The sequence below is a fragment of the Schistocerca americana genome, chromosome 7 (assembly GCF_021461395.2).
Source record: "Schistocerca americana isolate TAMUIC-IGC-003095 chromosome 7, iqSchAmer2.1, whole genome shotgun sequence".
Taxonomy (NCBI): domain Eukaryota; kingdom Metazoa; phylum Arthropoda; class Insecta; order Orthoptera; family Acrididae; genus Schistocerca; species Schistocerca americana.
Genome location: NC_060125.1, coordinates 42,429,566 through 42,501,654, shown reverse-complemented (window position 1 = coordinate 42,501,654; position 72,089 = coordinate 42,429,566). Strand labels below are relative to the sequence as shown.

At 39.4% G+C, this 72,089-nt stretch overlaps 1 long non-coding RNA gene across 2 annotated transcripts; it reads right to left on the bottom strand.

Annotated features, from left to right (window-relative positions):
* Nucleotides 1-58,361: 58,361 nt before the first annotated feature.
* On the bottom strand, nt 58,362-71,338 carry LOC124621847. Of its 2 annotated transcripts, XR_006980576.1 has the most exons (5): nt 71,171-71,338; nt 70,313-70,995; nt 68,970-69,825; nt 58,886-59,180; nt 58,510-58,815 (listed from the first exon to the last, which is right to left on the bottom strand). It is a non-coding gene; the product is annotated as an uncharacterized LOC124621847 (long non-coding RNA). The 2 variants fall into 2 exon arrangements; XR_006980575.1 differs by lacking the exon at nt 71,171-71,338 and having other exon boundaries at nt 58,362-58,815; nt 70,313-71,157.
* Nucleotides 71,339-72,089: the final 751 nt, after the last annotated feature.

The following is a 72,089-nucleotide window of genomic DNA, read 5'->3' as shown; positions in this document are numbered from 1 at the left end:
CCCCACATCATAAACTTAGGCCCTAATATTTTTCAATTATTTTGTTCTTTCATGAGTCAATATATCCTTAAATACTCTGGTTTATGTGGCTGATTGATTCTGTACTATATTCCTACTCATGGTTGAGTGTATTCTTCTCGTCTGTACCCGTCGTCGTGAGTTCTTCCAGTCAGCTCACTCATCGGACAACTAGGCTCTGAAATATTTCTCTTCTGTTTTGAAGGTTTGATTGTATGGAAGTAAACTTACAATTTGTAATTCTAGTAATTTACCTTATTTCTGTAATTATTTCTATAGGTGAGTGTTGCAATGTTGTAGTGTTGGCATTGTATTATTTGTCTTGTGACAGCATGTTTCACAAAGTTGAAAATCTGAATGCCATGTCCTTATGTATGTATAGATTATGACTTGTGTAGTAGATACTTTTCTTATGTTTTCTGTAATATGTTATGTATCAGGTCTTTTGGCATCATTTTGTACACTGATTGGCAAATCTTGTAGTGTGTCACAAAATACTGTATATAAATTGTTTCCAAATTTTGTGAGGGAGATATTGTAATGGGACACACTCTGCTAAAATTATGTTTTATATATAGAGGGAAACATTCCACGTGGGAAAAATTATATATAAAAACAAAGATGAGGTGACTTACCGAACGAAAGTGCTGGCAGGTTGATAGACACACAAACAAACACAAACATACACACAAAATTCAAGCTTTCGCAACAAACTGTTGCCTCATCAGGAAAGAGGGAAGGAGAGGGGAAGACGAAAGGAAGTGGGTTTTAAGGGAGAGGGTAAGGAGTCATTCCAATCCCGGGAGCGGAAAGACTTACCTTAGGGGGAAAAAAGGACGGGTATACACTCGCACACACACACACATATCCATCCACACATATACAGACACAAGCAGACACATTTAAAGACAAAGAGTTTGGGCAGAGATGTCAGTCGAGGCAGAAGTGCAGAGGCAAAGATGTTGTTGAATGACAGGTGAGGTATGAGTGGCGGCAACTTGAAATTAGCGGAGACTGAGGCCTGCTGGATAACGGGAAGAGAGGATATATTGAAGAGCAAGTTCCCATCTCCGGAGTTCGGATAGGTTGGTGTTAGTGGGAAGTATCCAGATAACCCGGACGGTGGAACACTGTGCCAAGATGTGCTGGCCGTGCACCAAGGCATGTTTAGCCACAGGGTGATCCTCATTACCAACAAACACTGTCTGCCTGTGTCCATTCGTGCGAATGGACAGTTTGTTGCTGGTCATTCCCACATAGAATGCGTCACAGTGCAGGCAGGTCAGTTGGTAGATCACGTGGGTGCTTTCACACGTGGCTCTGCCTTTGATCGTGTACACCTTCCGGGTTACAGGACTGGAGTAGGTGGTGGTGGGAGGGCGCACGGGACAGGTTTTACACCGGGGGCGGTTACAAGGGTAGGAGCCAGAGGGTAGGGAAGGTGGTTTGGGGATTTCATAGGGATGAACTAAGAGGTTACAGAGGTTAGGTGGACAGCGGAAAGACACTCTTGGTGGAGTGGGGTGGATTTCATGAAGGATGGATCTCATTTCAGGGCAGGATTTGAGGAAGTCGTATCCCTGCTGGAGAGCCATATTCAGAATCTGATCCAGTCCCGGAAAGTATCCTGTCACAAGTGGGGCACTTTTGTGGTTCTTCTGTGGGAGGTTCTGGGTTTGAGAGGATGAGGAAGTGGCTCTGGTTATTTGCTTCTGTACCAGGTCGGGAGGGTAGTTGCGGGATGCGAAAGCTGTTGTCAGGTTGTTGGTGTAATGCTTCAGGGATTCCGGACTGGAGCAGATTCGTTTGCCACGAAGACCTAGGCTGTAGGGAAGGGACCGTTTGATGTGGAATGGGTGGCAGCTGTCGTAATGGAGGTACTGTTGCTTGTTGGTGGGTTTGATGTGGACGGACGTGTGAAGCTGGCCATTGGACACGTGGAGGTCAACATCTAGGAAAGTGGCATGGGATTTGGAGTAGGACCAGGTGAATCTGATGGAACCAAAGGAGTTGAGGCTGGAGAGGAAATTCTGGAGTGCTTCTTCACTGTGAGTCCAGATCATGAAGATGTCATCAATAAATCTGTACCAAACTTTGGGTTGGCAGGCCTGGGTAACCAAGAAGGCTTGCTCTAAGCGACCCATGAATAGGTTGGCGTACGAAGGGGCCATCCTGGTACCCATGGCTGTTCCCTTTAATTGTTGGTTTGTCTGGCCTTCAAAAGTGAAGAAGTTGTGGGTCAGGATGAAGCTGGCCAAGGTAATGAGGAAAGAGGTTTTAGGTAGGGTGGCAGGTGATCGGCGTGAAAGGAAGTGCTCCATCGCAGCGAGGCCCTGGATGTGCGGGATATTTGTGTATAAGGAAGTGGCATCAATGGTTACAAGGATGGTTTCTGGGGATAACGGATTGGGTAAGGATTCCAGGCGTTCGAGAAAGTGGTTGGTGTCTTTTATGAAGGATGGGAGACTGCATGTAATGGGTTGAAGGTGTTGATCTACGTAGGCAGAGATACGTTCTGTGGGGGCTTGGTAACCAGCTACAATGGGGCAGCCGGGATGATTGGGTTTGTGAATTTTAGGAAGAAGGTAGAAGGTAGGGGTGCAGGGTGTCAGTGGAGTCAGGAGGTTGATGGAGTCAGGTGAAAGGTTTTGTAGGGGGCCTAAGGTTCTGAGGATTCCTTGAAGCTCATCCTGGACATCAGGAATGGGATTACCTTTGCAAACTTTGTATGTGGTGTTGTCTGAAAGCTGACGCAGTCCCTCAGCCACATACTCCCGACGATCAAGTACCACGGTCGTGGAACCCTTGTCCGCCGGAAGAATGACGATGGACTGGTCAGCCTTCAGATCACGGATAGCCTGGGCTTCAGCAGTGGTGATGTTGGGAGTAGGATTAAGGTTTTTTAAGAAGGATTGAGAGGCAAGGTTGGAAGTCAGAAATTCCTGGAAGGTTTGGAGAGGGTGATTTTGAGGAAGAGGAGGTGGGTCCCACTGTGATGGAGGACGGAACTGTTCCAGGCAGGGTTCAATTTGGATAGTGTCTTGGGGAGTTGGATCATTAGGGGTAGGATTAGGATCATTTTTCTTTGTGGCAAAGTGATACTTCCAGCAGAGAGTACGAGTGTAGGACAGTAAATCTTTGACGAGGGCTGTTTGGTTGAATCTGGGAGTGGGGCTGAAGGTGATGCCTTTGGATAGGACAGAGGTTTCGGTTTGGGAGAGAGGTTTGGAGGAAAGGTTAACTACTGAATTAGGGTGTTGTGGTACCAGATTGTGTTGATTCGAATTTTGAGGTTTTGGAGGGAGTGGAGCGGGAAGTGGGAGATTGAGTAGATGGGAGAGACTGGGTTTGTGTGCAATGAGAGGTGGTTGAGGTTTGCTGGAAAGGTTGTGAAGGGTGAGTGAGTCGCCTTTCCGGAGGTGGGAAACCAGGAGATTTGATAGTTTTTTGAGGTGAAGGGTGGCATGCTGTTTAAGTTTGCGGTTGGCCTGTAGGAGGATGCTCTGAATAGCCAGTGTGGATGTGGGAGAGGAAAGGGTGAGGACTTTTATTAAGGATAGGAGTTGACGGGTGTGTTCATTGGCTGAGTTGATGTGTAGGTGAAGGATTAGGTGGGTGAGGGCAATGGATTGTTCAGTTTGGAACTGGTATAGGGACTGATGGAAAGAAGGGTTGCAGCCAGAGATGGGAACTTTTAAGTGTAAGGCCTTTGGGGGTTATGCCAAATGTCAGACAAGCCTGAGAAAATAAAATATGCGAGCTTAATCTGGCTAGGGTGAAGGCATGTTTGCGGAGGGATTGTAAATAAAACTTATTGGGATCGTTGTGGGGGTGTTGTGAGGGTGACATGGTGTTACAAGGTGGAAAGTTTAACATGAGGTTGAAATGAAAATGAAAGATAAAAATATATGGGGAGAGATAAAGATGAAGTAGAAAGCAACTGGAGATCTGGTATGAAAAACGGCGAAAAAGTGTTGGTTAAGTTGATCCTGTGGTGAACTTGGGTTGGTAGACAGCGATGTGCATAAACGTTAGGTGGTTGTGTTGCCGCTAAAACACGTTAAAACTGAACAATCCATTGCCCTCACCCACCTAGTCCTTCACCTACACATCAACTCAGCCAATGAACACACCCGTCAACTCCTATCCTTAATAAAAGTCTTCAATCTTTCATCTCCCACATCCACACTGGCTATTCAGAGCATCCTCCTACAGGCCAACCGCAAACTAGAACAGCATGCCACCCTTCACCTCAAAAAACTATCCAATCTCCTGGTTTCCCACCTCCGGAAAGGCGACTCACTCACCCTTCACAACCTTTCCAGCAAACCTCAACCACCTCTCATTGCACACAAACCCAGTCTCTCCCATCTACTCAATCTCCCACTTCCTGCTCCACTCCCTCCAAAACCTCAAAATTCGAATCAACACAATCTGGTACCACAACACCCTAATTCATTAGTTAACCTTTCCTCCAAACCTCTCTCCCAATCCGAAACCTCTGTCCTATCCAAAGGCCTTACCTTCAGCCCCACTCCCAGATTCAACCAAACAGCCCTCGTCAAAGATTTACTGTCCTACACTCGTACTCTCTGCTGGAAGTATCACTTTGCCACAAAGAAAAATGATCCTAATCCTACCCCTAATGATCCAACTCCCCAAGACACTATCCAAATTGAACCCTGCCTGGAACAGTTCCGTCCTCCATCACAGTGGGACCCACCTCCTCTTCCTCAAAATCACCCTCTCCAAACCTTCCAGGAATTTCTGACTTCCAACCTTGCCTCTCAATCCTTCTTAAAAAACCTTAATCCTACTCCCAACATCACCACTGCTGAAGCCCAGGCTATCCGTGATCTGAAGGCTGACCAGTCCATCGTCATTCTTCTGGCGGACAAGGGTTCCACGACCGTGGTACTTGATCGTCGGGAGTATGTGGCCGAGGGACTGCGTCAGCTTTCAGACAACACCACATACAAAGTTTGCCAAGGTAATCCCATTCCTGATGTCCAGGATGAGCTTCAAGGAATCCTCAGAACCTTAGGCCCCCTACAAAACCTTTCACCTGACTCCATCAACCTCCTGACCCCACCGACACCCCGCAACCCTACCTTCTACCTTCTTCCTAAAATTCACAATCCAATCATCCCAGCTGCCCCATTGTAGCTGGTTACCAAGCCCCCACAGAACGTATCTCTGCCTACGTAGATCAACACCTTCAACCCATTACATGCAGTCTCTCATCCTTCATAAAAGACACCAACCACTTACTCGAACGCCTGGAATCCTTACCCAATCCGTTACCCCCAGAAACCATCCTTGTAACCATTGATGCCACTTCCTTATACACAAATATCCCGCACGTCCAGGGCTTCGCTGCGATGGAGCACTTCCTTTCACGCCGATCACCTGCCACCCTACCTAAAACCTCTTTCCTCATTACCTTAGCCAGCTTCATCCTGACCCACAACTTCTTCACTTTTGAAGGCCAGACAAACCAACAATTAAAGGGAACAGCCATGGGTACAAGGATGGCCCCTTCGTACGCCAACCTATTCATGGATCGCTTAGAGCAAGCCTTCTTGGTTACCCAGGCCTGCCAACCCAAAGTTTGGCACAGATTTATTGATGACATCATCATGATCTGGACTCACAGTGAAGAAGAACTCCAGAATTTCCTCTCCAGCCTCAACTCCTTTGGTTCCATCAGATTCACCTGGTCCTACTCCAAATCCCATGCCACTTTCCTTGATGTTGACCTCCACGTGTCCAATGGCCAGCTTCACACGTCCGTCCACATCAAACCCACCAACAAGCAACAGTACCTCCATTACGACAGCTGCCACCCATTCCACATCAAACGATCCCTTCCCTACAGCCTAGGTCTTCGTGGCAAACGAATCTGCTCCAGTCCGGAATCCCTGAAGCATTACACCAACAACCTGACAACAGCTTTCGCATCCCGCAACTACCCTCCCGACCTGGTACAGAAGCAAATAACCAGAGCCACTTCCTCATCCTCTCAAACCCAGAACCTCCCACAGAAGAACCACAAAAGTGCCCCACTTGTGACAGGATACTTTCTGGGACTGGATCAGATTCTGAATGTGGCTCTCCAGCAGGGATACAACTTCCTCAAATCCTGCCCTGAAATGAGATCCATCCTTCATGAAATCCGCCCCACTCCACCAAGAGTGTCTTTCCGCCGTCCACCTAACCTCCGTAACCTCTTAGTTCATCCCTATGAAATCCCCAAACCACCTTCCCTACCCTCTGGCTCCTACCCTTGTAACCGCCCCCGGTGTAAAACCTGTCCCGTGCACCCTCCCACCACCACCTACTCCAGTCCTGTAACCTGGAAGGTGTACACGATCAAAGGCAGAGCCACGTATGAAAGCACCCACGTGATCTACCAACTGACCTGCCTGCACTGTGACGCATTCTATGTGGGAATGACCAGCAACAAACTGTCCATTCGCATGAATGGACACAGGCAGACAGTGTTTGTTGGTAATGAGGATCACCCTGTGGCTAAACATGCCTTGGTGCACAGCCAGCACATCTTGGCACAGTGTTCCACCGTCCGGGTTATCTGGATACTTCCCACTAACACCAACCTATCCGAACTCCGGAGATGGGAACTTGCTCTTCAATATATCCTCTCTTCCCGTTATCCACCAGGCCTCGGTCTCCACTAATTTCAAGTTGCCGCCACTCATACCTCACCTGTCATTCAACAACATCTTTGCCTCTGCACTTCTGCCTCAACTGACATCTCTGCCCAAACTCTTTGTCTTTAAATAAGTCTGCTTGTGTCTGTATATGTGTGGATGGATATGTGTGTGTGTGCGAGTGTATACCCGTCCTTTTTTCCCCCTAAGGTAAGTCTTTCCGCTCCCGGGATTGGAATGATTCCTTACCCTCTCCCTTAAAACACACATCCTTTTGTCTTTCCCTCTCTTTCCCTCTTTCCTGATGAGGCAACAGTTTGTTGCGAAAGCTTGAATTTTGTGTGTATGTTTGTGTTTGTTTGTGTGTCTGTCGATATATATATATAGCCGATAACAGAAAGTATGTTTGTATCTTGTATATGTTAAAATTATCTCAAGTTGTTTCACTACAAGCCCAATATGGAATACGTGGACAAATGAGTAACTGGATCAGATCATATCTAGAAGACAGACAACAAGAAATAGTATTAGGTGTTAACAATCTACAAGTAGGAGAAGTAGAGTCTGACTCGGGAACAGTACATCATGGAGTTTCACAAGTGTCAGTCCTTGGTCCCCCCCCCCCCCCCCCCCCTATGATTTTGTATATGATGTATTATATTTCGGCCTAAAATGTATAATAAGAAATTAATTTGTTACAATCAATATGTACAGCTAAAATTACTCTTCGTTTAGAAATATTTGAAATTACGAAATATCTGGCATACTTAAAATTCCTATTATTATTTATGCAATCTGGTGCTAATTATTAAATTTAGTTCTGGATTAATTTAAAAAATAATGATATAACTTGGTGAAGATTCTTCTTTTGTCAAGAAAGTTTGTAAACTCTTTTGTTTTGTAAACTCTTTGGAATTCGGTGAGTACCACACAAAGTAGTAGTAGTGGGCATGCCTCTGATGGAAATGGACATTATCTTATATCTGGCAGTAACAATGTAATTTGTGGTGGTATAGAAGTGGAAATTGCAAATACGGTGTGATACTGAAGGAATGTAACAACAAATAAAATTCAAGAGTAAGACAGGCAAACCTCCAAACATTATTATGTCAACTGGAACCCAAAAAGTTAAAGAAATTTAAGCCTCAAGAATCTACCCCTAGATGTACTGCAGCCAATAACGAGAAAATGAAGATAAGTATAAAACTTTTTTTTTTTTTTGTCATCTTATGCCTCTCGAAGATTTTGAAACTTTCGAAGAGACTGAAAAACTTAATGGTGATGCGTGGGTCGGTAAGATTACAATGTTCTTCCTGATGGACAGCTGGTTGGTAGTCATACCAATATTAAAAGCTGTGCAATGATTGCACCAAAGCTGGTATATGACATGGCCCGGCCTCTGATGGGGTAGGACAAGTGTGTGACAGAACTGGAATAGGAAGTGCTGGTTGAGTGGAATGGGCAGTTCCTGCACCTTGGTCTTAAACAGGGATATTAGCCTTGTGGCAAGGTGTTCAGATTGGGAGTTGCACAGTGATGGACTAGGATGTTGTGAAGGATTATGAGTGATTGAACAACACTTTAGGAGGGCTTGTAGGATCTTGGGTAGGATGTCCCTCATTTCACAGCATCATGATAGGTAATCAAAGCCCTGTAAAATCTCTAGCCCTGTAAAATCTCTATGCCACTCCCAATCCCAACTCCTTGTGACAATGATCATATTCCTCTGGAAGACCAAGGTGCAAGATCTGCCCAATCCACCCACCAAGCACTTCCTAATCCAGTCCTGCCAGAGAGTTATTCTATTCCATCAGAGGCTGGGCATACTGTGAAAGCAGCCATCTCATATACCAGCTCTGCTACAATTGCACAGCTTTTTATACTAGTATGACTACCAGCCAGCTGTACACCAGGATGAAAGGCCTCCACCCAACTGAGGCCAAGAGCAAATTAGATGACACTGTGGCACAAAATGCAGATGAACATAACATGCTGGATTTCAATGGCTGCTCCTCTAACCAAGCCATCTGGATCCTCCCATGAGTACCAGCCTTTCTGAACAGTGCAGATGGGAGTTATCCTTATAAATCATTCTCTGCTCTCAAAATTATACCTGCCTCTACTTACACCAACATAAAGTCCTCACATCCCTCACCCAATGGTTTCCACCTGCTCTGTCCTATCACCTCCTCCCTATTCTCATCTCCTACCCTCTTTGTATGCTACCCTCTGCCAATGCATCAGCTCATCTTTCCCTGCTCCTCTCCCCCACATTGCACCTGATAGCAATGTAGTCCTTGCATGCTCTGCCAGACAGTGCTCTTCTGTGCCCTCACCCTTATTCCTTAAATTGCTACACCTTTCCCTTCCTCCTCCTATTCCCATCCCTGCCCTTTCCAGATTGCTGCTTCCACTCCATGTATCAGTTGCTTTCTGGTCCAAGCTGACAGAAATGGCAGTCATATGTGCGAGGTATGCGTGCTTGTGTGAATGAATGTGTGTGTTTCTCTTTCTTTTTCTGACAAAGGCTTAGGCTGAAAGCTAATGTATGAGTGTCTTTTAATTGTGCCTATCTGCAACTTAATATGTCATCTTTATGGTAAGTAGCACTCTTACCTTTTCCTTATATTTTTGATATTTCAACTCGAGAGTGTCGATTGTTTAATATTTCAATGAAATATAAATATTTCAATGAAATCTGGTGCCCCCTTCCCCTATCTATTACTCTCTGTGCCTCTACCCAATAGGGTACACCCCCCACTTTGAGGATGGCTGCTCTAGACATCTTGACATAGAATGCCTTTAAGCAAACGTATCACATCCTAATATACCTGAATCAAAGTAAATGGCTTGAAATGTGCCAAGAAATCCCATAAAAAGACATGTCTTTGTTGTCACATTATCTTAGTAAATAAAGCAATACTTACATCTGAACAGCTATTAATGTAACCACACCAATTAGTCTTCACAGTTTTTGCCAGTCAAATTGCATCAAAACCACACATCTTGACACAACAGCAAAGCTACTTGACATGTGTGCAAGCCATTCCATTTCAACAATACCCATTCTCTGCACAATTGGCTATTTACGGCATGGTTTTGTTTGGTTCAGCATGGATCAGCTCAGCAGCACGGCCAGCCATGGCCATGCTGGGCAGACTAGCCATTGCACTGCACGGAGTGTGGGAAGGGGGTGGGGAATCCCAAAATGATGGCCATGTGTGGTTGCACAAAACTGAGATGAGGGTGAATGGTAATTTGGGCACTGCCTCCAGCCAAGCAGGCAGCAAGCAAATGCCTCTGCCCGAAAGCAGATCAGGAACCATGCCTTTTCCAGAGTTTTTAAGAAGAATGCAGAAACTTCCCAAGTTTTCCAGAACAAAAAATTCTCTGAGTTTTCCCAGTATTCCATGATGTGGGGCACCCCAGTTTTCTGTTATATATGTAATGAATGCAAATACCACAGGTACACATAGCTGTCAAATTCTTATTCATGCAGTATTTCCCTTAGAGCGTTATGGGCAATTGGTTATGATTTGTTCTTCTCCATCACCTGGTGTAATGTATGTCCAAACTTTACCTTCCAAATAATTTGTGGTTGCTTTTCTTGAGGTTAAGTGCTTGAGCAGATCTGCTATGCAGTGCCACTGGACCATGCCATGTGATTCCTTCACTATTTGCAGTTGGGACAGGTAATGAGAGAGAGCTCTGATCTGTTCAAATTACTAAATGATGTAAACACTTTTATGACAAGTCTTCTATATTGCAAGCACAATACCTTCTCTATACAACTGCTTTTGCGATTGCAGGTGATACAGATCACTATTATGTCATAACTCATAACAGATCATAGCATTTATGTGTACTGCTTTGACATTAGAGACCCAATGGCATTTCTCAAGTATTTTTCATTTGTTTTTTGTCGTTTACATTATCACCAGCAATTTTTTGCTCCTGGCTTCCAAGGCTCCACCAACCCATGACGCCAAAGTATAAGCAGGCCTCCACAGCAGCTAGGGATGCCATTTCACAGTTGTGCCTTGTTGACATGCTGGATTTGTTTTGCATCCATCTGCACTTACATCAAATTAGTGCACGCACAGTGGAACTTTCCACATTTAAAACTACCTAAAACTACGTTTTGAGTTTCTGTGAACACATTTGTCAGCCTACTTGGTTAAAAATTATTATTCTGTGGGATCACCATGTTACATCACAGATGCCCCCACTCAGGTGAAAGCTGCCATGAAACTCAACTTACATGACTGATTACAACAACACTAAAGAACCACAGTTTTCACTTTCATTCAGTTATTTTATCTTTTGCAGACTTAATGTCCCTTAAGGCCAAACACCTTTTTTTATTTTTGAGAGGGAAAAAGATCTCCTTTGGTAATTAAACTTGCTTAGACAAAAAGTAAAACACACTTTGATCCAAATATCAAATATTGGTGTGTGTCCAAACAACTGTACCTTCATTCATTACATTCTATAATCTAGTAAATTATTTTCCATTTTGCATTTTATTGCTCTCGTTGTATGGGACTTCTATGTACATGGTTTCCTTTTAGTAGAGAAGAGTATGAGAAATAGTTGAACTGTTTGATCAGGCTGTATCATGATTACTCAAATGTGACAGCCTTTTCTTTGTTTTGCGGTTATTGATCACCAGAGTATAAGTTTCTCAAACTTACTGAGATAGAAAAATGATTGGGTTCATCTCTATCATAAGGAAGTACATGGCTGGGATTTTAATTTACAACACTTTCATCAATTTCAAATCTCAGACTTTTGCTAAGTCAAACATGTGCAGAAACATGCAAAGCATCATTAGAGCCCAGCTAAGTCTATTAGCCTTCAACGATTTTGGAGAACATTCCAGCAGTGTGATTAACAGCCACTGTACAGCTTCCTACCTCTGAAATAGCTGCACTTACAAATTATTCTGTGGGCAGATACTGTGTAAACACCTTTTTATCTCTTCAGTGTCAGTCCCCACCTACATAAAAAAATGGTTCACTTCATTCCTTCTGCTATGCCCCGAAAAAGTCTGATGTGCGAGCTGTGAATTTTTTACAAGTTTTATTCCTATGCAAAGCCAAGCAGTAGAGGCCAGCCTGGCTGATGGGTTAATCGAGTAAGTCACTGGACAGTTTGTTGATATTGCAACAAACATTTCAGGCAGACAGGAGTTTGTTTCACCTGTCAGTGATTGAGCACAGAGAACAACTAACACAATATAATAAAGAGTCAGGTAATACTTTGAAACTCTGGCACTTGCTTGCTACTGAGAAATTCACATGTTGCAAATTTAACTGGGCCTAGCAATCTGTGCTTGGGACAAAGCGAGCTAGGAAAAGCTGACAAGACAAGTACAATGAAGCAAACTTACTCATCCCCTTCCAATAGGACTATGTCAAAAGCATAGCTGTAAGCGTATAAATAATTGAGCTTAGGGGCTCAAAACATTCACTTGTGCCACCATTCTATCTGCATCCTGAACCAGAGAGAATGATGTCCTACTGAGTTTCAGAAAAACCATCACATGTCCTTGGCACTGGAAACTGGTTGGCAACCTGCCACCAATTAGCTCATCGGTTTCCACGGTGTTGCAGCTGTGGAGCTTTGAGGAAGTTTTGCTGATGTGGGGAGCTGGGGTACAGCCAGCCTCACCCTCTGACGGACTTTGGCCAACGGACTGAAAGCTGTCCACGACCTGGCTGTGCGAGGCACGCCCTCATGCAGCCTCCCAGCCATCATTGGTCGTCATCCTGGTCTACCTCTAGGGGTTAACCAGGACACTGTTGCTTGGCATCAGGACATCTGCTATCAGCTAGTGCATCCAAGTGTATGACATGGAGATAATGAGTTCACATGGGGATGTTTAGGTGGCATGACTCTGGAGGGTCTGGGTGACCCATGCTCGTCTTTGCGGCTGGTGTCATAGGGTGCTTTTGCAGCAGCCATCTTGACACAGGACAACATCACAGGGTGTGATCAGAGTGTCAGAGCATTTTGCAGTCTGCTGTGGTTGCAAGCTCACAGTGTGGTCCTGAGGTGGCCCGGAGTGCTGTACAAGGCTGTGTGATTGAACGTCTTTGGATAGCTGTCGAGCAGTAAGATTGGGTACTTTAGGAAATGACATACAAGCAATGGTACTTCACATATCTTCACTTCGGCAGTATCGACTCAGCACCATGGGATGTGATGATTCTCATTTTGTTTATGTTTAATTCAGTATTTCTTACCAGTTATTAGATCTAATTTGTGAAGTACTACATAGAGTATGTTTATGGTTACATTTGCAAAGCCATGTGAACCCATGGATTTATTGCTGTTTAAGGATAATGGTAGACATGATAATCTATTACCAGTAAGGTGTCAGTCAGTTCTGCAATCTCGCAGGGCAAGAATTGCTGTGCATTAATGCTGTAGCAGCCACGTTTTACATGTACAGATGTTTGAGCATTTGGCTCATGATTGTTCAGTGCAGATGGGTGGTGATACACAGGAAAAAGTAATTTATAAGGTTTTTTAAATGCATTAGTGGGTTATTTGTGTTTCTGGTATTAATTACAGTAGAAGGAAAGTACACAAAATGGTAGAAACACTTGCTGCTGCTGCTGCTACTTCTACAGAGCCCATTGCTGCTCTAACAGAACAAGTGCACGTGTTGCAGAGGAAAATTTTTATCAAAAGCAGCAACATGGGGATCTCTTTGTACATTTGAGGCATTGGTAGTTGGTCAGGTTTGATCACGACCTGAGTCTGGGGAACATAAGACAGAGTTGGGGGTAGCATTTTATTCTTTTGTGTAAAAAAACAGAAGATGTGTCAGTTTTCTATAAAAATGTTACAATTACTGCTCCAATAAGCCATTGGGTGGGTAACTTTTGTCTAACAGGGGAAGCCAATCTTGAGACCTGCAAAAAGCACAGCTATGCCAACTCTACCAAAAAAGGAATAGCATATAGTTTATTGAAGATGATCAGTTCTTTGAAGTGTAATAAGCCAATGGAAGTATTTTCAGACAGGATTCACAAAGTCAGTACAAAGACCTATGTGCCTACCCAGAACGCGGGTGTTACTGCAAAAGCCAGAAAACAGGAAGCTAGACATTTTCTTGTGCAGAATTCACACGGAAATATCACAAAGAGTTTGCATTGAGAATCTGAATGATTTAACAGTAGCTCTTAGAACTGCGGCACAATTGAAGGAAATAGATTTTGCCTCAAAGCAATGGGTAGAACACCATGCATTTGCTTCAGAGGTCAAATGCTGTAGGTGTGGATGTTAACAGCCATATGCAGAAACGGTGTAAGCACCCAGAGTGTTACTCATGTTGGGAAAGAGGCCACTGAGAACCTGATTGTCGGTACAGGAAGAATGAGAAGCTCTGTCGGTAGACACAAATTTTATACTCAAACAGGAATGCTTCGATTCTCAGAAAGCATTCCCAGTAGATTGGAACACTGCACAAGTTAGTGCACAGATGGAATGCTGGTTAGTGGGCTTAATGAGTAATGTAGAACAGAGATTTCTAGTAGACATAGAAGCTCACTTATTCATTATCAATCTGGACATGGTGAGCAGGAGACTGGACCCACGTGTTGCGTGGGGTTAGCAACGGCAGTGTTGAGTTGTCAGATACCATGGTACTCGAGTTTAACATCGGGAAAATTAAGTTTATGAAGTGTACTGAAGTTTTGCCATATGTGGGTGAAGGATACTCAGTGATTCACAAACTACATTTTCTCGACAAACACTGTGTGACGATTGATCTTTGTCAGCACACAGTAGAGCTCTGTGAAACTTTGCTTCACTTGGGTGATTCAGTTGCAAACAAAGCAATGTCATGAAGGTTATGCTAAGTAAACTGCAGATGAGTTTGTTAAAGATTGATAAGCATGAAAAAAAACCAGCAGGTACTGGAAAGCTGGTGTGGATTTCAGTGGGTTACCAATTTGCTTTGTAGGACTTTGTACGTGGTCGAATCACTCTCAAGTAATGAAGAGTTGCATGGTTCACATAGTTTTGTGTGCAGAAGGAGTAGTTTTAATGGGGAATATATGCTTCCAGGGGACACACATAACATTGGCAGAGGTGAAGTTAGTCTGTCAGAAGGTATAGTTATAGCCACTTTGGAAGTATCAGAGGAAGAAGACTTTGATAGGTTGAGTCAGGATATAATCTATAACCAAACTGTTGATACAACAGTGTTATGAGAGAAGCTGGGTCACATGAAGGGTAGTGATCACTTAGCTGTGGAAAAAGTATTGTTGAAGTTTAGCGACTTGTTTTGTACAGATAGGGGGTTACCAGCAACTCCAGTAACTCAGTACTACATTTAAAAACCGTGAAAACACTAGTACAGCATGAAGTGTGAACATACTTGTTATTCATTCCTTTCAACCACTACTCACAGTATATATTACAAGATAGCTTTCTCAGTTCTGTTGGCAATACTTCTAGGTTTGTTCTCAATCTCTGTTCAGTCATTCTAGTTCATATAAGACACATCTACTTAACAGTTAATAAATCCATTAATTTTCTGTTAAGAGATTTAGTATATTCATAGCTGTAGCCTCCTTATTACACTTAGACAAATCTCTTATTCAGTAGTGCATTCTCATCATAGATACCTTCAGTCTTCTATATTACTTTCATTCCTCACCTGCTAAACAATACATTAGTTGTCTCTTCCCAGAGATAATACAGTTCTCAGCTTTGGAACCTAGAGAATTTGCTCAATAAACTACTGCCTTTTTTTCCCTTACATGTTATCATGTCATACTTGTCTTCATTTAGGGAATGGTTTCTGCTCCCAACCATTTTCCCATTTACATGACATGCCCAACACATATTTTATTATCATACTACAGGAAAAAGTATAAAATTATTATTACACATAACATACATAATACTATATTCAGCAACATCATATACCATAGTTGTAATTGGTTATGTTTGTATTATTGTATCCAGTTCTTTCATTTACGAGAGATCTATGGTAAGTCTCTCTGTAATAGGACTTTGGCTATCCCAATGTCATTCTGTGTCTACTAAAACTAGGACAGAGCAGTGGAAGATAGATTAAAGTTAAAGTCAAAGTAGAGAAAGAATAGAAGAAATTGCTTCAGCAAAAACGAAATGTGAAATACTGGAACAATCAACTCATACACCCAAAGGCTGTCAATTCGCAGAATCTGAAAATATTAATGATTCTCTTAGAATTTGAATTTCTTTAACATGTCAATATTGCATATACTCACTCATGTAACTTATTAAACTAGGTACTAATATAGTAAAGGACAATGTAGAGAATTAACTTCACAGCATGCTATATTATTTGTGCATTATGGTGTTACCGGTACTGCTACAGTGATAATGTTTAACTCACCTATTATAACAGCTGATCTGCTACAATTGAATGAATGGCTCACTTTATTGGTCTCATAGTTCAAAAAACTCTCCTTCAGGTTCAACCAATCATTAAATAAATAATATTATGAGAAGGAAAGTTGCCAATCACCATATGGCGGAGATGCTGAGTCACAGATAGGAACAACAAAAAGTGCCATGCGGGTGCCCATAGCCATACCCTGGATTTGTTTGTAGGTAATGCCTTCAAATTACCTACATTGAAGACATTATCTACACTCATCAAATTTTCTTAATATTACTGAAAACTGCCTCCACTGTATGGACACTAACAGGTAAACAGTCAGGCAACAATATATATGCTTAATACCCCTCAAGTAATGTTAGTATGTTTTCAAACTGACACACAAAACCAGTGAAATGTGTTTTACTTCTTTTCACAAAATAAATTATTAATAAGAAAATTATAAGGTTAATGCTGTTCACAGCCCAACCAATCAGGCATCAAGATTCTTCTTCACTTATGTTACTTAAGTACATAAATATCTTTTACTCATTGCTATGGTCAATTAACATCTTTTGTCTAACTTTTTATAATAATTAACACTTAATCGGCCTCAATCACATTAAGGGCATTTTTCTCAAATGTTCAAATCAATTCAGTCAGCACCACTGCCTGTGCCCACTTGCACCTTCTCATTTAGTGATTAAAGTTTCTCTCTGCAGCATATCATCTTCTTCTATTATTCTTGCCAAAATTCTTGATAAACAATAAATGCTTTCTTCTTTTTGCACCACTATTTCATATTCTGCACTAGGACACCAAAATTGAGTGTTATGGGTGGATGCTTATGATGTATTCCTCTCATGTATGATCTGCATCCAGTTCAATATGTGTGTCATCTTTGCCTTCTGAATAATTTCTGATCATCTTTCTTGATGTTAATAGCTTGAGTGGACCCACTACGCAGTGCCATTGGACTGTGCTTTGTGACTTCTTCCCTTTGCGGTTGGGAGGGGTGCTGAAAGAGAGCTTGGAATTATCCATGGTATTAAATGAAAAACACTTTCATGATACCTCTTCTACATTGCATTAATAAAGTATTCTTGGGTTTCAAGCCATGTCAAGTGGTTGAATATGGTGTGGATGCCGCTACCATGCTTACATAGTTGTGCCATTGCCAGTGACACCACTGGTGGCTCAGTCCAGCACCGTATATGCTAATGTTTCTGTAGAGTGACCGCTATACCTGATCCAACTCCCCAATTACAGGATCCCACCTTATACTCAGGGTCTTCTAAAACTAGGACAGAGCAGAGGAAGATAGATTTAAGTTAAAGTCAAAGTATGTAAAGAATAGAAGAAATTGCTTCAGCAGAAACAAAATATGAAATACTGGAACAATCAACTCATACACCCAAAGGCTGTCAATCTGCAGAATCTGCAAATGTCAATGATTCATCTTAGGAATTTGAATTGTCAATGTTTTTTTGAGGGTGCTTCATTTTTTTATACTGTCGCAGAAGCTTCTGGTCTGTTTAGTAATATGAGTCTTGTCGAACACAAATTGGTGTCAGTTTTCCTGTGCATGTTCCGCTACAGCTGATTTTTTTTGATAGCGTAGATGGAAACACCTTTTATGTTCTATGCACTGTTGTTCAATAGTGCAGACAGTCTGGTGATCATAAGACTGCCCACACCCAAAAGGTATTTTGTATATTCCTATTATTCCGAGACCTACATCTTCTTTCACAGGCTCCATTAGTTGTCATATCATTGCTGGGGGCCTGAAGATTGTATTGATTTTTTGCCTCTTCAGGAGCCAGCTAATCTTCCCTGTTACTGAGCCACAAAACAGTAAAATCGTAATTGTCTTCACATCTTCTTCACGAGGCCTTCAGCTTTGATGAAACTGCTTGCAAAATTTGTCTGTTGTTGCAACCATTTTCCTTTGAAAACTTTAGGTAAGTGACTCAGTTCCCTCGGCAAGACTTTTGGTGTCAGAGATGCTTTCAGTTTGATGTACCAAGGTCCTCAGAACAGACTGTTTCTGTGCTGGATGGTGGTAGCTGGTGGCATGCCGATATTAATTTGTATGGACGGACTTGCGGCAAATGCTGTGACTGAGACACCCTTTGGATTTATGGTAGACATGTACCTCCAGGAAGAGCACGAAACTGTCCTTTTCTACTTCCATTGCGAACTTTATGTGGTTGTGGATGTTGTTGATGTGTTCCAGGAACTCTTCCAGCTTTTTCATGTCCATGAGGCCATATGGCAAAGGTATCATTGACACAGCGATAAAAACAACTAGGCTTTGAAGGAGCCATGTCCACAGCAATGTCCTTAAAATGCTCCATGAAGAGCTTGGCTACAACTGGAGCTAATGTGCTCCCAATTAGAATGCTATCCATCTGATTAAAATAATCTCCATTGTGTAAAAAATATGATGATGTCAGGGTATGTTTAAATAAATTCATGATGGTATCTTCAAAACCCATGAACCACGGACCTTGGCGTAGGTGGGGAGGCTTGCGTGCCTCATCAATACAGATAGCCGTACCGTAGGTGCAACCACAACGGAGGGGTATCTGTTGAGAGGCCAGACAAACGTGTGGTTCCTGAAGAGGGGCAGCAGCCTTTTCAGTAGTTGCAGGGGCAACAGTCTGGATGATTGACTGATCTGGCCTTGTAACACTAACCAGAATAGCGTTGCTGTGCAGGTACTGCGAACGGCAGAAAGCAAGGGGAAACTACAGCTGTAATTTTTCCCGAGGGCATGCAGCTTTACTGTATGATTAAATGATGATGGCGTCCTCTTGGGTAAAATATTCCGGAGGTAAAATAGTCCCCCATTCGGATCTCCGGGCGGGGACTACTCAGGAGGACATTGTTATCAGGAGAAAGAAAACTGGCGTTCTACGGATCGGAGCATGGAATGTCAGATCCCTTAATCGGGCAGGTAGGTTAGAAAATTTAAAAAGGGAAATGGATAGGTTAAAGTTAGATATAGTGGGAATTAGTGAAGTTCGATGGCAGGAGCAACAAGACTTTTGGTCAGGTGGATACAGGGTTATAAATACAAAATCAAATAGGGGTAATGCAGCAGTAGGTTTAATAATGAATAAAAAAATAGAAGTACGGGTAAGCTACTACAAACAGCATAGTGAACGCATTATTGTGGCCAAGATAGACACGAAGCCCACGCCTGCTACAGTAGTACAAGTTTATATGCCAACTAGCTCTGCAGATGACGAAGAAATTGATGAAATGTATGAGGAGATAAAAGAAATTATTCAAATAGTGAAGGGAGACGAAAATTTAATAGTCATGGGTGAATGGAATTCAAGCATAGGAAAAGGGAGAGAAGGAAACATAGTAGGTGAATATGGATTGGGGCTAAGAAATGAAAGAGGAAGCCGTCTGGTAGAATTTTGCACAGAGCATAACTTAATCATAGCTAAGAATCATGAAAGAAGGTTGTGTACATGGAAGGACCCTGGAGATACTAAAAGGTATCAGATAGATTATATAATGGTAAGACAGAGATTTAGGAACCAGGTTTTAAATTGTAAGACACTTCCAGGAGCAGATGTGGACTCTGACCACAATCTGTTGGTTATGAACTGTAGATTAAAACTGAAGAAACTGCAAAAAGGTGGGAATTTAAGGAGATGGGACCTGGATAAACTGAAAGAACCAGAGGTTGTACAGAGTTTCAGGGAGAGCATAAGGGAACAACTGACAGGAATGGGGGAAAGAAATACAGTAGAAGAAGACTGGGGAACTTTGAGGGATAAAATAGTGAAAGCAGCAGAGGATCAAAAAGGTAAAAAAACGAGGGCTAGTAGAAACCCTTGGGTAACAGAAGAAATATTGAATTTAATTGATGAAAGGAGAAAATATAATAATGCAGTAAATGAAGCAGGCAAAAAGGAATACAAACGTCTCAAAAATGAGATCGACAGGAAGTGCAAAATGGCTAAGCAGGGATGGCTAGAGGACAAATGTAAGGAAGTAGAGGCTTATCTCACTAGGGGTAAGATAGATACTGTGTATAGGAAAATGAAAGAGACCTTTGGAGAAAAGAGAACCACTTGTATGAATATCAAGAGCTCAGATGGAAACCCAGTTCTAAGCAAACAAGGGAAAGCAGAAAGGTGGAAGGAGTATATAGAGGGTCTATACAAGGGCAATGTACTTGAGGACAATATTATGGAAATGGAAGAGGATGCAGATGAAGATGAAATGGGAGATATGATACTGCGTGAAGAGTTTGACAGAGCACTGAAAGACCTGAGTCGAAACAAGGCCCCCGGAGTAGACAACATTCCATTAGAACTACTGACAGCCTTGGGAGAGCCAGTCCTGACAAAACTCTACCATCTGGGGAGCAAGATGTATGAGACAGGCGAAATACCTTCAGACTTCAAGAAGAATATAATAATTCCAATCCCAAAGAAAGCAGGTGATGACAGATGTGAAAATTACCAAACTATCAGTTTAATAAGTCACAGCTGAAAAATACTAACGCGAATTCTTTACAGACGAATGGAAAAACTGATAGAAGCCGACCTCAGGGAAGATCAGTTTGGATTCCGTAGAAATGTTGGAACACGTGAGGCAATACTAACCTTACGACTTATCTTAGAAGAAAGATTAAGGAAAGGCAAACCTACATTTCTAGCATTTGTAGACTTAGAGAAAGCTTTTGACAATGTTGATTGGAATACTCTCTTTCAAATTCTGAAGGTGGCAGGGATAAAATACAGGGAGCGAAAGGCTATTTACAATTTGTACAGAAAGCAGATGGCAGTTATAAGGGTCGAGGGGTATGAAAGGGAAGCAGTGGTTGGGAAGGGAGTGAGACAGGGTTGTAGCCTATCCCCGATGTTATTCAATCTGTATATTCAGCAAGCAATAAAGGAAACAAAAGAAAAGTTCGGAGTAGGAATTAAAATCCATGGAGAAGAAATAAAAACTTTGAGGTTCGCCGATGACATTGTAATTCTGTCAGAGACAGCAAAGGACTTGGAAGAGCAGTTGAACGGAATGGACAGTGTCTGGAAAGGAGGGTATAAGATGAACATCAACAAAAGCAAAACTAGAATAATGGAATGTAGTCGAATTAAGACGGGTGATGCTGAGGGAATTAGATTAGGAAATGAGACACTTAAAGTAGTAAAGGAGTTTTGTTATTTTGGGAGCAAAATAACTGATGGTGGTCGAAGTAGAGAGGATATAAAATGTAGACTGGCAATGGCAAGGAAAGCGTATCTGAAGAAGAAAAATTTGTTAACATCAAGTGTAGATTTAAGTGTCAGGGAGTCGTTTCTGAAAGTATTTGTATGGAGTGTAGCCATGTATGAAAGTGAAACGTGGACGATAAATAGTTTAGACAAGGAGAGAATAGAAGCTTTCGAAATGTAGTGCTACAGAAGAATGCTGAAGATTAGATGGGTAGATCACATAACTAATGAGGAGGCATTGAATAGAATTGGGGAGAAGAGGAGCTTGTGGCACAACTTGACTAGAAGAAGGGATCAGTTGGTAGGACATGTTCTGAGACATCAAGGGATCACCAATTTAGTATTGGAGGGCAGCGTGGAGGGTAAAAATCGTAGAGGGAGACCAAGAGATGAATACACTAAGCAGATTCAGGAGGATGTAGGCTGCAGTAGGTACTGGGAGATGAAGAAGCTTGCACAGGATAGAGTAGCATGGAGAGCTGTATCAAACCAGTCTCAGGACTCAAGACCACCACCACAACAACAACAACAACAACATCTTCAAAAAGCTGGGACAGCAACTTTATAGTCTGTAATGGACACACATGTCAATAGGGTAACTACACCAAAACTAATCAAGGCATAGATATTTTACTCAGTTGATGATGTCCACCATATTCTTTATGTGGTATGCAGAGTGTCCAACAATGTCGAGAGGAAGCTGGCCAAGTGCTTTTTAAGTCTATGGATTGATGATCTGATGGTGATCACTATAGGCCTTAAAAGTGTATCCTTCTTTTGTACTTCTGCAGACCGTAGAACATGTGTGGTCTGGGTGCCTGACGACAGAAGGTCTTAATAACACTGTCTTCCAGTGATGGCCATTTGAGAAGCTCCCAGATCTTCCCCACTATTCTGTATTTTGGGTCCTGAGGCAGTTTTTGATATGTATCTTCCCCCAGCATCCATTAGATTTTCGTGTCACAGTTGGCTCACTTGATCAGGACGCCTCATAACCTGGCAAAACATTGGTGAGAGGCTTGTTGCAGAGAGAATGGAGGTCATAGCATTCAGCTCTAGTTACGTTTGATGCTGGCAGCTTGAATTTTGAAAGACTGCAGCTTGCTTCTCTACAAATGTCAGTGAAAGGGATACTTTGTGGTGAAGCAGCAAAGTTAAGTCCCTTCTAAGTGCTGAGATGGCACCCGTAATGAAGTCTCCTACTCTCATATTGATCACAATATGTTATGGAGTTTTTTTGACCTGTCCCAGGTTGTTCTGAAAGCCGACAACAGCAACAACATGAGGCAGAAACACAAAATTGCAGAACATTCCATGATCAACATGACAGCAAGAAATTTGGTGCGGGTGCTATCTCAACACTTAAGAAGGTACTTAACTTTTTTCCTACACCACAAAGTATCATGAACTTTCCTACACCACAAAGTATCATGAACTTAATGTGCTCATGGATGCTGTTGATGTGTTCCAGGAACTCTCCCAGCTTTTCATGTCCATGAGGCCATTTGAAAAAGATATCATCGACTTCATGAAAAAATGACTATGCATTGCAGGAGCCATGTCCAAGGTGGTGTCCTTGAAATGCTGCATAAAGAGTAGGGCTCCCTATCCAAACGCCGTCCATGGGGTTGAAATATTCTGCACTGTGTAAAAAACATAATGATGTCAGGATATGCTTAAATAAATCCACAATGCATTTATCAAAGAGCTGGGACAGCAAGTCTATGGAGTTGGTGGTAAGTCGGATGATGAAGTCACACCAAAACTAACAATTATATCTCATCCACTAAGACATGGATGTTTAATTCAATCAATCAAGTCCACCACATTCTTTATATGGTGTGTATGGTGGCCAATGTGTTGAGAGGAGGCTAGCCAAATGCTGTGCAAGACTACATGTTGGTGATCCAATGGTGCTCACTACAGGCCTTAAAGCTGTATCCTTCTCATGTATCTTTGGCAGACAATAGAATGGGGGTGGTATGGGTTGCCTGAGGGAACTCAACCTCTTATGTAAAGTTTTCAAGGAAAATGATTACAACAGACAAATTTTGCAAGCATTTTTATCCAAGCCATAAAAGACGAAGGCATCTGAAGAGAATTTGAAGAAAATTGCATTTTTACCATTTTGTGGGTCAATAACAGGGAAGATTGACAGGCTCCTGAAATTACATAAATCAACACAATCTTCAGGTCTCCAGCAAAGACCTGGCAACTAATGAAGTCTTTGAAAGATGATATAAGCCTCAGAATGCCTGGAATATACAAAACACCATGTGGGTGTTGGCAGTTTTATGTCAGTCAGAATGTCCACACTACTGAACAGTGCTGCATAGAACATGATAGGTGTTTCTGCCTATGCTACCCCAAAGAGTCAGCTGTAGCACAACATGCACTTGACAGACACTGAATTGCATTTGACGAAACTTCTGTTATTAAATTGACAGATGGCTTCTCGGATAGCATAATAAATGGAGCAATAGAAATCAAAATATGGGCAACACCCTCAATAAAGATTGTACATTGCAGCTGAGTGTGGCCAGGGATACTGTGATTTGGAAGCTGAAGTGGGCATGGTAATCATGTCACCAAAACATTACCATACATAGTGCGGGACTGAGCACCAGTGACGTCACTGGTGATGGCGTGGCTATATAACCCAGGCTGTGGTATACATGTGACAGGCAATCACTTAACAAGGGCAGGGGAGATCTCTGCCAAAAGTTCATGGGCAGTTAACCACATGACACAGCTTGAAACCCGAGAATATTTTATTAATGGATATTGCTGCAAGAGCATACATTCATACTTCTTTATTGAAATCACAATGTCTTCTTTATACAAATGCTTCTACAACTGTGGGTGATGCAAATTGCCATTACATCATAGCTCACAGTTGGTCATAAAATTTATGTAACTACTTTGATGTTAGAGAACAAATGACATTTCTAAAGTATCTTTCTTTTGTTTTCTGGTGTTTACGTTATTCCCAGTGCTTTCTTGCTCCGTCGGTTACAAGGTACAGCCAAGCCACAACACCATAGCGTAAGCAGGCCTCAACAGCAACTGGACATGGGCATTCGCTGTCTTGCCTTGTTGATATGCTGGCTTCCTTGTGCATCCATCTGCATATATACCTCATCAGGGCACACACACATAACAACTTCCAAAAACTATGTTTTCACTTTCCACAAACATCTTTCATTGGCCTAAGTGGCTAAAAGTTAAACATGTTGTTCCATAGAATCACAATGTTATACCACACACTAACCTTCATTAATCATGCAATACTTTACTATCTCCATGTAGAAACAATTTGTTTAAAGAAATATTCATAATTTATCATTCCTGTAAACTATGTGCGCACCAATTCAACACTGGTAAAAATTGCAATTTTTTGGTTGACATAGCTTATTTGAAAGTTCTCGTACTCGTCTCTTTCAAAAACTTGATAAGTCAAAAGTTATTCATTTTCAAAATTTTCATGATCCAAAGTGTTCAAATCTTAAAATACACTCCTATCAAAATTATACTGCTAAGTTTTGTAGCAACAATTTTTCTGATTCCTAAAGAAATCTGTTAATTTGTAATAATACAAATCATAAAATGTAACTTCACAGAAAATTTGTAGCAAGTTTCAAAATAGTACATATCATTTTTCCATTTTCTGATTATATGGCTTATAGTTAATTAAGGTAGCTTTGCTGAATAGGTAAGCTGAGCTTCTTGCAGAAATGTATGAACCGCCAGAATCACACAAAGCAAGATCCCTGTGTTTACTGGAGTCAGAGAGTACCTTTTTAGGTTAAAATCGGGACTCGGGACACTTTGTTATGAAGGAAGTTAAAATAACAGAAGGGCCTCAACAAAAGGCTTAAGAATGTACAGAATAATTAAGTCAACTTTTGTCAGAATATTAGAGGATTGTGTAATAAGATACAAGAGCTTCTCGTCTGGAAAATTTAGAGAGCTCTGAAAAGATAGGCATCTTGTGCCTATCTGAACACCACGTAACCGCAGCGTTAGAGAAGTTAAATATAAAAGATTATACTCTAGCATCTTACTCATGTGGAACTAATATGGGGAAAAGAGTAGTTGTTGACATATATTAAGACAGAACACCAGTTCAGAAACATTGAGACAAGTAAATTCTCTGGTGATCAGCACAGAGGACTGCGTGCTTGTGAATTAATACTGATAAATAGTTCACATTTAATTGTGACCATATACAGACACCCAGTGGGAAATTTTGAACCATTAATGAGGAATGTGGATTCCCTGTCTCTCGGACAGCACCAAGCAGTTAATAATCTGTGGTTATTTCAATGTAAATTTCCTAAAAAATTCTGATAGGAAAAATGATCTGTAAACCTCATGTACATCCTACACTTTGATCTCACTAATTAATTTTTTAACACCGGTGGAAAGACAGTTGGATGATAATTGAGAATGCTTTCTTTGATGAAGCTCAAAGAAAATAACAGTATACCCAGTAACAAATGCATTCTTAGCTAGGACACATAGGATAGTGCTGTACAGTGTAGATAGATACTCCTCAGTGGAAATCAGAACAACTGATGACTCCAGAACAAACATTTTTAAGGATAGTTTACACAGATTATCTGGGAAATTTATAATTAACCAAATGCTGATGTAAAATTTAATCTATTTCATAATAAATTCGTAACACTATTTGAAAATGGCTTTCCACATAAGCTAGTTGGAAAGGTCATTAAACAGCCATGTAAAAAACCATGGCTCACTAGAGGAATTGAAGAATGATGTGAAAGGAAAAGAGAAATGTTTGTTTGTCACAGATAAATAAATATCTTGCAGTTTCTGAACTCTACAAAAACTATTCAAAATTATTTAAAAATCAAGAAACCCGCACATCATGTCATAAATCAATTCCACAACACACTTAAGCGTATTTGCACAGTGGTGAAACGAGAGACTGGACAACAGGTCACAGAACAGGATAACATCACTATTAAATTTAAATGTAATGTAGAAAATATGTTTAATAATTATTTCTTAAATGTAGTAGAAAACATAGGGACAAACAGTTCAAGAGAAGAAGCACAGCAGTATGTTGAAACAGCAACTCACATGAAATTCTATCAAATGAATGTATCACCTCCTTCTCCTTCTGAAATTAAGAACATTATATATTCTCTCAAAAATAAAAGCTCATCTGGATCTGAGGGTGTTTCCAACAGAGTACTAAAGATTTGTCTCATCTGAGATATGTAATGTGTCACTAACTCAAGGCATTTTTCTAGAGAGATTGACTAATGCTGTTGTTAAACCTCTCTATAACAATGGTGATAGGGGAGATGTCAATAACTACCCACCTGTTTCTCTACTGACACATTTTCCAAATTTTTGAGAATGTGATGTATTCTTAAATAGTACCCCACCTAAGCAACAATAATATCATCAGTAAATCACAGTTTGTATTTCAGAAGTTTTGCATGTTCACTCACCAAATTTTACAAGCATTAAATAACAAAATAGCACCGGTTGGTATTTACTGCAACCTATCTAAGGCATCTGACTATGTGAATCACAGTACTCTCCTAAGTAAACTGAGGTATTATGTAATTAATGGAATAGACATCCAACTGATAATGTCATATACATAAAAAATAAAGCAGAAAGTTGTACTTGGTAATTCAACCAACATCTGACTGGGGAGAAATCATGTATGGGGTCCCAGAAGGCTCAAACTTCACACCACTATTGTTCCTCATATATGTAAACAATCTTCCATCTAATATACAACAAGCAGAGTGAGTTCTTTTGCAGATGACACCAGTATTGCAAACAGTCCAAGCATACATACACCAACAGAAGGAATGGCAAACAACATTCTTAAAAGTATCATTGACTGTTTTTCTGAAAATCATCTCACTCTCTGTTTCAAAAAGTCACAACAGATTCAGTTCTGCACATTTAGAGGTATTACACCAGTGACAAGAGTAACAAATGGCGAGGAGATAATAAATATGGGGAAATTTCAAAATGTTTAGGTATCCATACTTATCGGAATTTAAATTGGAAAAAGACACATTTTGAGACACTAAAAAAAACTTAGTTCAGCCAAATTTGCACCTAGAATCAATGCAAATCTTGGGGGGAGGCAAATCAGTAAGCTGACATATTTTGCATATTTTCATTCAATGTCATATGGGATAACATTATGTGGTTTTGCATATTTTCAATCAGTGTCATATGGAACAATGTTCTGTGGTGTTGCATATTTTCATTCAATGTCATATGGAATAATGTTCTGTGGTAACTCATCTTCAAGTAAGAAAGTTGTCATTGTTCAAAAAGTGCTGTAAGGATAATATGTGGTGTTCACCCATGGTCATCTTGAAGACATCTGTTTAAGGAGTTGGGCATTGTGGCTATTGCTTCACACTATATATTTCCTCGTAAAGTATTATTTTTAATCCTCTACAGTTTAAAAAAAAAACAACAAAGTACATAATTACAATACCATAAGGAAAATTACGTTCATTACTAATTCAAATCTGCTACAATTTTTCTTCTGAATATAAGCAGATAATCTAACAATGCAGCTGCAACAATCAGCAATGATGCTGAGTCATTGCTGCTTATTGTTGTGTCTCTGTTCATTCACATTCCAGTCAGATGCAACTCATATCAATGCCATTCCGCTAATATTTTTTGCCCATGATAGATGTTTCTGAACAAAATGCACATTATGACTTCTGAAATTTTCCTGGCATATTTCTTCTTATAATAATTTCCGGATATGCAGCCGGATCCCGTCGACATACTACATACTCGGAAATTATTAGAAGAAAAAAAAAATGCACATTTTTGAACATGTTTTATCAGCATGGACTTTCTGATGAAGAAATATTACAACTCTTATAGAATACTGGTGTTCATCAAAAACTGAATTCACTGATGACGAGGAGGAATTTGTACCAGAGACAAGTGAAGAAGATGAAGACATGACCACTTGTTTATCTTTGGTACTGTGACACACATTTATCTTCTACGAGGAGGAGAGTTTAGTGCAGGAGGATTCAGATGCCACCAACCTATGTCACTCTTCTCCTCACCCATTACAGAAGGCCCAGTAGAATGTTGCTACAAAGATGGTCACTAGGGATGACATCAAGTGGGAGACTGCCAGTTCTTCATTTTCTGGAAGATGGTTGGCTGTGAATGTTCTAAAGGAGAGGAGGTCCAACTACTTATGGTTGCCAATCAGTAAAAGACTCTGTCATCAGCCCTTACCATCTTATTTTTGACAAAACAATGCTACCTCTCATGAAGAAATATACAGAACCCCAAAAGAGTACTGAAACAATTATGTACTGGGATGTGTCACTTGAGGAAATGGAAGAATTGATGGCTATCATATATGCTTGGGGTGTCATTTGTGTAAAAGTTATGTCTGCAGATGACCTTTGGAGCGTCCGCGCCTGGTAGCTGAGTGGTCAGCGCGACGGAATGTCATACCTAACAGCCCGGGTTCAATTCCCGGCTGGGTCGGTGATTTTCTCTGCTCAGGGACTGGGTGTTGTGTTGTCCTTATCACCATCATTTCATCCCCATCGACACGCAAGTCACCAAAGTGGCGTCAGCTCAAAAGACTTGCATCAGGCGAACGGTCTACCCGACGGGAGGCCCTAGCCACACGCATTTCCATTTCCACCTTTGGAGTCATTCTGGGGGAGGGGGGGGGGGGGCTGCTTTCATCAAGATCATTATGCCAAGGGACAAATTTTAGCAGCTTCTCAGATTTCTCTCCACCAATCAACAAATTTACTCTTGTATCTAAAATTTGGGGAAAGTTCACGAGACACAATATGTATTCTTATCGCTATGGAGAAAACATAACTATAGACAAGTAACTGTTACCAAGCAAAGATGCAGGTTTATCCAGTTCACACACTCAACAAACCTGACAAATATGGTCTCAAATTCTGAACTGCTGCCAATGTAGTGACAAAGCATATATGAATGCTCTCCTATACTTCAGAAAAGACAATGAGCATAGAGAGAAGCAACCATTTGGAAAGCATCTCGTTCTACATGTTGTGGATCCATCTGTAAATGGAAGAAGAAATGTGATGACAGACAACTTCTTTACATCTATAAAATGCTAAGAAATTCAAAGGAAAGAAAACTTCATTAGTTAGTACAATGAACAATATCTATCATGGAATCCCTGATGGGGTAAAGAAGTCAAATGCTGAAGTACCATATCTGTGGGGTAAATGTAGTATGGTGGATAGTGGTAGTCCAAGCTTGGAGTAGGAAGTGAACAGGGTGGAGAGTTTTTTAATGTGGCATTGTGCATGTTGCTGTACTTCCTGGAGGGCAACAGTTTACATTCTCTTTGTTGTGTCTACCTGCGACTCAGCATCTCCACTATATGGTGAGTAGCAGCTATCCTTTTCATGATACTGCTATGTTTCATACGTGTTACATGATTGTTTCCCAGTCCAGGCTGAAAATTCTGTGGTGGGGTGAATGATAAAGTGTGTATGGAGGTATGGTCAATATTCATGGATATGACAGGAACAATCATTCAAAGCAAGAAAGTCTAGTAAACATGGGCTCAAAAATGCATACCTTAAGAGCTATGACCACTTGTTTATCTTTGGTACTGTGACACACATTTATCTTCTACTGAACAAGTGCTCAGAGATCCTTAAAGGTATGATTTTAGAACCCATGTGTACTAGACAAATTTTTCTTGTTTTGGTCCATACTACCTCCTCCCAAAATATGGAAACAAAGGAGCTTGCAGGAGGAGATATTTATTTCACACTATCAAAGATGAAGAGCTGCTTATAGCCCTTAAAGTATGCATTTTAGAGTCCATATTTACTGGACTGTTTCCTTCAAATGATGATTCCTGTCACATCGTTAAATACTGATCACTCCTGCAGGGACAACCTGTATAATAACTGTCATTTGAACATACTGTGATTTTGTAAACTACACCTTTGAAAATGTTTACATCAGTTTTGCTAATTCAGATGGACTATATATTATGATAGTAATCGTATTTATAAAATATGCGCTGGTTTAGGAAAATACAATAGTTCACTGAACTATGTTGCACACCCACATTGAGAATAACCCAGTTACAAGTACAGGCACTATGTTTAGATTCATAATCATTTACGTTAATTTTAGATAATTAATGGCTTAATTACTTAAGGAAGGGTGTCATTCGGTCCAAGAAATTTAGAGGAACAAAAGCATGGTGATAAAAATTGGAATCTAACAAGTATAATGGCTAAATTTGCAATGGAAAATCTAAGTATGTTTGAACTTAACACTAACTACCTGTTAGGTCGATTAGTTTTGGTAATATTAGAATACATTATTATAAAGTCTGGATATTGATCATCCTAGTGAGTAGTGTCATATTATCAAATCAAACCATTAGATAAAAATGTTTTCCACATCAAGTACTATAGCAGAATTTTCAGTTAGGCTAACTTATGATAAATATGGTTTTCAACAATACTATTTACATCACTGCAATCAGCTGATGTGAGACTATAACTGCAATAATGAAAGTGAACGCAATCTTGTCAAATAACACCAGATGGGAGACTTCCCACCTTATTCTGTTTCATCGAGCCCCCCGCCCACCCCTTCCTCCCAATGAGTTATAAAGACAGATATTGAGAAATAGCTGACTGGATTATTCAGTTGCTAATGGTTGTTTTCTAAACACTATATTAGTAAAGCAAGACAGCATATTTCTAAATGAGAAACAAAGCAATTCGAATTCTGTTATAGTTGAAATACAGTTTATAATTATACACAATTACTTTTCCATAATTATGCATAAATTCAAGTTTATTGGAGATGGAAGCTGTTTTCAATCCTATAACTCTTTTGAAACAAAGATCAAAACTACTGGATTTACCAAACTTTACTGAAAGTGAACGCAGCGGTGTACCGTACGTCGCTAGAAGAGCATAGCGTTCCAAAGGATTGGAAAAGGGCACAGGTCATCCCCGTTTTCAAGAAGGGACGTCGAACAGATGTGCTCAACTATAGACCTATATCTCTAACGTCAATCAGTTGTAGAATTTTGGAACATGTACTATGTTTGAGTATAATGACTTTTCTGGAGACTAGAAATCTACTCTGTAGGAATCAGCATGGGTTTCGAAAAAGACGGTTGTGTGAAACCCAGCTCACGCTATTCGTCCACGAGACTCAGAGGGCCATAGACACGGGTTCACAGGTAGATGCCGTGTTTCTTGACTTCTGCAAGGCGTTCGATACAGTTCCCCACAGTCATTTAATGAACAAAGTAAGAGCATATGGACTATCAGACCAATTGTGTGATTGGATTGAAGAGTTCCTAGATAATAGAACGCACATGTCATTCTCAATGGAGAGAAGTCTTCCGAAGTAAGAGTGATTTCAGATGTGCCGCAGGGGAGTGTCATAGGACCGTTGCTATTCACAATATACATAAATGACCTTGTGGATGACATCGGAAGTTCACTGAGGCTTTTTGCAGATGATGCTGTGGTGTATCGAGAGGTTGTAACAATGGAAAATTGTACTGAAATGCAGGAGGATCTGCAGCAAATTGAAGCATGGTGCAGGGAATGGCAATTGAATCTCAATGTAGACAAGTGCAATGTGCTGCGAATACACAGAAAGATAGATCCCTTATCATTTAGCTACAAAATAGCGGGTCAGCAACTGGAAGCAGTTAATGCCATAAATTATCTGGGAGTACGCATTAGGAGTGATTTAAAATGGAGTGATCATATAAAGTTGATCGTCGGTAAAGCAGATGCCAGACTGAGATTCATTGGAAGAATCCTAAGGAAATGCAATCCGAAAACAAAGGAAGTAGGTTAAAGTACGCTGGTTTGTCCACTGCTTGAATACTGCTCAGCAGTGTGGGATCCATACCAGATAGGGTTGATAGAAGATATAGAGAAGATCCAACGGAGAGCAGCGCGCTTCGTTACAGGATCATTTAGTAATCGCGAAAGCGTTACGGAGATGATAGACAAACTCCAGTGGAAGACTCTGCAGGAGAGACGCTCAGTAGCTCGGTACGGGCTTTTGTTAAAGTTTCGAGAACTTACCTTCACCGAGGAGTCAAGCAGTATATTGCTCCCTCCTATGTGTATCTCGCGAAGAGACCATGAGGATAAAATCAGAGAGATTAGAGCCCACACAGAAGCATACCGACAGTTCTTCTTTCCACAAACAATAGAAGGGAGAACCGATAGAGGTACTCAGGGTACCCTCCGCCACACACCATCAGGTGGCTTGCGGAGTACATCAGGTGGCTTGCGGAGTATGGGTGTAGATGTAGAAAGTGTCTGAGATTATGATTTTACTGTTCCTGTCCGGATACCACACATTCAGCTTATTTGTTGACACTACTTAAGTATCAGTATATTTTTCCTTAGTACATTGTTACTCAATACTATTAATATCAAAGACATAAATAGCAAATTTTAATATCATAGAAAATAAAAATTTAGCAGCACATAGTTAAAAATATCAACATTTCATTCAACTTCTTTAAAGGGCATAAACTGCATGTAGTACACTGCTGCCTTAGCTCCCATTCAGAGTGAGTCAGGAGGAAAGGTTCATGCTTGGAAGGATGACAGTGTTAGTGATTCTGATCAAAAAATGTCATACAAAGATTTTCACATGATCCACTGTCAACTGCAATGCATTTTACAGCTCTGAAGATGGCTGCTGTGCAAAGTCACTCATACTTGGGGACAAGAAAGCACTACGCCCACTCCCCTCCCCTCCCCCTCCCCTAGCTATTAGGGAAAGGAAAAAATATAGTGTAGTCAAATTTTTTTTCTTTCAAATAAATTGTTTAAAAGTTGGTATTATGTAGGTTTTTAACAGTTTCAGAACTGGAACTTTTTATGGTTACTTACAAGTACCATTTTGCTCCATACCTTCAGGTCATACCCCCCTGCCCCTACAAACTTTCTCAAGGGCATCCTTTCTGCTGTGTTGTTGATCTGAGCTTATTTGTATGTTCCATTACTTGAGCACATGCACGTAAAATGTGAGCAAGAATTCCTCCTGTGTGTCCACTCTGTGTTAGTAAACTTTGCTTTTAAGCTAACACCATAAACAGTAATCTAATGGGGTAAGATCAGGTGACTTTGGTGGCCAAGAAATAGCTCCATGGTGACTGATCCAACGCCCAGGATATGTTTCAGTGAGGTGCTATGTCACTGGCTGCATGGAACGTGCAGGATCTCCATCATGCTAAAAGTACATACGACATCGTGTTGCCAAAGGTATATACATTTTGAAGGATATGCGACTGACACCTGTGATTTTCAGACAGCTGTATGTCAGTTAAGAAAAGGGTATGTAATCATTTGAAGTTTTTTGTTCAGAATCACCAATGCTATCACCCCACAAAGCATGTAGCTTTCGCCTTACTCACCTTTTTTACATACAGTTACACTTCATTATCTAGCCTACTAATGTTTGCTTTCTGATTAAATTGTATCCATACAAACCTGTTGATAGTAGAACTGCATTTGCAAAATTAAACTACTACAAAGAAGGGGGTTGTTGCTTGACATAATACCACTTCATTACCTCATTCTTACTTCAACTGACTCAGTATTTATTTATTTATGTTTTGTCACTTACTTTGACATGATCGTATTATGTCTATTCATTACTCCACTATTCAGTTTTGTCCCTTCATTACTAAATTATTCAATTCATTACCTCAACAACATTATTACACATCGAATCCCTGCTTTCTTATATAAAAACTGACTCTACATAAACGATACTCCACAGCAATAAACCAATGCCATTGTTTAACAAACTTTCACTCTCTGCTACATAACGGACAAAAGCTGATTCACTACATTTCGGAGCATTAGATGAGGATACGACATTATTTTAAAGCATTTACCTTGCACTTGCTATGCCCGATGGATATCCCCCATGACAAACATTTCTTTTTCATAATCCCTACTGTATGCAACATTACATACTTCATCCGAAAATTATTTACATTTAGCATGAAGAGCCATACCAAGACATATTTTTATTAACGTTGGCAATTGGCACGTTACTACAGCAAACTAATGTTATTTTTACTTTGAACTAAACAAAAGACTGTAAATTTATTTTTACTGCTGCTCAATTATTGGCTGATTTAATTCCTAATTTCATACATTATTAAACTGAAACAAATTTTGTCGTTATTCACAACAATGAAAAATTAAATCCAAACAGAGATAGGGCATTTTACACAAACTTTAGGTGACATGGTATAACATGCTTTTTCTTCCAGCCTCTTATACACACTGCCAGATAAAAGAATTAATACACCCTTTCAGAGGTTTCCAGTTCACTCAAGATTCATTGTTGCAACAGTGCATATGGAGTATGTGGAATGATTACAATTACTGATCAATAGCACAAGTGGTTCAGATGTACCAGGTACCGAGCCATGCCAAAACACCCATGTTAATATGAGGTGTAGTCTCCACAGGTGGCAGTGCAGGTGCCGACTCTGGCATCCAGTCAATCATACGGATGGTGAATACTGTCCAGGGATATGTTATGAAGTTCCTGCTTGACCTGTTCATTTAGTTCTGTAAGAGTTGTTGGTTGGTGAGGCACTCAAGTCACTTCTCCTCACATCATATCCCTCAGATGCTCGATAGGAGGCAAGACGGGAGACTATACTGGCCAGCGAAGATGCTGCGCCGGCTGGAGTGGCCGAGTGGTTCTAGGTGCTACAGTCTGGAGCCGCGTGACCGCTACGGTCGCAGGTTCGAATCCTGCCTCGGGCATGGATGTGTGTGATGTCCTTAGGTTAGTTAGATTTAAATAGTTCTAAGTTCTAGGGAACCGATGACCCCAGAAGTTAAGTCCCATAGTGCTCAGAGCCATTTGAACCATCTGAAGATGCAGCACATCTTGCAGTGCACGTTGAGTTTCACAGGCATGTGTGGATGAGCATTACCTGGTTGGAACGACACATCACTTCCTCACAAGAAGTGGTGTGGTGTGGGTGTGAGGGGAAGGTGGGCTAGAGATGTGTGTGCACCTAGTCCCACTGCTAATAACCAGTTCACAACAGTTTCTGTAGACATACCTGGGCTCACCTGGGCTCGCAAGCCCTCTTATCTGTGCTGTGATAGCTGTATGATATGCCACTGCTGCCCTTACAGTACAACAATCCTGGCAGGTCTTGTGGTGCATGGACATGCAGAACATTTTCTATGAGTATGAGAAAGTTCACGTGACCATTGATACCAGCATTGTTGCACAACTGATGCATGTCCAACGTGTGTTGTAATTCTCTGAAAGAACCATCCCCTCACTCAGAAGGGCACAATTTGACCACTTTCAAACTCATTCAACTGGCAGCATGTAGCACGAGTGCATCTCTGTGGCACACATCTGCACCACACCGAGCCTTCTGATTGTGAACATTTCCTATTGAAGAACAGACACAGATAACACCCTGGTAGCTAGACTATTACACATTGAAACCATTATCAGTACATCTACTATCCTTCAGCTGGCATATGCTGTCATCAGTTTAAAATCAACATTGTCTTTAAAGGTCTACTTATTTTTTCTGGCAGTATATTAATGTCCATGGACACACAAAAATTCAATTATTGAAACATAACACTTTATGTATCTATCAATTGAAGGTAGTAGAAGAAGATTATATTTTTTCCTTCTTAAAATCTATCTGTAGTGTAGTATGAGAAGAGCTGATATAACAGCGAAATAATCAATTATTGATAATACAATGTAAATGGACAGATAAAAAAAATCTTCTCACCAAGCAGCAGCAGGGGAACACACACACACACAAAAGGATTTACCTTTCACAAGCTTTCGGGGCCAATGGCTCCTCCTTCTGGCGGAAGTGTTAAAGGTGGAGGACAGGAGAGGTTTAGAAAAAAGTGGAACAGTTTGGAAAAGTTTCCCCTGACCAAGGGTTTTGAGTGACTTGTACCCCTTTCCCTAAACCTCTCCAGTCCTTTTCCTTCACCCTTCTCCTTCCCCTTCAACTCTTCCACCAGAAGGAGGAGCCGCTGGCTCCAAAACGCTCGTGCCTATTTCTGAGTTAAAAATTATTCTGAACCCCCTGCTCAGCCATCTACTGTTGCAACACTGTGTGGATTTCTAGTACTACAGTTCTCTTAAGCATAGCATAAATGCTTAAAATTGCTGTCCACACATCTACACTGGAAAATACTTTTTACAAACAGCTCACTTCACTGTCAACTTCAAGGACTTTTAACACAGCTATCCTTAGCAAGTGAAGAAGAGGTTTCTTTATTCTAGCAATATTTTTCTTTCTGGTATGCCCACCTTTCACTACAACATTGCTCACATTTGTATTTACCAATTGCTTTTCATTTACCTTCATGTTTTATTACACAATCTTTACACTTTCCTTTAATAAGATAATCATCCTTGTCCACAATTTCATTGACTACCAGTAAACATTGTTTCAACACCATCATATGTATTTTATTGCATTTAAAGTAAAATGTGACTCTTGACATTTGCCTCACCTGAGAGGACGTGACATTGTTGACCAGGTAACACCAGTGGCAAGCTGGCTTTCCCTTCTGCGCCACCAGCAGTTAAAGTGGTAAGGTATCCCTGTTGCGATGCCATTGATAAACAGTACCACGTGTTGTTGAGTATTAAATTGTTCTATGTTTGTCAGGTCTTGTGAAGTGGTATTTTTTGGTGTTGAAATGTTCTGCTGTCATAAGGTGTTATGAACAAGTGTCTTCCGTTGACATTGCATTAACAGTAATAGTGCTGTATTTTTGAACACAAGGTTCATAACAAAAGAAGTTGTTCAAGAACACATTTGTGTATCTATCAACCTGCCAGCGCTTTCGTTTGGTAATAGAGGGAAACATTCCACGTGGGAAAAATATATCTAAAAACAAAGATGATGAGACTTACCAAACAAAAGCGCTGGCAGGTCGATAGACACACAAACAAACACAAACATACACACAAAATTCAAGCTTTCGCAACAAACTGTTGCCTCATCAGGAAAGAGGGAAGGAGAGGGGAAGACGAAAGGAAGTGGGTTTTAAGGGAGAGGGTAAGGAGTTATTCCAATCCCGGGAGCGGAAAGACTTACCTTAGGGGGAAAAAAGGACAGGTATACACTCGCACACTCGCACATATCCATCCACACATACAGACACAAGCCAATGGATGGATATGTGCGTGTGTGCGAGTGTATACCTGTCCTTTTTTCCCCCTAAGGTAAGTCTTTCCGCTCCCGGGATTGGAATGACTCCTTACCCTCTCCCTTAAAAGCCACTTCCTTTCGTCTTCCCCTCTCCTTCCCTCTTTCCTGATGAGGCAACAGTTTGTTGCGAAAGGTTGAATTTTGTGTGTATGTTATATATGTTATATATATGTATGTTATATATATGTATGTTATATATATATATATATATATAACATACACACAAAATTCAACCTTTCGCAACAAACTGTTGCCTCATCAGGAAAGAGGGAAGGAGAGGGGAAGACGAAAGGAAGTGGCTTTTAAGGGAGAGGGTAAGGAGTCATTCCAATCCCGGGAGCGGAAAGACTTACCTTAGGGGGAAAAAAGGACAGGTATACACTCGCACACACGCACATATCCATCCATTGGCTTGTGTCTGTATGTGTGGATGGATATGTGCGTGTGTGCGAGTGTATACCTGTCCTTTTTTCCCCCTAAGGTAAGTCTTTCCGCTCCCGGGATTGGAATAACTCCTTACCCTCTCCCTTAAAACCCACTTCCTTTCGTCTTCCCCTCTCCTTCCCTCTTTCCTGATGAATATATATTCATTTTATTATATCAGAGAACAAATAATTAAAAAAAAATTCTCTCTTGTGCATGTTGTCCTGTGTCACACACATCTTTTTAATAATGTTGCTGGCTGTCCCCTCGTCAATGCCAATAAAGTCTCCAATGGACAGAAGGAAATCACCAGGGGCAAAATATTTGAGTGTCCCTATTAGCTGATTCATTGGTGGAACAGAGTCATTTGGTTCAAATGGCTCTGAGCACTATGGGACTTAACATCTGTGGTCATCAGTCCCCTAGAACTTAGAACTAGTTAAACCTAACTAACCTAAGGACATCACACACATCCATGCCCAAGGCAGGATTCGAACCTGCGACCGTAGCAGTCGCGCGGTTCCGGACTGAGCGCCTGAACCGCTAGACCACCGCAGCCGGCCGAACAGAGTCATTTCTGAAAGAAAGAAAAGAATGACATGAGACAATTCACAATAAGTTTAAAAACATAACTTTCCAGCCACTCCTTCCACTGTTATGATTCAATAACTTAAAATTCCTGTAAGCTGAATGGCAAGTATCTATGATCTTATAACACTAATATAACAATTACTTATGATGAAACATGGATGTGGTTATGAAGATAACACTAATAACTGAGAAATACAGCAGATATCTCCTACAGCTTTTTTTAAAAAACTGGTTTTCCTGTTAATTTTACTGTGGTAAATTTGAGTAAGCACAAATATTTCTTGTTTATGGAAGTAATGCTAGATGTTGGACGATTTTGTTGCTCTACAGCATTCACTAAAAGATGGAAAGTTATTGTCCCAATGGGAGATACGAGTGAACAATATTTTCTGCTACAGACGTGACTGAGTGAACTCCAGACATTAGTGTACTATCAGACTTTTTGTTACATTAAACAATCATAAGAAGCCATGAATTTCAGAAAAAAGTGTACTTCACACAAGACAAGTACAATGTAAGATACTTCAATTTAAGTTACCTTCAACTAGCTACAATTTGACAATGGAGAACACTGAAAATAACTTGATATTCCAGGAAAGTTAAAAATGTAGCATTCCAGACACTCCTCCCACATGCTACAACTAAGCAATTCAATAACTGTATTCCTGTTCTGCCCTTGTAACATACATACTTAGCTATTACTGAATGATAAATATGGTGGGCTTATGTGGATAGTACTAATAATTGAGAAACACAACAGCTATGTTTTTTGACTGGGGAAGCATCACCATTTTTTTAAAGAAAAAAATACTAACTTACTTATTACTCTTACTGTATGAAACTTAGCCTGAGTAAGCACAAATATTTCAAAGGCTTCAGTGAATAATGGTAAATGGGAGACAATGTTGTTCCTCTGATGCATTAATGGGTCTGCGAACCTAATATTTTCACTAAAAGGTGGTAAGTTGTCCTGACAGAATTGTGGTGTTTACAAAAAGGGACATTCCCAATAGAAATATTTTCTGCTATTGACGTAATGTGGCTGAGTGAAACTGGGGCACCATTGTTTCTTTTGCAACACGAAAAATCGATATTTTGTCCAAAACAGAAAAAGCTGTTAATACAAATGGTGCACACATCTGGGGTGTTTTTTGATTTGGTTAATTCTATTATGGCACTGTCTGCCAAATAAAACGAAACATTCGTTTCCACCTATGCAGCAACTGTAACACACGCCAGGTAAACAAGACTATTTTTTCATGAATCGCTATTTTAATGTGTCTAATTTACGTTAATAACACTACAGAATTCATGACGAACTGAAATAAAATGCATATTACTACAAACAAACTGTATTATTTAAGAAAACTAAGAAATAGTCTCACATGTACATCATATGTTCCAGTTTTTCATGTACAAGATTGAAAACTCCAAGTACGGCTTTCTTTGATATGCAAAGTCTCAACATAAATTCATAATTGGTGTCATCTCACTTTCTTATCCTTTCTTTTTTTCATGAACAGTTCAACTAATATTGGGCAATGCTCATTTCACAACAATTCCTGCAAACCTGACATCATTTTGATGTCACACACAATATCAACGACCGCATAACTGGCAATCACCTTTGTCACACGGGAGAATATGAATACTATACATTTACATCTACATTAAAATCTACTCCGCAAAACCACCGTGAGGTACATGGCAGAGTGTACATCCCACTGTACCAGTTATTAGGGTTTCTTCCTGTTCCATTCATGTATGGAGCACAAGAAGAATGATTGTTCGAATGCCTCTGTGTGTTATTCTAAACTTATCCTCACAATCTCTATTTGGGGGACATATAGGGGATTGTAGTATATTCCAAGTAATTATTTAAAACCAGTTGTCGAACCTTTTGTTAATATGACTTTCTCAGGATAGTTTATGTCTGTCTCCAAGAGTCTACCACTTCAGTTCCATTTGTATCTCTGTGACACTCTCCCAAAGTTTAACCAAACCTGTGACCACTCGTGCTGATCTCCTCTGTATACGTTCCATTCCTCTTGTTAGTCCTATTTGGTACGGGTCCCGCACATTTGGGCAATATTCTAGGATTGATCCTCAGTGCACTCGTAGCAATTTAAACTGTCCTGTTAGGTTCCTGCCTAATCACACACTCGAAAGGCAGCACATATTTGGAAACAAACAGTTAAATATTTATGATATAGAAGAATGTGCATTGTACTGTTGCTCTTTTCAGTCACAGCAATTTAAACTGTCCTCTTAGGTTCCTGCCTAGCTACATATTTGGAAATCACTAAATATTTATTTCATCCTTCGTTCTCAGATCAGACTGAATGTAAATAGCATACAATATTACAGAACGTGTTACATTCATAGCAAAGTAACATAAGGTATTAAAATCACTAACATGGGAAAAAAAAAAAAAACTGTGTAATAGGATGTGAACCAACAACATTCAACCTAGAAACCATGACACTATTCATGCGAGATGTTTAGTTCCAGTTTAGGCTATCATATTCTATATTGAAGGCTCGTATCATTGATGCATTATTAAGTGACATTTAATGATAATAGTGATGTGTTTGTGATACAGTTTCAGTTTTCCATTATACTGAAACAGCTTACTGCAAATTATAAAACATGCGCATTTCATTCTTAATTTGTAAATTATTGACGATAGTAACTCACTCCTAACATAGCTCCTATGTAAAGGCATTAACCACTGGTATATCATTACAGGATATTTTATTATAGCAATAGTTATAATAAGTCATTCCAAGAATGATGTGTTTTTGTAAATCTACAGTACGCATGCATGAAATCGTGTGAGAGGCCTGTATCAAATGCCGAAAGTTGATAGCCACTTATGTGGTTGTCGATATTGAGTGTGATGTCAAAATGACGTCACATTTGCGGGAATTATTGTGAAACGAGTGTTACCCCCACACATATCCATCCGCACATATGCAGACACATGCACACATATGTAAATGCAAAGAGGTTGGGCAGAGATGTCAGTTGAGGCGGAAGTACAGAGGCAAAGATGTTGATGAATGACAGGTGGTGAATGAGGGGCGGCAACTTGAAATTAGCGGAGGTTGAGGCCTGGTGGGTAACGGGAAGAGAGAATATATTTAAGGGCAAGTTCCCATCTCTGGAGTTCTGATAGGTTGGTGTCAGTGGGAAGTATCCAGATAACCCGGATGGTGTAACACTGTGGCAAGATGTGCTGGCCGTGCACCAAGGCATTTTCAGCCACAGGGTGATCTTCATTACCAACAAACACTGTCTGCTTGTGTTCGTTCATGCGAATGGACAGTTTATGCTGATCATTCCCAGATAGAAGGCTTCACAGTGTAGGCATATCAGTTGGTAAATCACATGGGTGCTTTCACACGTGGCTCTGCCTTTGATCATGTACACCCTCCAGGTTACAGGACTGGAGTAGGTGGTGGTGGGAGGGCGTATGGGACAGGTTTTACACCGGGGACGGTTACAAGGGTAGGAGCCAGAGGGTAGGTGTGATAGGATACTTTCCAGGACTGGATCAGACTCTGAATGTGGCTCTCCAGCAGGGATATGACTTCCTCAAATCCTGCCCTGAAATGAGATCCATCCTTCATGAAATCCTCCCCACTCCACCAAGAGTGTCTTTCCGCCATCCACCTAACCTATGTAACCTCTTGGTTCATCCCTATGAAATCCCCAAAGCACCTTCCCTACCCTCTGGCTCCTACCCTTGTAACTGTCCCCGCTGTAAAACCTGTCCCATGCACCCTCCCACCACCACCTACTCCAGTCCTGTAACCCGGAGGGTGTAAATGATCAAAGGCAGAGCCACGTGTGAAAGCACCCACATGATTTACCAACTGACATGCCTACACTGTGAAGCCTTCTATCTGGGAATGACCAGCATAAACTGTCCATTCGAATGAACGAACACAGGAAAACATTCCATGTGGGAAAAATATATCTAAAAACAAAGATGATGTGACTTACCAAACAAAAGCGCTGGCAGGTCGATAGACACACAAACATACACACAAAATTCAAGCTTTCGCAACCAACGGTTGCTTCATCAGGAAAGAGGGAAGGAGAGGGAAAGACGAAAAGATGTGGGTTTTAAGGGAGAGGGTAAGGAGTCATTCCAATCCCGGGAGCGGAAAGACTTACCTTAGGGGGAAAAAAGGACTGGTATACACTCACACGCACACACGCGCACACACACACACACACACACACACACACACACACACACACACACATCCATCCGCACATACACAGACACAAGCAGACATTTGTAAAGGCCTTCTGATCGGCAGTAAAGATTTTGCGGTGACTCGACGCATGCCCAATTCATCAGTAAACATTTGTTGACATGTCCCATAACCAATACCCACTTCATCCACAAGGTCTTGAACGGTTTGACGTCAATCTGCATGAATCAAATATTGAAGTTTGGCAACAATGTCTGGCGTTGTGCGGCTAATGGGCCTTCCAGTGTGAGCATCATCTTCGACATCTGTACAGCTGGCCCTGAACCGAGCACGCCACTCAAACATACGCATATGGCTCATGCTCTGTCCCCCAAACACTTGTTGAGTCATAGCCAAGATCTCCGTAGCACTTTTCCCGAGATTCACAAAGAATTCGATACACATGCGCTGTTCTGTTCGCGGGTCCATTTTAAAATCGCCACACACCAAACACAGAGTATTACGAAAATCGCCGTGGACATGCAACACATCCTCCCAGCTGAATGCCACTCCACACACTAACTCATTAGATATGCAGCTCTCGCCACCTAGCGGTACAAAGATCTACTACTCCTACTTTCCTGATGGCAGCACCAGTCCCGAAAATTTTGGATTCCACCTCATATATCTGCTAATTGTAGGTGCTCATATTAGTAGCAAAAACAGACAAGCAATTCCATTTTAAACAGATAGCCTACACAAACAACACAGAATCAACGCCCATACTCACTATCTCATAGCCACTAGTCTATCTATACTACATTGAACCCAATTCCAAATATAACACATATGTAAACCTCACCACCAATGTAAAAACCTTATTTTTTTTTAGGGCCACATCGAAACTTTGGACTGAAAAACTCAATTAGCATTATCACCTGACATACTTATATTCTCACAGAAAGCAAAATAGGAAACATATTATTAAATGACTACATCAAACTGCATCTTTAACATGGGCCTTCCAGTCTAAATTATCATGTGACACACTTACAAAACTAAATTTGCTAACAGTAGATGCTCATATTAGCAGTCGCAATAAAATAATCAATATCATTTTAAACAAATAGCCACACAAGCAACACACAATATAGGCTAATAGTCACTATTCTATCAATCAATCCGATTAAATTAAACCCCATCCCAACAGTAATACAGATGAAAACCCCAACAACAAGTGAAAAAACTTATTATGTTTGTAACGCCACACTGACATTCTGGGCTGAAAATTCACTGAGACTTATCATCTGACTCACTTATATTCCCACAGGAAACACAATTCACAACATATTATTAAATTATTCGATCACGCCACATCCTTAAGTTGAGCCTTCATGTCTGAAATATACAAAACAAGTTGACAAGCATATTATTCAAACTGACGTCCACAAATAGTACCTGCGTTATTTCTAGCACAGACAAAATTATAGACTAATTTATCAAGAAGATTCTTTCAAAACACTGATAGCAAGAGTATCTCTATAAGAGAAAACATTCTCTCAAACAAAATCAGACAACACAATTACACAGTTCTTATCCAAAGCCATTCGCTCCCACAGTGAACTGGTGGGCAGCTCGGCCCATGATGTTCATCACATGTATCTTCCTCATATCCCACAGAAAACTCTGACTGAACAAACACGTCTTTCTACTCATTGCACTTATTAAATTCTCACACCAAGAAGCAGTGTTTGGTGAGTTATATTTTCCGCATCCAGACGCAGGCAATACGTTTACCTCACTAGCTTATTGGCACATTTCTATTGTGTAGTAAGAGTTCCATACATATTTGACCCTTCACAGTTTATTTCATTATAGGTTGTTGATACTTTCTTTCAGCACTACTCATACATAGCATTACCACTGGAAGGAGTAAACAATTTATCAACAGTTGCACATGCTGGCCATCGTGCACAGTATCATGGTTACGGACATTACCAAGGCAAAATTTATTGGCAAAAGCATAACCATTTTCTGATATGACTCCGAAACGTTTCGCATTAATCAGTAGCATGTTGCAACACTTGTAATTCTGCAATTGTCTTTTATATTGTAACAGCACATGAAGTAATTGACACTAACCACTTCAATAAATTTGCCAAACCAAAAAAATAAACATTTCAGCATCAGAAATATGCACATAACTAGAGACCAGAACCTGGCACTCTCAAGTTGTCATATCAAAACACACACTTTGAAGGTTTTATGTAATGTTACATACAAAACCCATCATAAAATTGCAGATGACTTCTCATTCCACCTAAACTAAATTTACTACCAAAACCAAGGTATCCAATCACCATTCCTTACTTCAGTAACATTCCACACTGTGCTTTAAATCTCACATTGATGTGCACAAACTTTTCGCCTTTGCGTGTCTGCCCTGAATTTATGTTACTTCTAGCACACTGATTTTCCTCAACAATAATCAAGTAGCAGTATGGAATGGCATGGAATGGCTCACATCCGTAGCAGTTATTGGTGAAAACGTTTAAACTGCATTTAAACTTGCAGTGAAGCTCTCTTTGCTTTCGCAGTAGTTTCCTAACTTTGTTGCCGAACCACGGTCACTCTTTCCCGTCCCTCACAGTTTTACTCAGGACGTACGTGTCTAAAATGCATTTTACGATTGCCTTGATGTTTTTCCATAAACACTCAACATTGTCAGTGTCGGAACAGAAATTTTCGTTTTGAGCTGTTAAGTAGTCTGAAATCTGCCTTCTACTACTCTTGCTAAACATTCTACTGTGTTCATTGACATATGCCGAAAACATCTACAACCATAATATAAATGCTCACTAACCTCCACTGTCATCCATCAGCATTCATCATACAAATTCCAAATGTAGGCTCATGGAAAATGTCATGATTCTACAATTCTTCGGTTTAGAAGAAAGTTGAGGCACATTGTCCATCAGAGCAGACACACTGCTATTTTCCAATTCTATTGTACATTATGTATGTCCTCAACAGTCATTAGCCAACGTTTATAGTTAAATACTCTGCACTGAGGAGCCATGACGCTATAACTTTACAACCCTCCTCCAATACTTTGACTTCTCTACTATTATCTGTCCTTTTCTAGAAGAGGTTGTTAACAACTAACAGAAGACCAGCACATTTAATCCTGCAAAAGAAAAAAATAACAACAGTGTCCCTCTTAGGGGACTCCATACACCAGGAGCCAACCTGTATCTGTTAGGGGACTTGCCATGCGTCTGGAGGTAACCTGTATTCATAGTCTTTCTTCACTTGCACCTCAACAACACGTCGCTCAGTTACTTCCATTATTTGTCCAGCTGCTTTGCCCTTTAAAGCCTGTAGCACAGTGTCACTTCTGTAGTTCTTCTCTTGGTCAAAAGAATGTCTTCCTTCAGGGACCAACTTCATATGTTTTCATCAAATTACAACAATAGAGCTCCACATTCTCTTTCCAAACGTTTAGCATTTTTTCGTAGTTGCTGGCTAACTACCATTTGCAAGGTCTTCCTCACAGCTAATGATAAATGCCACGCCATCAGATCCCACAACAGAGATTCATTTACAAAAATATATTTGCTAACTGTAGGTGCCCATATTAGAAGTAGCAAACAAATAACCAGTATCATTTTAAACACATAGCATACACAACAGACGCACAATCAAGGTTCAAAAATTAAACTCCATCGCAACAGTAATACAGATGCAAACCCCAAAAACCAATGCAGAAAACGATTAGTTTTGCAACGCCACACTGAAATTCGGAACTTAAAACTAACTGAGCCTTATTATCTGGCCTACCTATATTCCCACAGGAAGCACAATTCCCATCATATCATTAGATTATTACATCACACACATCTTTAAGCTCAGCCTTCGTGTCTAAAACATCAAAACAAGTCAACCACCATTTTAATATGTCTCACATACACAACTAGTACCTGCTTCATTTTTAGCACAGTCAAAATTAAAGACAAATTTAGAAACAAGATTATTTCAAAATGCTGATAGCAACATTTCCATAAGCGAAAATATCTCTATGAGAGAAAACATTGTCTCAAACAAAATCAGCCAATACAATTACACAGTACTTAACCAAAGTGAAATGGTTGGCAGCTCGGCCCATGATCTTCGTCATGTCTACCTTCTTTGCATCTCACACAAAACTCCGGATGGACACTCTGGTTCAACAAATATTTCTTTCTCCACATTCCAGTCATTTAATTCTCACTCCCTAACCCATTGTCTGGTGAGATATTTTCCAGATCCACATGCATACAACACTTGGCCCTCACTAACTTATTGGCTCATTTCTTTTCCGCAGCAAGAATTCCATATTTATTTGATCCTCCCAGGTTTATTTCGTAATAGGCTGTTGATACTTGCTTTCTGCACTACTTGTATATAGCATTATTACTGGAAGGAGTAAACAATTTATCGACAGTTGCACATACTGGCCGTCATGCACAATGTTATAGTCAAGTACATTAACAACACAAAATTTATTGATAAAAGCATAATCGTTTGGGGTGTCAATCCAAAACATTTCACATTACTCAGTAGCACTGTGCAACACTTGTAAGGCTGCAGTTGACTTTTATATTAAAACAACACTTCAACTGACTGACATTACATAATTCAACAAATTTGCCAATCCAAATACAATTAACATTTCAACATTAGAAATATGCACATAACTAAAGACCAGAACCTGTTTCTCCCAAGGTGTCATATCAAATCACGCACTTTGCAAGTTTTAGGTAATATTAAATACATCACATATAATAAAATTGCAACCGACGTCTCATTTCGGCCAAATTAAATTCACTACAAAACTAAGGCGCCCAATCACCATTCCTTACCCCAGTAACATTCCGTGTTGTGCTATAAATCTCACATTGATGCGCACAAGCTTTTCGCATTTGCATGTCTGCCTTGAATATACGTTAGTTCTAGCACACTGCTTTTCCTCAACAATACACAAGTAACAGTAAATGGTACCAGCCCAAGTAATAATGCAACACTGCCTCTCAACGAGTTTCAGAAACTCTTAATAAACCTCTCTGTCATATCCCATGGCTTCGCACCATGGAATGGCTCACATCCTTAGCAGTTATCGGTGAAAACGGTAAACATTCTCTAGCCTGCTTCATCCTGTCAAAGCAAGAAATGCATCACCAATGACACGTTACATACAAACAATTATCACAAGCAATGCTTTCATAACACATTTTGTTCTATCCCAGTGTCACTTTCAAACGAATGCAGATACCGGTAACTACACTGTTCCCCAGTATGACAAATATTCCCCATATCGATTCTAACTACACAACATATGTATCTATTAGTCATCCTTATTTAAGCTAAGTACCTGTCATAAAGGACCTCTTAACTCACCATGTACTCAAAATTTATGAACGGAACAAACTCAGACACAACAACACAAAATACACTCGCCCATGGTAAATACAGAAATACATCAAATACTCAACATGATATGCACAAGAGAAAAAGTCATGACAACCGAACTCAGCTATATCGAAAGCTCAATCTTTAACTATACCTACTAACAAATAAAGTTCATCTTCACAACTCACTTAGCTCCTACACTTGTCTATCTATTCTACAAGTAATCTGGACACATACTCACAAACCATACATCCCAACACAATGGCCTGTGTCTTGAGAAGCAATCAAATCTTCTATGCAACTCCATAACACTATAATGGTTGTCTCTGAACAATATCCACAGCTACGCTTTCTCTCCAAAATTTCACATTCAAGCATAGTGTCTGGTACAAGACGGCACATTTTCATTTTTTCCATCCCTGTGTACCTTCTTCTGCGTTCATCGACATATGCTGATAATATCTACAATCATAATGTAAATACTCACTAACCTCCACTGTTGTCCATCAGCATTCACCATACACATTCCAAATGTAGGCTCATGGAAAATGTCATGATTCTACAATTCTTCGGTTTAGAAGAAAGTTGAGGCACATTGTCCATCAGAGCAGACACACTGCTATTTTCCAATTGTATTGTACATTATGTATGTCCTCAACAGTCATTAGCCTATGTTTCCTGTTAAATACTCTGCACTGAGGAGCCATGACGCTATTACTTTACAACCTTCCTCCAATACTTTGAATTCTCTACTATTATCTGTCCTTTTCTGGAAGAGGTTGTTAACAACTAACAGAAGATCAGCACATATAATCCTGCAAAAGAAAAAAATAACAACAGTGTCCCTCTTAGGGGACTCCATACATCAGGAGCTAACCTGTATCTGATAGGGGACTTGCCATGCGTCTGGAGGTAACCTGTATTCATAGACTTTCTTCACTTGCACCTCAACAACACGTCGCTCAGTTACTTCCATTTTTTGTCCAGCTGCTTTGCCCTTTAAAGCCTGTAGCACAGTGTCACTTCTGTAGTTCTTCTCTTGGTCAAAAGAATGTCTTCCATCAGGGACTGACTTTATATGTTCTCATCAAATTCCAACAATAGAGGTCCACATTCTCTTTGCAAACGTTTAGCGTTTTTTCGTAGTTGCTGGCTAACTACCATTTGCAAGGTCTTCCTCACAGCTAATGATAAATGCCACGCTATCAGATCCCACAACAGAGATTCATTTACAAAAATATATTTGCTAACTGTAGGTGCCCATATTAGCAGTAGCAAACAAATAACCAGTATCATTTTAAACACATAGCATACACAACAGACGCACAATCAAGGTTCAAAAATTAAACTCCATCGCAACAGTAATACAGATGCAAACCCCAACAACCAATGCAGAAAACGATTATTTTTCCAACGCCACACTGAAATTCGGAACTTAAAACTAACTGAGCCTTATTATCTGGCCTACCTACATTCCCACAGGAAGCACAATTCTCATCATATCATTAGATTATTACATCACACACATCTTTAAGCTCAGCCTTCGTGTCTAAAACTTTAAAACAAGTCAACCACCATTTTAATATATCTGACATACACAACTAGTACCTGCTTCATTGTTAGCACAGTCAAAATTAAAGACAAATTTAGAAACAAGATTATTTCAAGATGCTGACAGCAACATTTCCATAAGCGAAAATATCTCTATGAGAGAAAACATTGTCTCAAACAAAATCAGCCAATACAATTACACAGTACTTAACAAAAGTCATTCGCTCGCACGGTGAACCTGGTAGGCAGCTCGGGCCATGATCTTCGTCATTTCTACCTTCCTTGCATCTCACACAAAACTCCGGTTGGACACTCTGGTTCAACAAATATTTCTTTCTCCACATTCCAGTCATTTAATTCTCACTCCAAAAAGCATTGTCTGGTGAGATATTTTCCAGATCCACATGCATACAACACTTGGCCCTCACTAACATATTGGCACATCTCTTTTCCGCAGCAATAATTCCATATTGGTTTGATCCTCCCAAGTTTATTTCGTAATAGTCTGTTGATACTTGCTTTCTGCACTACTCGTATATAGCATTATTACTGGAAGGAGTAAACAATTTATCAACAGTTGCACATACTAGCCGTCATGCACAATGTTATGGTTAAGTACATTAACAACACAAAATTTATTGATAAAAGCATAATCATTTGGGGTGTCACTCCAAAACTTTTCACATTACTCAGTAGCACTGTGCAACACTTGTAATGCTGCAGTTGACTTTTATATTAAAACAACACTTCAACTGACTGGCATTACATAATTCAACAAATTTGCCAATCCAAATACAATTAACATTTCAACATTAGAAATATGCACATAACTAAAGACCAGAACCTGTTTCTCTCAAGGTGTCATATCAAATCACGCACTTTGCAAGTTTTAGGTAATATTAAATACATCACACATAATAAAGTTGCAATCGACGTCTCTTCCGGCCAAATTAAATTTACTACAAAACTAAGGTGCCCAATCACCATTCCTTACCTCAGTAACATTCCACGTTGTGCTTTAAATCTCACATTGATGCGCACAAGCTTTTCGCATTTGCATGTCTGCCTTGAATATACGTTACTTCTAGCACACTGCTTTTCCTCAACAATACACAAGTAACAGTAAATGGTACCTGCCCAAGTAATAATGCAACACTGCCTCTCAACGAGTTTCAGAAACTCTTAGTAAACCTCTCTGTCATATCCCATGGCTTCGCAGCATGGAGTGGCTCACATCCGTAGCAGTTATCAGTGAAAACGGTAAACATTCTCTAGCCTGCTTCATCCTGTCAAAGCAAGAAATGCGTCACCAATGACACGTTACATACAAACAATTATCACTAGCAATGCTTTCATAACACACTTTGTACTATCCCAGTGTCACTTTCACACGAATGCAGATACCGGTAACTACACTGTTCCCCAGTATGACAACTATTCCCCATATCGATTATGACTACACAAGCTAAGTACCTGTCATAAAGGACCTCTTCACTCACCATGTACTCAAAATTTATGAACGGAACAAACTCAGACACAACAACACAAAATACACTCGCCCATGGTACATACAGAAATACATCAAATACTCAACATGATATGCACAAGAGAAAAAGTCATGACAACCGAACTCAGCTATATCGAAAGCTCAATCATTAACTATACCTACTAACAAATAAAGTTCATCTTCACAACTCACTTAGCTCCTACACTTGTCTATCTATTCTACAAGTAATCTGGACACATACTCACAAACCATACATCCCAACACAATGGCCTGTGTCTTGAGAAGCAACCAAATCTTCTATGCAACTCCATAACACTATAATGGTTGTCTCTGAACAATATCCACAGCTACGCTTTCTCTCCAAAATTTCACATTCAAGCATAGTGTCTGGTACAAGACGGCACATTTTCATTTTTTCCATCCCTGTGTACCTTCTTCTGCGTTCATCGACATATGCTGATAATATCTACAATCATAATGTAAATACTCACTAACCTCCACTGTTGTCCATCAGCATTCACCATACACATTCCAAATGTAGGCTCATGGAAAATGTCATGATTCTACAATTCTTCGGTTTAGAAGAAAGTTGAGGCACATTGTCCATCAGAGCAGACACACTGCTATTTTCCAATTGTATTGTACATTATGTATGTCCTCAACAGTCATTAGCCTATGTTTCCTGTTAAATACTCTGCACTGAGGAGCCATGACGCTATTACTTTACAACCTTCCTCCAATACTTTGAATTCTCTACTATTATCTGTCCTTTTCTGGAAGAGGTTGTTAACAACTAACAGAAGATCAGCACATATAATCCTGCAAAAGAAAAAAATAACAACAGTGTCCCTCTTAGGGGACTCCATACATCAGGAGCTAACCTGTATCTGATAGGGGACTTGCCATGCGTCTGGAGGTAACCTGTATTCATAGTCTTTCTTCACTTGCACCTCAACAACACGTCGCTCAGTTACTTCCATTTTTTGTCCAGCTGCTTTGCCCTTTAAAGCCTGTAGCACAGTGTCACTTCTGTAGTTCTTCTCTTGGTCAAAAGAATGTCTTCCATCAGGGACTGACTTTATATGTTCTCATCAAATTCCAACAATAGAGGTCCACATTCTCTTTGCAAACGTTTAGCGTTTTTTCGTAGTTGCTGGCTAACTACCATTTGCAAGGTCTTCCTCACAGGTAATGATTACAGACACGCTATCAGATCCCACAACAGAGATTCATTTACAAAAATATATTTGCTAACTGTAGGTGCCCATATTAGCAGTAGCAAACATATAACCAGTATCATTTTAAACACATAGCATACACAACAGATGCACAATCAAGGTTCAAAAATTAAACTCCATCGCAACAGTAATACAGATGCAAACCCCAAAAACCAATACAGAAAACAATTAGTTTTGCAACGCCACACTGAAATTAGGAACTTAAAACTAACTGAGCCTTATTATCTGGCCTACCTATATTCCCACAGGAAGCACAATTCCCATCATATCATTAGATTATTACATCACACACATCTTTAAGCTCAGCCTTCGTGTCTAAAACTTCAAAACAAGTCAACCACCATTTTAATATATCTGACATACACAACTAGTACCTGCTTCATTTTTAGCACAGTCAAAATTAAAGACAAATTTAGAAACAAGATTATTTCAAAATGCTGATAGCAACATTTCCATAAGCGAAAATATCTCTATGAGAGAAAACATTGTCTCAAACAAAATCAGCCAATACAATTACACAGTACTTAACAAAAGTCATTCGCTCGCACGGTGAACTGGTAGGCAGCTCGGGCCATGATCTTCGTCATTTCTACCTTCCTTGCATCTCACACAAAACTCCAGTTGGACACTCTGGTTCAACAAATATTTCTTTCTCCACATTCCAGTCATTTAATTCTCACTCCAAAAAGCATTGTCTGGTGAGATATTTTCCAGATCCACATGCATACAACACTTGGCCCTCACTAACTTATTGACACATCTCTTTTCCGCAGCAATAATTCCATATTTATTTGATCCTCCCAAGTTTACTTCGTAATAGGCTGTTGATACTTGCTTTCTGCACTACTCGTATATAGCATTATTACTGGAAGGAGTAAACAATTTATCAACAGTTGCACATACTGGCCGTCATGCACAATGTTATGGTTAAGTACATTAACAACACAAAATTTATTGATAAAAGCATAATCATTTGGGGTATCACTCCAAAACTTTTCACATTACTCAGTAGCACTGTGCAACACTTGTAATGCTGCAGTTGACTTTTATATTAAAACAACACTTCAACTGACTGGCATTACATAATTCAACAAATTTGCCAATCCAAATACAATTAACATTTCAACATTAGAAATATGCACATAACTAAAGACCAGAACCTGTTTCTCTCAAGGTGTCATATCAAATCACGCACTTTGCAAGTTTTAGGTAATATTAAATACATCACACATAATAAAGTTGCAATCGACGTCTCTTCCGGCCAAATTAAATTTACTACAAAACTAAGGTGCCCAATCACGATTCCTTACCTCAGTAACATTCCACGTTGTGCTTTAAATCTCACATTGATGCGCACAAGCTTTTCGCATTTGCATGTCTGCCTTGAATATACGTTACTTCTAGCACACTGCTTTTCCTCAACAATACACAAGTAACAGTAAATGGTACCAGCCCAAGTAATAATGCAACACTGCCTCTCAACAAGTTTCAGAAACTCTTAGTAAACCTCTCTCTCATATCCCATGGCTTCGCAGCATGGAGTGGCTCACATCCGTAGCAGTTATCAGTGAAAACGGTAAACATTCTCTAGCCTGCTTCATCCTGTCAAAGCAAGAAATGCGCCACCAATGACAAGTTACATACAAACAATTATCACAAGCAATGCTTTCATAACACACTTTGTACTATCCCAGTGTCACTTTCACACGAATGCAGATACCGGTAACTACACTGTTCCCCAGTATGACAACTATTCCCCATATCGATTCTGACTACACAACATATGTATCTATTAGTCATCCTTATTTAAGCTAAGTACCTGTCATAAAGGACCTCTTCACTCACCACGTACTCAAAATTTATGATCGGAAGAAACTCAGACACAACAACACAAAATACACTCGCCCATGGTACATACAGAAATACATCAAATACTCAACATGATATGCACAAGAGAAAAAGTCATGACAACCGAACTCAGCTATATCGAAAGCTCAATCATTAACTATACCTACTAACAAATAAAGTTCATCTTCACAACTCACTTAGCTCCTACACTTGTCTATCTATTCTACAAGTAATGTGGACACATACTCACAAACCATACATCCCAACACAATGGCCTGTGTCTTGAGAAGCAACCAAATCTTCTATGCAACTCCATAACACTATAATGGTTGTCTCTGAACAATATCCACAGCTACGCTTTCTCTCCAAAATTTCACATTCAAGCATAGTGTCTGGTACAAGACGGCACATTTTCATTTTTTCCATCCCTGTGTACCTTCTTCTGCGTTCATCGACATATGCTGATAATATCTACAATCATAATGTAAATACTCACTAACCTCCACTGTTGTCCATCAGCATTCACCATACACATTCCAAATGTAGGCTCATGGAAAATGTCATGATTCTACAATTCTTCGGTTTAGAAGAAAGTTGAGGCACATTGTCCATCAGAGCAGACACACTGCTATTTTCCAATTGTATTGTACATTATGTATGTCCTCAACAGTCATTAGCCTATGTTTCCTGTTAAATACTCTGCACTGAGGAGCCATGACGCTATTACTTTACAACCTTCCTCCAATACTTTGAATTCTCTACTATTATCTGTCCTTTTCTGGAAGAGGTTGTTAACAACTAACAGAAGATCAGCACATATAATCCTGCAAAAGAAAAAAATAACAACAGTGTCCCTCTTAGGGGACTCCATACATCAGGAGCTAACCTGTATCTGATAGGGGACTTGCCATGCGTCTGGAGGTAACCTGTATTCATAGTCTTTCTTCACTTGCACCTCAACAACACGTCGCTCAGTTACTTCCATTTTTTGTCCAGCTGCTTTGCCCTTTAAAGCCTGTAGCACAGTGTCACTTCTGTAGTTCTTCTCTTGGTCAAAAGAATGTCTTCCATCAGGGACTGACTTTATATGTTCTCATCAAATTCCAACAATAGAGGTCCACATTCTCTTTGCAAACGTTTAGCGTTTTTTCGTAGTTGCTGGCTAACTACCATTTGCAAGGTCTTCCTCACAGGTAATGATTACAGACACGCTATCAGATCCCACAACAGAGATTCATTTACAAAAATATATTTGCTAACTGTAGGTGCCCATATTAGCAGTAGCAAACATATAACCAGTATCATTTTAAACACATAGCATACACAACAGATGCACAATCAAGGTTCAAAAATTAAACTCCATCGCAACAGTAATACAGATGCAAACCCCAAAAACCAATGCAGAAAACAATTAGTTTTGCAACGCCACACTGAAATTAGGAACTTAAAACTAACTGAGCCTTATTATCTGGCCTACCTATATTCCCACAGGAAGCACAATTCCCATCATATCATTAGATTATTACATCACACACATCTTTAAGCTCAGCCTTCGTGTCTAAAACTTCAAAACAAGTCAACCACCATTTTAATATATCTGACATACACAACTAGTACCTGCTTCATTTTTAGCACAGTCAAAATTAAAGACAAATTTAGAAACAAGATTATTTCAAAATGCTGATAGCAACATTTCCATAAGCGAAAATATCTCTATGAGAGAAAACATTGTCTCAAACAAAATCAGCCAATACAATTACACAGTACTTAACAAAAGTCATTCGCTCGCACGGTGAACTGGTAGGCAGCTCGGGCCATGATCTTCGTCATTTCTACCTTCCTTGCATCTCACACAAAACTCCGGTTGGACACTCTGGTTCAACAAATATTTCTTTCTCCACATTCCAGTCATTTAATTCTCACTCCAAAAAGCATTGTCTGGTGAGATATTTTCCAGATCCACATGCATACAACACTTGGCCCTCACTAACTTATTGGCACATCTCTTTTCCGCAGCAATAATTCCATATTTATTTGATCCTCCCAAGCTTATTTCGTAATAGGCTGTTGATACTTGCTTTCTGCACTACTCGTATATAGCATTATTACTGGAAGGAGTAAACAATTTATCAACAGTTGCACATACTGGCCGTCATGCACAATGTTATGGTTAAGTACATTAACAACACAAAATTTATTGATAAAAGCATAATCATTTGGGGTATCACTATAAACTTTTGACATTACTCAGTAGCACTGTGCAACACTTGTAATGCTGCAGTTGACTTTTATATTAAAACAACACTTCAACTGACTGACATTACATAATTCAACAAATTTGCCAATCCAAATACAATTAACATTTCAACATTAGAAATATGCACATAACTAAAGACCAGAACCTGTTTCTCTTAAGGTGTCATATCAAATCACGCACTTTGCAAGTTTTAGGTAATATTAAATACAGCACACATAATAAAACTGCCATCGACATCTCATTCCAGCCTAATTAAATTTACTACAAAACTAAGGCGTCCAATCACCATTCCTTACCTCAGTAACATTCCACGTTGTGCTTTAAATCTCACATTGATATGCACAAACTTTTCGCATTTGCATGTCTGCCTTGAATATACGTTACATCTAGCACACTGCTTTCCCTTAACAATACACAAGTAACAGTAAAAGGTACCAGCCCAAGTAATAATGCAACACTGCCTCTAACGAGTTTCAGAAACTCTTAATAAACCTCTCTGTCATATCCCATGGCTTCGCAGCATGGAATGGCTCACATCCTTAGCAGTTATAGGTGAAAACGGTAAACATTCTCTAGCCTGCTTCATCCTGTCAAAGCAAGAAATGCGTCAATGTGTTTACAAATGTGGCAGTATACATGTGAAGTGTTACGACAGAAAAAGGAACCTGTGACCACTGGAGGCAGTGCCACAAGTTCCTCCAAATTGTCGTAACACAACATACACACATATGTAATACTAACTAATGTAAATCCACCCGATGATAGAGGTTTAAACGTTCGAAACGCGTCGTGGAAATAATAAAACGGTGACTGGTAACAGTAAACTTGTTGTTTCATTTGAAGAAATGCGTCACCAATGACATGTTACATACAAACAATTATCACAAGCAATGCTTTCATAACACACTTTGTACTGTCCCAGTGTCACTTTCCCACAAATGCAGATACCGGTAACGACACTGTTCCCCCGTATGACAACTATTCCCCATCTCGATTCTAACTACACAACATCTGTATCTATTAGTCATCCTTATTTAAGCTAAGTACCTGTCATAAAGGACCTCTTCACTCACCATGTACTCAAAATTTATGAACAGAACAAACTCAGACACAACAACACAAAATACACTCGCCCATGGTACATACGGCAACACATCAAATGCTCAACATGTTATGCACAAGAGAAAAAGTCACGACAACCGAACTCAGCTATATCGAAAGCTCAATCATTAACTATACCTACTAACAAATAAAGTTTCATCTTCACAATTCACTTAGCTCGTGCACTAGTCTATGTATTGTACAAGTAACAATACGCGATGCTGAGCCGTGATAGGCACAATAAAAAGATGCACACAATCATAGCTTTCGGCCATTGCAGCTCAGTATCTCCGCTATATGGTGAGTAGCAATTTTCCGTCTCTCGTATTGTTACACTGCATCCTGATTTTCCATTATTCTACAAGTAATCTGGACACAGATTTACAAGCCATACATCCCAACCTGAACTGATGCCAAAATACAGGTCACAATTGCCCGTGTCTTGAGAAGCAACCAAATCTTCTATGCAACTCCATAATACTATGATGGTAGTCTCTGAACAGTTATGCTTTACTCCAAAATTTCAGTTTCAAGCATTTTGTGCAGTGCAACACGGCACATTGTCCCTTTTTTCCATCCTAGTGTACATTCTTCTGTGTTCATCGACATATGCTGGAAAATATCTACAATAAACATGCAACACTCATTAGGCAAGTAAGGCATTGAGAAAAATAATGTCTCAGGACACAAGATTAGTTAGCTCCATCATTATGTACATGCTCACTAACCTCCACTGTTGTACATCAGCTTTCATCATATACATTCCAAATGAAAGCTCACAGAAAATATCATGCCACTACAAATCTTCGGTTAGCAACAAGTTAAGGCAATTTGTCACTCAGTGCAGACCCACTGCTACTTCCCAATTGTCTTGTATGTGATTTAGGCTATGTTCTTTCCATTAAATACTCTTCACTGATGAGCCATGAAACTATTACTTTACACCTTCTTCCTATACTTTGACGTCTCTACTATTATCTCCCTTTTTCTCGAAGAGGTTATGGAGATCGACTAGCACATATAATCCTGCAAAAGAAAAAAATAACAACAGTGTCCCTGTTATGGGACTCTCCATGCATCAGGAGCTAACCTGTACCTGTTATGGGACTTGTCATGCACCTGGAGGTAACCGGTATTCATAGTCTTTCTTCACTTGCACATCAACAACATGTCACTCAGTTACTTCCATCTTTTGTCTAGCTGCTTTGCTCTCTCAACGCCTTTAGTACAGTGTTACTTCCATAGTTCTTCACATAGTCACAAGTATGTCTTCCATCATGGACCGACTTCACACATTTTTATCATATTCCGACAGTAGAGCTCCACGTTCTCTTTGCAAGCATTTCTTCATATTTGTTGGCTTGCTACCATTTCCATCGTCTTCTTCGCAGCTAATGATAAAGACACACTCCATCAGACATGTAGCTCCTTCCACAACAAACGTTAATTTCCAAATATATATTTTCTAACAGTAGGTGCTCATATTAGAAATAGAACACAAATAATCAATATCATTTTATACAGATAGCCTACACGAACAATACACAATCAAGGGTCATAGACCTTATTCTACCAATCAATGCTACTAAATTAAACCCCATCCCAACAGTAATAGAGATGCTATCGCCAACAACCAATGCAGAAGCTGATTATTTTTGCTAACACCACACTGACATTCCTGGACGCAAAACTCACTGAGCCTTATTATCTGGCTCACTTATATTCCTACAGGAAGCACAATTTACAACATATTACTAGATCACATCACACCTTTAAACTGAGCCTTTGTGTCTAAAACTCCAAAACAAGTCAACCAGCATATTAATAAATCTGACCTCCACAACTAGTACCTGCCTTATTGCTAGCACAGTCAAAATTAAAGACTAATTTATCAACAAGACTCCTTCAAAACGCTGAGAGTACCAACGTCTCCATAAGGGGAAATATCTCCATAAGAGAAAACATTCTCTGAAACAAAATCAGCCAATGCAATTACACAGTACTTAACCAAAGTCATTCGCTCCAAGGATGAAGTGGTAGGCAGCTCGGCCCATGAAGTTCGTCATGTATATCTTCCTCACACCTCACACAAAACTCCAATTGAACAAAGATTTCTTTCTCTGCTTTCCAGTACCCATACTCTTTCTTCACATGTGCCTCAGTCACTCACCAGAAGTACTTCCCGTCTGTCCCTAGGTGGTTTGCTGTTGGAATGCCTTTAGCATTGTGACTTTTGTATTTCTTCATTTATTCACAGGTACACCTTTCCCCAACGAGCCGGGTGGTGACAACAGCAACAGCAAATAAAGGTAATTCCTCTTCCAGGTAAAAACTGTCCGATACTTGCACAGCAAACAGTCTTGTTAACCATTATTTTGAAATCTACAAATCCCATCTGGTCCCACCATATAGACTGAGTATATAACCTTCTTACACAGCAGACAAAAATTATTTTTAGGAGAATCATTTAACCATACATATATAACAACAAATATAAGTAATTTTAAGCTACCCACACACCAGTTGAAATCATATGCATGGACTTCACAGTGTATGGGGATGACAATATATAACAAGTTAATGGACAAAAACTTATTTAATATTAGGCCAAGAATTTTAAAAATGAGACTACAGCAGACTCTTTAGGAGAAACACTACTATTCAACAGAAGAATTAATATAGGATGAAAGGATTATTTCAGCATGGGATAAGTAAGTTTTGAGACTTTGTTGTATGTATATAAAACAAAACTGAATTATGATTACGATGCTGTTTGTCAATATAAATTGTTCTTTGTTTATGGTGAAATTTTACTACAATGACATCTCCTGAACCGGAATAAAATGATTTTGAGTGTATACATTATGAGACAAATAAACCACAATTCAAATTTCATCATGGTTTTCCCCCATTGTGTACATTCTTGCTAACATTTTTACAGACTGATTTCCAATTCTTTTATGTCCTGCAGGTACATCTGTGTATGTTGCTAAAGATAATACTTGAAGATGCTGTTAGTAATTGTTTTTAAGGTTCCACATGGGCACTCTTTTAGTTTTAAATGAGTTACGAGTAATGTACAAATGTTAGCTTGCAAGGCATGTGCCTTTCAGTCAACTACTGAAAAGTGTCTTTGTTCAAGTTACCTTACGCATACACACTTTTCCATTGTAGCTCTAGGTTGCTTGTATGTTGTGAAACAATTCTATTGGCTCAACAGGTTTAATTTCTACACACAGTTTACCTCCAATCCTTTATAAATGAATGTATAATGTAACAATATAATGAAAAGAATAGCTGCTACTTACCATATAGCAGAGATCCAGAGTCACACAAAGGCACAAGAAAAGGTGTACCTTACTGCCATTCAGGATCTCTGCTATATGGTGAGTAGCAACTATACTTTTCATTATATTATTACAATGTAAAATGTAAATAATCCATGAGAACACCTATGACCCACAACAGGCAAATCTGATGTTTTTGCTCCAACACACTGTCATGCATTATGAAAAATCCTAAAGAAGGAATATACATCACTGGCATACAGACTTTATAATTCTCAATTCATCCAACTCAAAAATTTTGGAAGGAATTAGCTACCTGAAATAATTATTCCTGGGAAAAAAAGTTATGTAATCGTTTACCTGTCAGCAAAGACGTATTTGCAATCCTTTCACCCTCTAAAGCAGTGTCTAACGTCCGTAGCACACAATTTGAGCACTCTTAATGAAACGGTACAGCCCACTGGGAAAGAGGCATCTCCCATAATTAGCCGCCAGCAACAGCACAGACGTTTGTTTGCATATGTCCAGAATCACCACGTTGACTGCCACAAGGCCTCAGAAGAGCCTCATACCAGATGCCATGTGACACCAGCCTAATGGCAAACAGCGATCATGACTTGTGTGGCACTGAACATGGATTGGATCGGTGGCAGGTTGGCGTGTGCCAGCAAACAAAAGAATTTTCCAGGTGATGAAAGTGTCTCTGTACATTGCTATGGAGTACAAGTAAGTTTGTGCAAAGTAAGTGTGTTGAAACAAACCTATATATAGGTATTTTAACAATGAATGATATATCTGTACTTACAGATCTCCTTTTCAGGAAGTTCTGTTCCTCTTAACTTCTGTGAAATTACATGCAAATATTTACAATCGACAGTAGCTCCTATTACGTGTGTTTGTATTGCAATTAAGCAACACACAGTTTGCAAAACGCAGTTATACGAATGAATTTACACTGAATACATTTGTCACTTAGCAAGTTCCTCCTATAGATGTATTGTGCAGTATTCCAACCCCAAAAAATTGAAGAAAATTTTTAAATTGGATGCTTCATTGAGCTACAACATTCTACATCTACATCCATACTCTGCAAGCCACCTGACGGTGTGTGGTGGAGGGTACCTTGAGTACCTGTATCGGTTCTCCCTTCTTTCCCAGTCTCGTATTGTTCATGGAAATAAAGATTGTCGGTATGCCTCTGTGTGGGCTCTAATCTCTCTTATTTTATCCTCATGGTCTCTTCACGAGATATACGTAGAAGGGAGCAATACATTGCTTGACTCCTCGATGAAGGTATGTTCTCAAAGTTACAACAAAAGCCCGTACTGAGCGTCTCTCTTCAGAGTCTTCCACTGGAGCTTATCTATCACCTCTGGAATGCTTTCATGATTACTAAATAATCATTCATTTAATTACTATTACTGGAAGATTGCACAAATATCAACTTATATTTGCAAATTACTTTTATTTGTCATTCTACACCAAGGGGTTTAATATCAGAAAAAGTTCTCATTACTATCGAGGATTTTGCTGACATTTTGTGTGAACATTCATACATGTTCATAGTAAACATTTATCAACTTTTACTTTCAACAATTCAATACTTCCAGAGATATTGTCTTTTGTTCGACTCCCATAGCGCAGTTGTCAACAGTGCACACAAGAGGCTTGAAAGGAATGAAACAACTACTCTGCTGCAAACTCTTTTATACCAGCCTCATTACAAAGACTATATTTTAAACCATTTAAAAACTAGATTTGGTTTAAAAACGCAAGCATGGGAAAAAAACGGAAAAGGTGGAGGTGCATTAAAAATGAGCTTATATTGCACTAGTACTCAAATCTTTTTTGACGGCTGACAAATATTCAGCTCCATAAAATTTCGTTTTACAAAAACTGAAGTGGAATAAGGAATTCAATAAAAAGAAGTTCCAACTTTTATTGTGGTTTTAATAATTTGAGTCAATTACACTTAGAAGTGCAATTTTCTCAGTTCTGACTCTTGAAAATTACTTCACAAACAATCCCATCAGTGGCATCTGTCCAGCAGTGTAATTATACTCATGACACACTATAGCAAATTGATGAAACCTGTATAAAATTCAAGTGGCCTGAAGTAAACACACGCTTACATTCCTAAAAGAGCCCTTTTCTAGCTTTGGTCTGACACACTAGAAATGCATCATCAGGCTTGGGGGTAAAGAAACCCACCCACAGCTACTGTTGCACAGCTATCGGGCATGGCCCCTGTGGCGTGGGGATGCTGGTTTTCTCACATTAAAAGAAACCAGCTGTGGTTACGCTACCATGAACGATACCAACACAATTATACCATTTTTCACATGTACACTGATGTTCCACACAAACCACAAACTATGCTAACACAAAGTACACTGCACCTTAAACCAGAATTAAAGTAGCATATCAATTGCCATCACACACATACTAATAATTCTACACATGAATCATTTCCAAAACAGTCAGGAAGACTGCTACAACCTTCAAAGTTTACACCCTATGACAATGGTTAAAAACCTGAAGGCCATTTATACATTTTTACTACCACAATCTTCACTCCCCTGGTAATCCACAGTTAAACTGTGACATTTATAACCAGTTCAGTTTTGTGGTTATAGCAGAGAAGGGGAAAAAAGGTCACAGTGAGTAGTGACAAAAGACATCCCGTAAGTTTTTCATGTTATTCACACTAACTTCCTAGTCACGAAGCCCTATTATTGCCTTCACCAGAGAGTGCTAAACAACTGTAGACTATAAAAGATGACAGGCTTAACATGAGTACCATTTGAATATGTGCCCATTTTCAATGAAACTTCACCTTGTTTCTTTTTACAGACACATATGCTCGCATGGCAAAACCAAATATAGTTTTTAGGTGCTTTATACTGGTCTTTTCAATTACAATATTGCTGGAGATATTGTCTCAAAGTTGCAGAAAGTTGTGGGTGCACTGGAGACAGCTGCACTACAGGGGCCAAACAACTCTCTCTCTCTCTCTCTCTCTCTCTCTCTCTCTCTCTCTCTGCAAGTATTATATTTGCACCAACGTTTATCGGGAACATGTGCAAATGCTCCTACAAAATTTCATCAAATTCTGTGATCATCATGTGGGAACTAAGCCCACTCGGCATGGAATGACCCTTATGTCAATTCCTGTTGTATTTATTGTTTAATGATCAGTGTAAAATTGTCAAGATCTGTTTATTTTGTTGGGAAATAGTTGGCTGGAGTATGTACTGAAGATTTGTTGGCAGCCTGGGCTTCCAATTCTAAAATTACACTTTTGCAATAATACAGGAGCAACCTTGTCAAAATGCATTGCACAGATTAAGTGCCTAAAACTCTGGCAATGTTACAATAACTCATGTGGAAAAATCTATTGCTGATGCAGTCCACTGAAAATGAATACACTTCAAACACCATGCATGTGAACAGATCATCACATTCCTTTTCTTGCTGCTGTAGGTCACTTCACAATTTTTTCCCATCCACATTTGTATTCACAGGCATTGTCTAGGTAACTAACTCTCATTAAAGGAGTTGTCACATACCTTTAGCTCCTGCCTGTCAATGAGCCACTTATTTTTCTCCATAAATATTTTATTACACAGAGTAAGCAAATTGCCCTAGATGAAAGACAGTGCATGGCAATTTTTCCAATTTCATTTCTCAGCCTTGTATCAGGAAGTATTACCAGTTTCAACTTATCCATTAAATTTTTATATATATTAACACTAATTTACATGTTCTGTCTCAGACCATTCTATTTGTGAATATTTAAATCTCACCCAAAACTTGCCACAATTGTGTGTGCATGTATCTCTGTTTTGATACTTTCTCACTGAATCTACAATTAATATTAACAAAGGAATCTAAGCATTATTCTTCAGTTTTAATTATTTTTGTCTAGCAGTGAGTAACTGTTTGATACAGTACCCAATTTTTATACTGCTTAGTCAGTTTCAAAACAGTTCTTAACTATTAGCACAGTGTGGTAAATTGATTGTATAAACTAGTGTACTTTACATGTGGCAAGGGCCTTATCAACCATAAGCCTGCTCTATGAGCCTCTTCCACTTCTGCCTGTCCAATGCGCTGTTTGTCCAGTTGCTGCTGCTGTTTATCCTCATTGTGTCCTCCCGAATGTTATCCCGCTATCTGATTCTGGGTCTCCCTATTCTTCTCATTCCTTAAACTGTTCTGCTGAATGCCATTCTAGGTAGTCTATTCTGTCATTTTTGCTATATGGCCTGCCCAATTCAACCTTCTCCTCTCGAGCACTTCCACAATGTTACAGTGTTTATACAGCCCTCTTAATTCTTCATTTCTTCTTATTCTCCATTCCATGTTATTTTCGTCGTATACAGGTCCAAAAATTTTCCTTAGTACCTTTCTTTTGAATATTAACAGTTTTTCTTCATCTTTCTTTCTAAATATTAAAGTTTCACATCCATATAACACAGGTATAATGGTCGATTGATATAAGCGGATTTTGAAGTTACTGCGAAGTGATCTTTTTCTTTCAATTTTGATGACACTAAAGTGTCTTGTTTGCTGTTGATAAATGGGCATCTATATCTGTTCTGTTATGTTATTACTAAAACTACTTCCTAGGTACTTTAAGTGGTCAACAGTCTTGAAATTGAATCCATCTACAGTCAGAGGTGCATCTTTTCTGGTTTTCTTACTTATGGGCAGGTATTCTATCTTTTCTTCATTAACATGTAATGTTTTCTCAGCAATTTTGTAGTAATTTTGCATCATTCTGATTAACTCTCTTTTGGAACTACTTAGTGCTGCATCATCTCCATAGGCAAGTCTAGTAATGTTCGCATTCTGTAGCTGGATCCCTTGTGGACAGGTTTTAGAAAATTTTCTATCAATCTTCTCTAGGACAAGGTTAAAATAGGTGAAATGGCATCCCCTTGTCTCAGCATAATACACTGCACAAAATTACACTTCAGCCCTTTTGCTACTATAGACAGGCTTTCAGCATTCTGTAGAAAGCTTGGCTTTGTGGCTGTACTGTTCACTAAACACTGAAAAAGCTGAGACTGCCTTCTGGCCACTGTGAAATATCTATTTTAAGACAACTATTTGTTTGAAACCACTTATTCCTGCATACTTTACAGTTTATACATTCACTTGCTAAGGGGCAATTTCTGTTAATTACATGCTGCAGTTACTGCACAGCAACAGATGAAGTTAAAACATTTCTCAAAATCTCAGAGGTAAGTACGGCTGATTTTACTTGTCACATTGGAGTAAATGTGATCCAGAGACATTTAAATTTCATTTAAAATTTAGAGCAGAAGAATTTAATACTTTTAGATTATCGATTTTTGTACCCAAAGGGCTGTTTGGTGCAACATGCCCATTTCTGTCCCTGTGAATCAGGACTATAATCACATTTAAGAAATTCAAATATTGAAATGACTCCAGCAAACTTTAGCACACAAAGAGGCAGATGTCACATGATAAATACTCTCAACTTTATTCACCAAGATATGGAATTTATCTGCAGCAGTGAAAGGTTGGTAACTCAGGATACAGAAGGACAATGAAAGCACTGTAGGAAGAAACCAAGTGACACACACATTCACTGTAGCTGGGAAGTGGCACAGCAGGATGTACTTACATATACATATTCACAGCAGTCTCATAAGTGAGAAGTGAGAATAAAATTATAATCCAACGTCCTACAGCTAAAGCTTAATTCACAATGAAGACTGCTATAAATATTCTGTAATATGCACCAAGTATCACATGTTTAGATTTAACTATTAAAAATATCAGTGTGTCACTGAAAATATTTACAGTCTGCAACCCTTAAAGACATTCAAGAAAGCAAAGATTTCTTTACTGCTCTTTCACACTTTAACAAATTTATTCCTACCACGAGAATCACATTCAATGGACAAGCAAGTTGCAGTTTTAAAACTCATCTGTTTGTACTGATGGAATTTATGGTAACTTTCCCAGTTACTGTCCTACACACAAGTTTACACAACTTACCTGAAAATTTACATAATTTTTTCCTGACTAATTTAGCATTTTGAAGAGACTCAGCATAGCACACAGTCAATAGTTTCTAAACTAAACCGACACACAACACAAGTTGGTATCTAACGACAAATTAGGTGTGAACTCTTCTGATGGCTTGTTTGAAACCTTCTGCATTGAAATGACTGCTGCAGGTCTTACAAACTTAACTGAAGAAAGGAAATTAAATATCAGACTTTTTGTAACTATGAATTCACTTCCAACTGCTCAGAAGGTGATGCTTCACTTCAAAAAGTGAAGTGCTTTCCCAAAAACAGCAGCAGTAAGCAAATAACTAATGTGCAAAACTAATGTGAAGTGTTCAGTTTCATTTGTTTGGGCTGTAAGTACAGACCCTAGTGGAATAAGATAGTGTCAATTACTTAACTCTTTGTTGCTATGGAAGTTTGGTTTGTTGATGCATTTATTGAAATAAACACCCAGCCATATTTATACAAATAGTGTCAATACAACTCACTAGTTTCATTCATGTTAGAAGTAACTATTCTGTAAAAACCAGCACCCTGTGAATTTGAGTGGTAAATTCAAGCTGGATAATCTATTTCTTTAGCACAGCCTGCATATGAGATCTATGAAAACAAGACAAAACTTACCTTATGATTAACATAGCTGCAACCAGTATGGCTGTTATTTTGTCTCTGAAGATCTAGTTCTAAATTTGCAAATTATCATTTAAGAAAACAAAATATATGAAATTGAGTGAATTTCATATGCTGTGAACTTAAATGTATTTACACTGCAATGCTTAAATTTTACATTCCATTAATTTTCAACACGATAGAATGTTACTAGTGCAACATCATTCCTCTGTTATAGCTTCCAAGAAGACACTTTACCTGACAAGATTCGCAAGTCCTTTGATGTGGGACTAATAGGCTGAATATTTACCCACTTTATTATTCTATAGTCCAATATACAATATAGCCAAAATAATCTCAAGTTAGAAAAAGGCTAGAAGTAAAGCATCTACATCTGAAAACAAGTACTTACAAGGTGTCTCATGTTGGTCTTACACATTGCGTGAAAACTAGAAGTGACACTTATTGGATCTGCTACTTTTGCAATAATCCACACAATCATTAAGAAGTAGATAAAAATATCGAAATTTAAACTGAAACCACTCTGCAAACCTATAAACCCATATCCAGAGGCACTGGCCAATGACCACTATCCTTTTTTTTTGCCATAGGATACATTAACACCATAGCCTAAGTTCTGGAAACAAAAAGCAAGGAAGATTGCAACAGGGCGAGCAAACTTATCTGTATCAGCAGTCCATAAAATTTGATTTGTCTTGCCTCCACAGCAACATGCAACGGTAGTACAATTTATGAACTTGAGCAAAGTTACTATATGTAACAATTACAGCTGGGATCTTTCAACAAAGATACACACATTGGCCATCTGATTTTTTAACCTACTGACCAAAATTCTTATCTGATGAGTGGAGTCTAACTCCCATAACTTTGCAGTTTTAAGCTTAGACTGGCACTATAAAATTAACACATGCACATCCAAATATATGCTGAAGCCTTTAAAACAACGTAAGTACATTCAAATAAGGCTTAAAACACTGGACTAGCCTGCAGCCACAAACCAATCCACTTTTCTGCGGAGTACAGGGGAGAGGGGGGAAGTGGCCCTAACACCAGTACTATTCACACAATCCAAGTTTTCACTCAGTACAGTGGCTTGATAGGAGCTAATAAAGTGAAAATTCCTTTACAGTTGTTCCCATCGGCCACTGCATATGTCAACAAGCATTGTTTGAGTATCTGCAATTTAGAATGTTGATGAGAAATAGGCACTTACCCTTGTCAGTAATGTGATTTATATTGTGCTCCACAGAATATGAATTCTTTATACCAGTGAAACCCATTATACACTTTATGTAGAGTTCTCAAAAAACCAGTCTTATTTATAAGAATGCTGTTGCAGGAAGATAATTTATGGCAATTCTTGAATTATGTGGGGGCAGTCCACAGTCTTCAGCAGCTTTGAAATTAACTTCAGATCTGAACTGCAGCTATCAACTACACTTGCTTGATACTGTTTCCAACACAACCTGAAATTTCAATGTTTGACTATAATCTGTATAAACCAAGCATTCAATTTTAATTCCATTAGAGTGTGGATCCAAGAAATTATGAAACTATACTGATAATCTTTACAGTGAGCAGGTTAGCATCTTCCAAGAGGCAGGAATGATCTGTGGAGAAAATTCTCAGCTCAAAATACAAGCACAGAGTACCTGAAATACATGCTGAAGGTAGTATTTAAGTCTATCTACTTAATGATGTGTTCTTGACACTTTCAAACTGGAGGCCATTAATGTTGACAACCACAATTCAAATGTTTGAGACTTCCATTTACCTTTCTTTTAAAATTAAAATTCCATCAGGACTGCTGGAATCTAGAGTGACAGATCATTAATGTCAGTAATATGTTTCAACCATCTCTCTCTACAAGAAGTTTTACTTACAACAGGTCAAGGATAAGGCACTTTAATATCCACAAAACCATTATTTGCTACAAACTGTAGTCTTTATTTGAAACTTTATTCATACAAGTAAATATCTTTAAGGAACAAAACCGTTACAAATTCTCAACAAACCCAATCCTCCTAACACACTTTCCTTGCATCCAGTTCTCTTCATCAGCCCAGCAACTGAAAAGAAAGAAGAAATTCATTACTTTGTGCTCAACACAGTTGAAACTGCCAACTGCAGACTACGATTAGCTGCGAGTGCCAAATGACTAATTACTTTTCAGTAGAAATTCTTTTGACCATTTGGAATTCCCAACCTTCAGGATCTCTTACTGTTCGTTAAACTTACAAGCACACCACTGTTTCGATGAATGCCTGACGGAAATCATAGCGCCATTGCTTTTGACTAAAACGTCTCACACTCACAAAGATGTTACTTCACTTAAGAAAGGACCAGGGTCGACATAGAACTATAGCCTGTAAGTACGCTGGCGACAATGAAAACAAGTGGATTTCTGTAAACTCAGATCACTTAGGAAAACAGACTTTTCTTCAACCGAAGTCTTATTATTTTTAAGATATCGACTATTGAGCATTTAAACTTAAAAAATAACATAGATCTCCATAACGCTAAAAGCAACCAACGTTTTAACAGCTAATAACGTACCTTCACTTACCCCGAACACAAAACTCTTCTTTTCAGTAAGTTACAGAAAACACCACATGGCGCTACAGAACAGCGTCACTAGTCAACGTCACTGACCACTATCATTCCCTTGCTGGTGGGATCAAGGTGAAATTTTTCAACTTTTAGTTACTAGAGGCAACTACTTTGCAAGCACCTAACCTCAGAGACCAGATTTGACTGTATATTTGTATGCGTCGCAAATCTGATAATTTACATGATCACAGCTTCAATACATTGGCACTCACACTATTCGGTACAAAAATTCTATCAGCAGCATATCCAAAGAAGTACTTTCTAAATATAACTTACATCAGAACTTCCAAGGCTAATAGACATTAACCTTTTACTCAGTTTTCCCATTTATATGTCCAAAACTATCACACCACCAAGACAAACCTGCGTAAGCGCGGGGCACTACCATTATTTTGTGATACATTATATTAGCATTGATACGAACACCGAAAAGAATAACTTTCTTGTAACGTAGTACGCTTACCTTCCGCACTGACACAAAAAACACCACGCTATCGCTCCGGACCCACTACCATCTACTTCTCAAATCTTATATCTCAACCAGCGCCCATGATTACCGAATATTTATATAAGTTCCCCTCGCGCAGTCGTACTGTGTATTCCTCCGCGAAGCTTGAACATAGTCGTATCTGAAAAGATTTAAAAGAGATTATCAAAATAGGAACATAATCAAATAGAATAACTCATAACCAATGTATGCAATATTTAAACCATCCCAAGTTAATTAGTGCATTTCTAACAAAAATTAAGTCGAATCAATAATTGCTAGAAATTTCGCCATCTGGTGACGTGTTCTATGCTCACATTCTACCGCCTTCTGGAACAAAAATAGGCCGTATAAAATTTCTTTATTGTGCAGCAAATAGGCCGTAGACTTCTTTAATTTTTTATCTAACGCTATTTTAGTGTGCGTGGCAAATTTCTGAAACCTGAGGCGTTCCCTATTTTTCTAACTTTTTGAGTTGGTAAGGATTTAGGAACGTCGCAGGAAACGCGGATGAATACTGCTGCAAGATACCTACGTAAGTGCGTAGAAAAATGAGTCAATGTCATGACGTCACGTGTACACTATGTGACGTCACAATTAGAGAAACTTGGGTGGGTTTTCATGGAAATGGTGAAAAGGAAATATTTGAAAATTAACTATTGATATAATATTAGGGAATGAAGAACAATTATAGTATAAAACTCTAGTCACTATCACTGAAGTATCAGCAAGGTAAAAAAATAAAAATTCCGCAGGTATTATTTATTATTAACATTTATCTGTAGAGCACGGCAGTGAGGATATATCTCAGTAAAGTCTTGTCCCCATTTTAAATGAATCTGTACTAGAGATGGGCAAACTGAAGCACCTAACTGTTTCGAAACAAATGAAACAGTACAATGTAATGTTTCCATACGCTGTTTCGAAACAGTTTGTGTTTTGTAATCTAAGAAACCTAGACATTTTATCATCTTGAATGTCTACTGTATAGGTATGTCCATATAAACACAAATGAGGTGCGAGTGCGCTAATCATATCGCAGAAAGTATGAAGCTATCACTTAAGCGTCTTGGCAGGTTCGTATTTCATGCAGCAAATGCGCTGCTTTCGTGTCGTGTGACTTTCATACTTTTCAATAGGCTGAGGACAGCCATAGCTGAAGACAGAAGAACCACCACGAACGGAACTGGAGGTTGGAGCGAACTGCAGAAACAACGGATATGGTACTGGGATTCC